This window comes from Thamnophis sirtalis, unplaced genomic scaffold (assembly GCF_051295495.1).
Source record: "Thamnophis sirtalis isolate CommonGarterSnake01/CBP01778 unplaced genomic scaffold, rThaSir2_p1.2 scaffold_1, whole genome shotgun sequence".
Lineage (NCBI taxonomy): Eukaryota > Metazoa > Chordata > Lepidosauria > Squamata > Natricidae > Thamnophis > Thamnophis sirtalis.
The window spans coordinates 34,185,834-34,257,652 of record NW_028261381.1 but is presented as its reverse complement, the minus strand read 5'-3'; the positions used below and the strand labels follow the sequence as shown (position 1 = coordinate 34,257,652).

The 71,819-nt window shown below is 37.8% G+C and overlaps 3 protein-coding genes across 9 annotated transcripts in view; 2 read left to right on the top strand and 1 right to left on the bottom strand.

Annotated features, from left to right (window-relative positions):
- FMNL2 (formin like 2) overlaps positions 1-19,192 on the top strand; it is a 202,837-nt gene extending 183,645 nt beyond the window's left edge. The window contains exons 19-27 of one of the 4 annotated variants that reach the window (XM_087710499.1): positions 1-51; positions 167-247; positions 1,618-1,747; positions 3,688-3,851; positions 4,996-5,097; positions 6,801-6,899; positions 9,763-9,886; positions 13,525-13,571; positions 16,643-19,192. The exon at positions 1-51 is cut by the window's left edge and continues 18 nt beyond it. In XM_087710499.1, coding sequence (XP_087566625.1) covers positions 1-51; positions 167-247; positions 1,618-1,747; positions 3,688-3,851; positions 4,996-5,097; positions 6,801-6,899; positions 9,763-9,886; positions 13,525-13,571; positions 16,643-16,681 — 837 coding nt within the window. In that variant the 3' untranslated portion in view covers positions 16,682-19,192. Of the gene's footprint in view, positions 52-166; positions 248-1,617; positions 1,748-3,687; positions 3,852-4,995; positions 5,098-6,800; positions 6,900-9,762; positions 9,887-11,600; positions 11,968-13,524; positions 13,619-16,642 lie in introns of those variants that run through there. The other 3 variants (XM_087710489.1, XM_087710482.1, XM_087710496.1) reach the window with 3 other exon arrangements.
- A 5,758-nt stretch (positions 19,193-24,950) lies between these two features.
- PRPF40A (pre-mRNA processing factor 40A) lies at positions 24,951-60,643 on the bottom strand. 4 transcript variants are annotated; one of them, XM_087710456.1, is made up of 27 exons: positions 59,911-60,643; positions 56,840-56,977; positions 53,854-53,934; positions 47,950-47,980; positions 46,625-46,647; positions 43,644-43,718; positions 43,446-43,556; positions 43,027-43,147; positions 41,112-41,136; positions 39,687-39,983; positions 38,350-38,458; positions 37,060-37,124; positions 36,786-36,950; positions 35,686-35,794; positions 35,124-35,274; positions 33,811-33,944; positions 33,297-33,411; positions 33,056-33,147; positions 32,767-32,883; positions 32,123-32,260; positions 31,414-31,527; positions 30,418-30,504; positions 30,226-30,322; positions 30,060-30,121; positions 28,526-28,654; positions 27,939-28,001; positions 24,951-26,231 (listed from the first exon to the last, which is right to left on the bottom strand). In XM_087710456.1, the coding sequence occupies exons 1-27, from the start codon at positions 60,322-60,324 to the stop codon at positions 26,139-26,141; spliced, it is 3,156 nt and encodes a 1,051-aa protein (XP_087566582.1). In that variant the 5' UTR covers positions 60,325-60,643; the 3' UTR covers positions 24,951-26,138. The 4 variants fall into 4 exon arrangements, with proteins under 4 accessions (XP_087566582.1, XP_013917085.2, XP_087566601.1 ...); XM_014061610.2 differs by having other exon boundaries at positions 31,432-31,527; positions 59,911-60,641; XM_087710475.1 differs by lacking the exons at positions 56,840-56,977; positions 59,911-60,643 and adding exons at positions 54,507-54,595; positions 55,102-55,123.
- Positions 60,644-60,910: 267 nt separating this feature from the next.
- On the top strand, positions 60,911-70,816 carry ARL6IP6 (ARF like GTPase 6 interacting protein 6). Its single transcript, XM_014061613.2, has 5 exons — positions 60,911-61,127; positions 61,220-61,334; positions 62,985-63,035; positions 65,761-65,893; positions 69,409-70,816. The coding sequence occupies exons 1-5, from the start codon at positions 61,101-61,103 to the stop codon at positions 69,500-69,502; spliced, it is 420 nt and encodes a 139-aa protein (XP_013917088.1). The 5' UTR covers positions 60,911-61,100; the 3' UTR covers positions 69,503-70,816.
- The last annotated feature ends 1,003 nt before the right edge of the window (positions 70,817-71,819 follow it).

Below are 71,819 nucleotides of genomic sequence, written 5' to 3'. Positions count from 1 at the left end.
GCAGCATCTGTCTCCATAAAGTCTTCTCAGAAACTCAAAAAAATATTAGAGGTAAGTCTAATTTTTGCTGCTATCTTTTGAGCTTTATATTTGTGTTTCATTTCAAGTAGCCAATTTCAACTTTAGCTGATAATTATTTTATCCCCATCTCTTATGATACCTATAGATAATCTTGGCTCTGGGCAACTATATGAATAGCAGTAAACGAGGAGCTGTCTATGGATTTAAACTTCAAAGTTTAGATCTGGTAAGTACGAGCCTTTACTTATCTACAAAAATCCCTGTTCATTCATCCAGCTTATATCATAGGAGAGAAAACTGACATTTGTCTAAAAGCCATCAGGAATGGTATCAAACTAAAGTCATTTACATGCAAGAAATGTGCCTAATATGGATATATTTTTCAATATAAAAATTCTGTAAAAAGAAATGGAAGAATTAAAAAAATTAAATTCATCTTCTGGACCCATTACAATTTTTTAAAATTAAAATCCCAAAATAACCATTTTCTAAGAATAATATAACTAATAAGAAACCATCCCTATCAGGTTGGTTGGGCCATTCATTAAAAGAGAACCAAAAATAAGCAGAATATCCTTGTAGCTTTGGTAGTCATTGTCCATTATACTCATTGTTTGAATTTGTTCTGATTTTAATTTCCAAGAAATTTGAGTGATGGTTATAATAAAAACAGACAAATCCCAAGAAGCTAATTTTTACATGCTGGCTTCCATTTAAACTCAATTTCTTGTTTTGAAAATATTTTTAATATAACATATTTAGTTGGACAGTGTTTCAATTCCCTCAAGGCAATTCTATAGGGTGTTGCACACCAAAACAATCAGACACAAAGATAGTTTTTCTCCCCATGCTATCACTCTGTTAAACAACTAATTCCCACAACACTGTCTATGCCCTGGGATATCAACCCACCTAGTAGGCGTGTATTATTATTACCCTTCTGATCTTTTCCTCTTTCCTAATACCTCTTTCCTTAGCTTCTTATAACTATAACTCTGTTGTTTGTATGTCATGAGTTATGTTGATTGCCTTCATTTTGTATCCTATTACGATTTATGTTGTTTGCTTATTTAGTATCCTATTATTATTATTATTGACTTTGTTAAATTGTCAAAAGCTGTTTTCCTTAGAATTCTGTTTTGCCTAAAACAGGTAGACAGTGAATCACACTTGGCCAATAAAGAATTCTATAAAAAAATTGTCAAAAGCTGTTTTCCTTAGAATTCTGTTTTGCCTAAAACAGGTGGACAGTGAATCACACTTGGCCAATAAAGAATTCTATTAAAAAATTGTCAAAAGCTGTTTTCCTTAGAATTCTGTTTTGCCTAAAACAGGTAGACAGTCAGTCTTGGTTTTTAACTGTCTAAGTTCATGGCAGGAAGGTTCTCACTTATATCATCATTCTGGTTGGAATCTATGGTTGTCAGGAAAGTCCTCACTTCCCTGATCCTCTTGGAGTGGTTTTGAAAAAAAGTGATAATTTGTTACCAGAGAGCAGAAGAAGTGGAGAATTATCTTTCCCAGAAATTTGTGGTTTTATTTTAGAATTGTATGATTATTGTATTACTAAGGTGCCTCCATTTGCTTTGTTTGCAGTTGCTAGATACAAAATCAACAGACAGAAAACAAACTCTATTGCACTATATATCCAATGTTGTAAAGGAGAAATATCAGCAGGTTTGCCTTTTTTACAATGAACTTCACTATGTAGAGAAAGCTGCTGCAGGTAAGATGGCCATTTGTTAATTATTAAGTGTGGAAAATAGTTTTAGATTTGTTGTATATCTCTCTTAATCCAATGATAACTCATAAGAAGGAAGCCTCTGGTGAAACTATTAGCTACATAAGTTTGTAAAAGGCAGATGGACTCTTAAGAAGAAGGTTTGAGCATGGGCGATCACAAAATCATCCTGATTTTAAAATTAATTCCTTCTATTCATAGCAATCAGACCACTTTCTTAGTTTCACTGCAATATCTATTTTTTTATAACATAGGTACACATTCAGCAGGTGCAGCCCTCTGCATCCATGAGACTCTGTGAACTACCAGTAATTTATCCCCCCTCCCAGTCCCTCTTGGGTCATCCTGGTTTGTCTGCATGAGAGTGGATATTGTAGCCCAGTATACGTGTAACAGAATAATTGCTTTTGGATGCCTTTTATTCATATTCATCTAAATTTGTTTTAAATCTGGAAATCAATTGAGATGTCCTGTATATATTAAAATTTAATCGTTCTGTCAAAAATTATTGTTGTTAGTTGCGAAGTTGTGTCTGACCCATCGCGACACCATGGACAACGTTCTTCTAGGCCTTCCTGTCCTCTACCATCCTCTAGAGTCCATTTAACCTCAGGCCTACTGCAACACTCCATCCAGCCACCTCATTCTCTGTTGTCCCCTTCTTCTTTTGCCCTCCATCATTAGCATTAGGCTCTTCTTCAATGACTGCTTCCTTCTCATTAGGTGGCCAACGTATTTTAGTTTCATCTTTAGGATCTGGCCTTCTAAAGAGCAGTCAGGGTTGATCTCCTCTAGGATTCCTGCAAGTCCAAGGGACTCACAGGAGTCTTCTCCAGCATAGTTCAAAGGCCTCAATTCTTTGGCACTCAGCCTTTCTTATGGTCCAACTTTCATAGCCATACATTGCAACTGGGAAAACTATAGCCTTCACTATACACACTTTTGTTGGCAGGGTGATATCTCTACTTTTTATTATGCTGCCTAGATTTGCCATGGCTTTCCTCCCCAGTCAGAAATTAATCATTAAAAATAATGTTGTTCCAATAAAGGAGAATATTTGTAACTCAGGGTTAAAATGAGGGGTCCTTGATGCTCTCTGAGCTTGGTTGTTTTCTTGAAGATGTTTTATTACTTAAACTAGGTAACATCATCCTTTTTAGATGACTAGCACTGAGGATGTTACCTAATTTTAGGTAATGAACCATTTGCAAGAAAACAACAAAACTCCAGAGGGCACCAAGGATCCCTTATAATGTCATTTATAAGAAATATAATATTGTATCTTCCTATTAAATATTTTAATCCTCATCCACTCTTTAAAACTCATTATATGGCCCTGTACTGCAGCTCCAAAAGCCAATGCAGATAAATGAGATTTGTACACTCCTGATTTACAAATGCTTTGGCTGGTAAATTGTCCATGCTTTCTCATAATTCTGAATGTATGTCACTCCCAACACCCAGCTTTACATCCCAGAAAAAGTCTGCCTCATAAGAACTTATTTCATCAATGCTAGATGAAAATATTTGCCGTCACGGTGCTTTGACAAACAAACTTTACTTCGGCAGAAGCTGAGGAAGAGTAACACAGTGCTGGTACAGAGGCTCAGAAATATACTTCTTACAAGCTATGTCTTTTTTTTAATGTCATTTGCCATCACCTTGCCCTCTGCCTCTTTGATTTTCTGTTTGTAACATATATAATACTTTGAATGGAGTTGATCCTTCATTATTTTAGTAGTGATAATGTTACAGTATACATTTTATATATATATATGGTACATCTCTTATGAAACATACTTATCCTAAGCGGGTAAATTTTCATGCCTTACTGTATAAAATTCCTTACTGGATTTTAGATGCTATCTGAATTAGAGGCATGTGCTCTCTAAATATAACCCTATTGTGTTAACCCTCTCTTTTAGTATCCCTTGAAAATGTTCTACTAGATGTAAAGGAACTCCAAAGGGGTCTGGACTTAACAAAGCGAGAGTATACTATGCACGATCACAATACCATGCTAAAGGAATTCATCCAGAGCAACGAAGGGAAATTGAAGAAGTTGCAGGATGATGCAAAAATAGCCCAGGTATTCCATAGAGACTTAGCTATCCAGATCTGAGAGCAGAGGAACATTTCACCTTTTGCATCTGACCATTATCTCTTCAGTGCAGATAGAAGCACAAGTCATTTTCTAAGTACAAGTGTGACATAGTAATTATAGTTCCTGACAAAGACCTTGGTTGAAGTTCCCTCTTGCAAGGTAACTGTAGGCTGGTCTTTCTGACTCAGACTAAACCATGGGTCTGGAGGGGAGGACAGTGGATCAAAGAAAACAGTGGATCCCTTAATTCCTCAGAATTGAAAAGGGGGTATTTAAAATGTAGCAACTCCTAGAACAAGGGTCCCCAACCGCTGGGCTACAGCCCACTATTGGGCCTTGGACCTTTTGGAACCGGGCTATGGAAGTAATGGGTGAGCATGAATATCTATGCGCACAAATGGACCTGTACACACAGAACCATCCCCCCCACTTCCCGCTTGTCCACAAAGCCAAAAAGATTGGGGAACTCTGTTCTAGAGGAAAACAAGGTAGCAATAACTGAGATGCTTCATACTGAGCAAAAGAACTTTAGATGTAGATTGAAATCCTACATGTAAGCAATAGTAATGTATGCCAATTGAAAATGCATCTCTTGATGAAAGTCACATCATGCTACAATGATTCTCCAAGGCATGGAGATCAAGTAATAATAGAAAAAGCAGCCAACTGTAACAAGTAGATTCATAGAGTTGGAAGGCCCTTTGTAAATCTAATCCAATTCTCTGCTCCATTACAACATCTCTGATGGATAATTGTTAAGCCCTGGTTCAAAAACATCCAAAGAGAATTGCTATTTCCTGAAGCAGGCTGTAACTTCACAGGAAGGCTCTTATTTGGTAGTGATAGCAGAGGGATATCTCAAAGGATAGAGAGGTTGTGTAAAAGGTTATATATACTACCTGGAAGGATACAATTCTCTATTAGAAATGTATGAAAACATTTCTGTCTTTTTTTCTCCTGTCAGTATTTATTGCATTGTATGAAGCTGTATTTTGTTGTAACAAAATAAGATATGTATGCCCTAATGAATTGGTTACCAGTTAAGCCTTGGTTCTTTGTAATTTTAGTGCAAAAGAAAAAAAAATTGTTGCTTCAATGGGGGAAAAAATTAAAAGTCTCTCTCTTACAGGATGCCTTTGATGATGCTGTGAAATATTTTGGAGAAAATCCCAAGACTACTCCTCCATCGGTCTTCTTCCCAGTCTTTGTACGATTTGTGAAAGCTTACAAGGTAAACCAAAGCCACCAGCCCTGATCACATTATAATCTGAATAGATCCTCAGTTTTTGGTTCTGAAATTTCTTTGTGCAAAGCAGGCTCAAAAAATGGAGAGGGGGCATATTTTGAAAACACAATGACTAAAATAAAAATGAGAAAACTTTCCTTCTGTTCCTTCAATAAGGAATATATTCCATAGGGAGTTTGAAATAAATAAAGCTCTGGTCTAGAAGCCCCTTGATAGCTTTTTGACTATCTATCCCACAATTTCCAATTGTCTAGAGTTAATGGTACTTGTAATCAAATAGTCTAAGGCAGGGGAGTCAAACTCACATTGTAATGGCGTCGTCACGTAACGTATTGGGACTTTCTTCCCCTTCACTAAACTGGGCGTGGGCATGGCCAGCGTGTGACGCATCCAGCCCACAGGCTGTGAGTTTGACAGCCCTGGTCTAAGGGCACTATGTTGAAGATGGCAATTCTATGAATTCTCAAAAACGTTGCACTAGTTACAGTGAATTGCTAATGAGTTCAGTGCTCTTTCATTTGATCTGTCTTTTAGCTTCCAGTTTTTCAGAAGTGTTTGGTTAGCCGAGATAGTTAGCAGAAATCATATGGAAGCAGTAAGACCCAGTATGATCCTTTTTTTATTCATTTGTGAATTCTGTTGTTGTTAGCTGCAAAGTCGTGTCTGACCCATTGCAACCCCATGGACAACATTCCTCCAGCCTTCCTGCCCTTTACCTTTACCTTTACATGCCCTTTACCATCCCATGGAGTCCATTTAAGCTCACCCCTGCTGCTTTGGTGACTACATCCAGCCACCTCATTCTCTGTCGTCCCCTTCTTCTTTTGCCCTCAATCTTTCCCAGCAATAGGCTCTTCTCCAGTGAGTCCTTCCTTCTCATTAGGTGGCCAAAGTTTCATCTTCAGGATCTGGCCTTCTAAAGGGCAGTCAGGGTTGATCTCCTCTAGGACTGACTCGCAGGAGTCTTCTCCAGAACCATAGTTCAAAGGCCTCAATTCTTTGGCACCCAGCCTTTCTTATGGTCCAACTTTCATAGCCATACATTGCAACTGGGAAAACCATAGCCTTGACTATCACACTTTCGTTGGCAGGGTGATGCTTCTACTTTTTAGTATGCTGTCTAAAAAGTAGAACCATTATGATTCTCTAGTCATCCCCAAACTATTGATTTCTCTAATTTGGGTCTTGATTGGGGAAAACTTCTGTACAATTGCAGCATACCTGCTGTTCCTTTTGTCTTCACTATGTGTGGTCTACCTTAATATATACTTCCTTATGTGCAAATGTTCAGCCTTTCTGTATTGGGAAGTTGAAAGGAGCTGCCAATTTGAACATACAAAGATGGAGCCAGTGAAGAACCTGAGTAATCAGAGATCTTTGCCTATAAAGGAAGAAGTACCAAAAGAAGAACCTCTGTCATCCCTATGACACATGCTTTCCTCTGCATTCAGCACTTATAGGATCTGGTTTGAAAAATCATGCAAATAATCAATTAGGTCTCTTATAGTTTAAGGGCGTTTAAAAGAGTTTATAGATAATGCTATAAATTGGGTTTTGTCTCATTGGATAGGCAACATGTCTGAATTAAATTTGTACTAATAGATGTGTCTTTTTTGAATGAATCAGTCCCTTGTATATTTGAAGTTTTAGTAGTTTTTATACCAGTGTACATTTGTTTTTCTTAACAGCAAGCAGAAGAAGAGAATGAACTGAGAAAAAAACAAGAACAGGCATTAATGGAAAAACTACTGGAGCAGGAAGCATTGCTGGAACAACAAGACCAAAAGGTAACAAACAAGCAAGCATTTGACAATTGTTGATGAAATTGTCAACATCATAATGCCTGAGAACACTTGCACATTACAATAAACCAGAATTCCCAAGGTCTGTATTGATTGCTTCTGCTAGGTTGTTCTCGCTAGTAGAAGCATTATATTATTTAGAAGGTTATTATTACTACTTAAAAATAGAAGGCCAACCATTGGTTTGTTATGATGTACAGATCAAGAGCTCTGATGTCTGTTCTTGGTTCTAAAGCCCTGGTTTGTTCTTAGCTTTCAATTTTGAGTTTGTTTGGAAAAAAACCAGAGATCCCAGTTTCTATGTCCATGGGAAAAGCTTTTGCCGCCTGTTATTATTGGCAGATAATGCCAAACAATATTTTGGGAGGCATGTTCATGGTAAGTCAGAATTTTGGGAAGTTTGGGTTATTCTGTCCCCTGCCCCACTCCTCCCAAAATATTGTAACCAACATTCAAGAAGCTTTTATGGAAATTACAAGAGTTTCACATTCCTATTCTATCCCATTCTGATCACTCCTAAATCTTAAAAAGGGGTTTCAGACCTCAAGTCCTAAGTGCAGTAATCTCTAATCCATCAATGTTTACCCCGAAATAATTGGCTGTTTGGCATTTTTAAACAATGTCATTTAGTTTACAGGCTTAAATGTGCAGTTTGTCACATATGGCGGAAACGTTGAAAGAAAAGCTTCCAAGAAAAGGATACATTTTAAACATCTTTAAACATTAATGAAGACAAGCATTTTTCAGAATTCTCTCCCTCAAAGTTTATTATAATGTATACTTGCAAGTCCTATGGATCAGGCTAGATCACCTGGACTACAAGTACACTGCATCCCATATCAAACGCACCGAGTTAACTATTTAGAGGCCTTCATCTTCTCTGAGCCTAGTTGTTTGCATGCAGACATTTCATTATCCAACGAAGTAACATCATCAGTGCAAGTGAGCGTGGGATTTGCTCCCAGTTTCTATGCAGCAGCTTGCCCTGCCAGTTTCAGTAGCAGGGTGGATTTCCTGCTTAATTAGGGTATTGTTTTCTGCTTGATTGTTTGTCTGGAATTAACTCTTGTTTAGTTAGATGTTGACTGCTTGAGAGGATGTGTTCTTGTGTTCTCATTTCCTTCTTTTTAATTGTCTCTTTTGAATGGTGTATAAATATAATTGATCTCTATAGCACTTATATAGATGATTTCTGCACAATAAGTTGTATATACTAGAATTATCTCTAGAGAAAAAATCATTTTAATGCATAAAGCATTTGCAAATGTGGCAAGATTGCTTCCCTGTTTGTTTATGGGATGAAAAAATATTACGAACTATATAATTACAGTGTTCGTGCGTGTGTGTGTGTGCATGTGTGTATGCATGCGTGCATGCACTGATCATAAAATGATCAGAAATCTTTTTTTTTATTTTGCCCTTTTGAAATAATTTTGGCTTTATGGCATTTTTGAACAATGATATTTTGCAAGACCAACTCATGCTTTTGTTATTTTTGTTTGCTTCCAAGCAATCTAGAAATCAGGTGGCAGGATTAGGAAATACTTTGCAAGAGTTTACTAAAGAAGACTATTAAGTTACAGATCAGGCTGAAGATTCTTAAAAAAAAAAATCACAATTGCATGCAGAGTATCCGAGGTTCAGTATCTACCTTTTGAGAGCCTGGAAAGACTTTTGGGTTGCAATCCCATAGCCATTCAGTACCGATCAACATTTTGTCATTGCTCAAGTTGGTTGGGGCAAATTTAAATCTGAAGTATCAGAAAGATATCAAGTAGCTTATCACTGAAGTAGAACATGCTCATCCAGATGAGCTGCTATGACAATGATGACGAACGAACCTTTTTCGTCTCAGGTGCCAAAAGCACACATGGGCATGCTTTCATACACACTTCCACGCCCACCCACATAATTTAATGCCCCCCCCGGTGCCATGCCCCTGCGCATGTGTGTGTGACACCACCCCCCCCGCTGCCCCACGCATGCGCACATGGCTTTTTTGGAGCCTGGAGAGGGCGAAAACTGCCTCTCCTCCCTCTGGAGGCTAGAAATGGGCCATTTTCCATCTTCTGGTGGGCCCAGTAGGTCCGTTTTTCTCCCTCCTCAGGCTCCAGAGGCTTTCTAGAAGCCTCAGGAGGGCAAAAAATAGCCCAACACGCAAACTGGATATTCAAGAACGGACTTCCGGGTTGCCCATTGGGCCATTTTTCCTCCCTGTGGAGGCTTTAGCGGGAAAAAAAAGGCCAGAAATCAAGGCCGAAAATCAGCTGGCCAGTCCTGGAGCTGACAGGGCAACAACTCATGTGCCCTCAAAAATGGCTCTGTGTGCCATCTGTGGCACGCTATCACAGTTCTATGGTGTAGAACAGTTTCCAATAGAGGTAGTCCTCAACTTGCAACAGTTCATTTAGTGACCATTCAAAGTTATAACGGTGCTGAAAAAAGTGACTTATGACTATGTTTTATACCTACGACTTGGCAGCATCCCTGCAGTCACCTGATCAAAATTCGGATGCTTGGCAACTGGCATGAATTTATGATGGTTGCAGTGTCCCCGGATCACGCGATCACCTTTTGCGAACTTCTGACCAGCAAAGTCAACGGGGAAGCCAGGTTTCACTTAACTGTATTATTAACTTAACAACTGCAGTGATTCACTTAACTGTGGCAAGAAATGGGTCAAATTTTAGTTTTTTTTAGCAACGGAAATTTTGTGTTCCATGGTGGTCATGAGTCAAGAACTTTCTGTATTACCTTCCAATCCAATTGTGTTTCTATTAGTAGAGAAGGAGACTCTTGGCGTGCTAATTGTTACTTGGCTTTGCAACCCTGTGCTGCTCTCTTTCAGTCTCCATCTCATAAAACTAAGCGACAGCAACAAGAACTAATTGCAGAGCTAAGACGACGACAAGTCAAGGACAACAGACATGTTTATGAAGGAAAAGATGGCGCTATTGAAGATATCATCACAGGTAAAGCCCCCTCCCCCCCCGACTCCAAAGAGCCTGTTTCAAACACACACACACACACACACACACACACACACACACACACTTCAAATGTTCTCTTTTAATTGCTTGGTTAGGGCTTTGTAAACAGTACAAGTAGGAACATTAATTGATGCACCATTAATTTAAGTTGGCCAAATCTCAGGCTTTTAGGCCTGTTTAGTGGCAGCAGTCTCACTGATATATCATTGTGTATTTATTCACATTGTCATAACTGAAGCCATAGATCGAACAGTCTAACTTATGTTTTAGTTCACCAAAGACATGCTAGAGAAATCTTGGAATCGGTTTCATTTGTTCGCAAATCCGTTAGTGTTTTAACTTTGTCCTTAAAAGATCACATTACTGTAAAAAATGTTACTAACCTTAATAGTCACGACATTACAGGTAGTTCTCACTTAACGACCACAATTAGGACTGTCAACTTTATTGCTGAGCAAAGCATCATGTGACCATGAGTTATGATTTTACTTCCGCCCTCGCTGTTAACTCTGCTGTCCCAAGCAAATTGCAAAGCTCAGACATGGCAATCACATTTTAGTGATTGTAAGGATTGGTCACACTGCTTTTTTTTAAACACCATCTTAACTTTGAACAATTGTGAAACGTGATAGTTGGTGAGAACTATCTGTAAAGGAGTAACTGAAGGCATGGTTTCATGCGAAATGCTGAATTGCACGAAACTTTGGAATTGCGTATTCTTCTTACAACAAACTTTACGCACCCTCTTATTTGCAGTTCATAACTGAACACAATAGGGATACCATGGCTGGATCTAATTTGTAATAGATAAGAGAAAGACAGCTTGGACAGACAACATAAGATTCCTGAATCCGGCCCGTTACTTGCTGCAGTTGGATTTGCCTGCTTTCTATTGTCCTAGCAGAATAGATCAGGGGTAGTCAACCTTTTTATACCTACCGCCCACTTTTGTATCTCTGTTAGTAGTAAAATTTTCTAACCGCCCACCGGTTCCACAGTAATGGTGATTTATAAAGTAGGGAAGTAACTTTAGTTTATAAAATTTATAAGGCAGAGTGACAGCAAACCCCCACCGCCCACCATGAAAGCTGGAACGCCCACTAGTGGGCAGTAGGGACCAGGTTGACTACCACTGGAATAGATGAAGCTTTTCATCTCTTAAGCTTTCCTTTCCTTTTTTTTCTTTTTTACATTGGTAGTAATCCAGCCGCTTCTTCTGAATGTTGTATTTGGCACTACACTTATGAGTAAAGAAAAGCCCAAGAAATATTTATTACCGTAGCCACACAATACTGAGAAAACACAGTTAGGCATAGAGAGGCTAAACCCTGTTCTGCAAAGACTTCCCTAGAATGGCAAGAACTTCTCGGTGGGTCTTTAAAGTCAAACTGGCTTTAAGTGTGAAAGTCCCCTGGGAATTCCCTTGATTCAGCCCAATTTATGGGGAGCAGGGAGGGAGAGAACATCAACCTGCAAAGGGAAGTGGTGCTGAGACGAAGCAGTAAATAAAAATCCCGGGGCTGCCATTAAGGTGGAAAGGCGTTCTGACAGTAACCCAGCTACACAACCCTTATTGTGGTTAATCAAGAGATGATCTGCTGCAGGGTGCCTTTAATAAAACACTAACTATATACTAATGCAAGAGATCTTTGCTTCTTACTGTCTTCTGTCTTGTCTGGCTGTTATTTTCATGCAGTGCTGAAGACGGTGCCCTTTACTGCCCGAACGGCCAAGCGTGGCTCTCGGTTTTTCTGCGAACCTGTTCTCACAGAGGAATTCCATTACTAAACTATTCCTCTTTCACAGCTGATCCTCTTAAAAAAATAAAAGGTTGCTGTAGGTTTTTTGACATTTCTCCACTTTACCGCAATGGGGGTGTTGAATGGGGTTTTGTGACGTCCATCATCCCTGTGGAATCACGTTTTACATGATCCTCTCCTTGACCATCAATCTCCTTGCACGTTCCTGTCTGCCAGTCATGGTTTGCTTCCTTCCATCCACACCATGTGAAAGCTTGTTCCACCCCATCCATTTCAGGGGTCTACATCAGGGGTATCCAATGCTGGCAACTTTAAGGCTTGTGGACTTCGGCTCCCAGAATTCCCCAGTATGGCTGGTTGGGGAATTCTGGGAGTTGAAGTCCACAAGTCTTAAAGCTGCCAACGTTGGACACTACTGGTCTAGTTATAACTGCCACAGAGCAGCCAATATGGGAAATTAATGAATATCAGTAAGACCAGCAACAGCTGTGGTTCCAGCCACTCCACTCAATTTACAGGCGACTGTTGAGGGATGTAGCGATAATCATGACAGACGACTCCATTTGGTTTTTTTGTATGCTATTCTACTTTGGGTTCTTTTTGATCTTAGCAGATTAATCACTGTTGCGTAAGTCTTGGTATTAAGCCTATATCTGGAAATAAGCTATGTTTGTATGAGAAGTTAGAAGTGTGCAGTATTTGGATCTGAAGTGGGCAGAGATGCTTCAGATCTAGTAGGAGTTCCCTCAATGTATCTGTGTCTTTTCTGGAGCTTACACGGCATCTGCTCTAAGGGCCAGGAAAATAGGAAATTTAGGGCTTGTTCATGGGGTACCTGTTTCTCAGTAGTTTCCTAACTCTTGATGGCTTTCTTGGGAGCTCAAGAAAAGTTAGTTACTGCAAGGTGCCCACACTGATTCAGAATCACTGTAGCCCCCTTTGGAGACAAATGCTGTGCACTTCTAAAGAAAAGTTAAATTTTGGGACGGGGGTGGGGTGGGACTTGGGTTTGTGATCTGCAAAAGAATTTTTTCATATTTGTCATTCTACTCACTGCTTGCATGTTGGTGTTTGCATGTTGAAATCTTTTCCCTCCCTCCATTTTTATCCCGTGAGATCCATAGCTGTGCTAGTTTCAGTTCCATGCCAACGTAATTGACAACCTCTGTAGGTCTATGAATACCACCTTTAAGAAAACACAGTGGCTGTTTGGGATTTGATAATTGGGGAGATTGAAAATCCAAACCTAAAATCTAAATCCCCCAATTGCAAGTGGCCAGGTTATCCCCCAATTGCAAGTGGCCTTGAGTTTTGAGCTAAGAAGTGAGAAGATCTATGTGAACGTTAAACGTTTCTTTTAAGGAGAAAGTCAAAGACCATTCTGCTTGAAAAAGCACAGCTGGTGACAACATCTCTCAAATTGTCTCTGGATAACAAATATCCCAAGCTGATTGCCATGGAACTGGAGGCATTGAAATCTTTTGATGCAAACTGTTATAAAGTGGAGGTTGAATGAATCTGTTAATGTTCTTGCCCTTAATATAAAGACAGAAGGTCCAAATCCTGCTTGCTCTTTCCAATGAAAATGTTGCCTGGTCATTCTGGAGCCAATGTTCAAAGCAGCTTGGAGTTTAATTGGCTAATGGTTAGGGTGGCCTGTTTATTTTTTCTCTGTTTAATCTTCTTTACTTTTTGGCTTCATTCATTCTTGCTTTTTTTCCCTAACATGCTGGACCATTAAAGTAGGGTGTGGTTTTTGGTTTGGTTTTGCTTTGCTTTGGGGCACTGAATTGAGTTGCTCTCATGTTCCATCCCATTTTAAACTTTAACCTTCATTCTGTGTTTTTTTTTCTTGTTTAGCCTTAAAGAAGAATAATATCACTAAATTTCCAAATGTTCACTCGAGGGTAAGGATTTCTTCTAGCACACCGGTGGTGGAGGATACACAGAGCTGGCAAGCATTACTTTTTATTTAGCTTCCTCCTCTCTCTGAATGCCACACAAAATTGCTGCACGATAGATCCTAGGTACAGAAAGGAGCTGTGTCCAATTAAGGCCTAGGAGCATTGCTGGACCATTTGGCTCTTCTACCATTTGCCTGTGTCATATGAGGGGTTTCTTCACTCGTAGCCCTGATCTCTCTCGCCTTTCTGCCTTGCTTTCAAAAAAGAGAGGTGCTTTGCCTGTGCTTTATGTCTTGACCTATATTAGGGGCAGAGGGAGGGAAGAGCGGCCTAAAGGAAGGCAGCCAACTTTCTCCCAGATCCCAGCAGCTGGGTTGGTCTTATAGAGGAAGGCTATTTTTTTTTTAAATAGCAGAACTCTTGCTTTACAAAATGCTCCATGGGCAAAATGCTTCTTCAGAGCTGAAGAATCTTCTTGGATGAGATGCGAAACATCTTCAGAGAAAAACAAGAAAGGCCAGTTGCCTCTTGAAAAAGCACTTTTGGGACCTCCATAGGGATAGTTGTGACATGATAACACCAGATTGGGTGAAGGACTTTTCAAGAGCATGTTAACGGCTTAAGTGCCACCAAAATAAACTTCCTCTATCCCCCTAATCTGATCTGAAGCTCGATGGATTTTTGGGAACTCAAGAAGGTATTGGAACCCACACAACGGGGAACAGGAACTGCATGCCTCAAATGCCCATCTCTCCCCAAGGGAATCCCAGTGTATAGAGGTTAAATGCTGGGATAAGCATTAAGTAGTGGGTGGGGTGGAAAAGCACCTGCCCCTTTACAACATTTGCAGATCAGGTTGTGGCTGTTTGTCTAACATGCACGACCACCAAGGGCAGAGGAAATGCTACTGTGCAATAAAAAAATGTATGAAATATTTTAGGGACAGAAATTCACCTACAGACATTGATTTGTGATCAATTATCATTGATTTGTGATCCTCCTCTGCTTAGGCCAGCAAGTAAAATGGGCTGGCAATAAACCATTCTCTTGATCTTTGGGGGAGGCTTTGTGATTGTCACCAATTGAATGCCTCTCCCATAGAACTTGTCCGCTCCTTCTGAATCCCCTCACCCAAGACTGAGGCATTATGACATTCTTGCTGTTTCAGTTTGTAGGTTCAGTTACAGTGGGGGCTCTCAAGAGCTGAGCAAAATATATGAAAGCCGATTTCTAAGATTGAAGCGTAGAAAAGGCAGCCAAGTGACAAAAAGACCAAAGTCAGCGTTCTGTAGGAAACAGTGCTTTCCCCCCACTCAAAATGTACCGAAATGCATGCTTCTCTTCCATCTTGGACTTAAGAATCCAGAGGAGCAGATACCAGAGAATAGGCTTTTATATACGCAAGCAGTTCTTATGTGTGTAGAAAAAAATTATTAGGAAACCGTATTGATGGAAGATAAAAGCTTGGTTTGCTTCAGTTGTGAATGGTCTGAGAAGACCTTGGTTTTGGGGTTACTAATCATATTAGGTCAGGATGAGCCCCTGATTCAGGCAGTGCTGTAGTAGAAAGAAAACTCCAGTCAGCCCTACTCCTGAACTTTGTTAAGAACAGGACCCAGTTCTACCTGTGAGGTGGCTGTCGCAATCTATACCACTTTTCAGCAGGTGACAATTTCTTCCAGACACCAGAAAATAAGCAGGGCCTGGACTGGTTAGTTCTGAGCTCAAAGACCATCAGGAAGAACTGAGACTGAGCTAGACTGAGAGGTCAGAAGACATTCTGGCAGAAGGCACTTGGCAGGTTGTAAGTTACCACTAAAACTGCCAAGTGACGTCCATGAAGTCATTAGGAATCTGTCATTTTCTTTGCCCACCTAAAACTCAATGTTGCCTATCACTTTTGTGGCTCTGAAGAAGCATAAATCTGATGCTCCAGGTTTGCCCTAAACTCATGGCCTGAGGGGCCTCTACTCCCTCTACTCTATTCCCACTCCTCTTCCTTAGCCTGAGATGTATTAGCAAGTCACTTGAATTCAACATAATGTCCTTTTTCAGCAGAAGGTTCACTACCGGATCCCTTGGGGCACAGGGAGGAAGTAAAAATGGCAAGCCGTCACTTTGACCAGCTGTTAGATTACCTTTTTGTGCTCTTAATAATCTGGTCAGGAAGCACAAGAGGCTTTGCTAGCCTCTGATTTTTATTTTTTATTCCTTTGCTTCTTTTGTCAGCTCAGCTGGTAGAATCGGGAATGGCAGATCAAATTTAGCTGGGAAATTTGACGTATCTTGGAAAGATAGGACATACGGATGAGAGGATCTTTGGGATAAGGAGTAAGAGAGAGAGAAAGAGTAATGCTCGTTTGTCACTTTAGTTTCTGCTGTGGTATATCTATATAGCTTTAGGCTGAACAGCATGCAAGATGCCCCCCCTTGAGAAATAGAAAATGAGAAGAAGAGGAGGAGGAGGAGGAAAAGGAATTTTTGGAGAAATCAGTAGAATCCCAGATTTCAGGGGAGGTTAACACGGAGGGTAACACTAGCATTTTTCCTTTTCCTCTCCCTTCTGGGACTGTGGGAACAGCCACCCTTTTCTTCCTCCTTCTTGAGGGAGATCATTAATGATGATTCAGGTTGACATCCTATGGCTGAGCCTGTGATGAAAGACCTTTCTTCCAGAGAGTGATTTACTCTGCAAGGAAAGAGCTGTGAAAGCCTTCAACCTGTGGAAATATTCAGGAAGGAGAGGCAAGGACGGAAGGAGAAACAGCTCCCACAGCTGCTTCATAAAGAGCAAAGTGGAGCTGCCATCAAGGGACCAGAAGCTTCTGTCCCCATTATAGGCTTGCAAGAAGGAAGGGAGAAAAAAATTAATTAATTAATTCTTGCCCTTTTAAAGCAGTAGGTGAAGATAGGCCCCTCTATGCTCTTTGCTAAGTTCTCTGTGAATCTAAGTGGTCCCTTTTCTCCTTGGCTTCAAGCTGCTTTGAAGGGCTGCCAGCAGGACCCTCTCTTTCTGGCTCCAAAAGCAGGGGATGGCCGTCTTCTGACTCCTCCACTGTTTTTCTCCCCCATAGATCTTAGAAATCAACCCTACCGACGAGCCGATGCGGTGAGGAGAAGCGTCCGGCGGCGTGTTGACGATCAGAACCTACGTGCCGTCAATGGTGCTGAACTGGCTATGTGAGCCGGCTGGGAGAAACTGTGCCTGTAAACCAGTTGAAAGTGCCCTTGATTGCTTCCTCACCATGCGGACTCTGTTTGTGTTGCCATTTTAATTATGGCCTTGTTCGGAATTCCTTTAACTTAGTCTTCTGAAGGGCTCAGTAAGGACTGAAAACGCATAGGAACGGGAAAAAAAATATAAAGCAAAAAAATAAAAAAAATGGGCTGGCCATACAACTGTAGCTACCAAGTGCCTAAATTTCAAGGACCTACTCAAATTATTGAAAGCAATAGGACTCTTTTTTTGATTGGGTAACTTTTTACACCAATAAAATTTCTTCAGTGTTCTTAACCAAAATGTAAAATACATAATGTATTTTTTTTTTGTTATTGTTACATACAGTTTAGTAAATAGCCTTCAGTGGACTTTTTTGATTTCATAACAGGTTGTAAATAGGGAATATTCTGATAAGAGCTGCTGTAGATTTTTTTAATATTTTCAGTACATTCCTGAACACTTTGAAGAGTTAACTTTGAGCTTCGGCTGCACTTACTAGCATTATATAGATATGTATGTGTGTGTTTATATACATGTGGGTGTATATAGGCACACACATATGTGTACATGTATGCATGGAGAAGGACTTTATCATATATAAAGGAGCAAAAGATATTAAAATAAGTTGGACCCTTTAAGAACATTTAGTTCACTTTAAGGCTGAGGGGAAATATCCATAAAGCCAATGTTAAGGGAGATGTGAATACAGTTGGCAAAGGTTTAAAGCTAATTGGTTTAGCTAGAGGGATTTCTGCTGTAAATACAATGTGGGAAAAATATGGGATTTAGATGAACACACTTGCCTGTTTTCAACTTCTACCTAGTACACACAGTTGCTGGTAAAGGTAAATAAAACGAGGTCATATAGCTGAAGAGGATGGGCACACTGCAAACACAGTTGTTGTGTTTTTTACGTAGTGGCAAGCATAACCTTAACCCTAACCCTGGGGTAACAATGTTATTTATTAATTAGCACTAAGGTATTAACTTCTCAATAATCAGTGTTAGAACTCATAAGGATCACAAACTGCTCAATTCTCAAAAGGGTCAAAAGGCAGTGCCCTCCAAACAAGGTTAGGGTAACATTGCAGGAATGCTGTGGGATTCCGTACAAAGGAAATTACGTAGTTCACTTCCATTTATGCTTTGCACCAATCCATTTTCAATGCTTCTGCACTGGATTCCCTTCAGTTAACATTCAGGTTACACAAGCTGTTGAATGTAATGCAGTGCAGCAGGATACCATCCGGCACAAAATATCAGGTCCAATTAAATTGATTTATTATTACGCATGCCCATGCACAGGGATATTCTTAGCTAACAGTTAGCACCTGCTTGGAGTTAGACAAGGGTCAACAGAATTCAAAAGAGGTTGGACTTAGTTCACTTGTGGCTACGTATGGATTCTAGGCTGATCCCTCTTTTAACTCCTCCCCCAGGTTCTGCCACACCTTCTCCTAGGCACACTTGGAAAATTCAGATGATTAATGCTTAGATATCCTCTTTTTGGATTGGGATGCTCACATGTTAAACTTTAAGCTAACTTTAACGGCTTATTTATCAATAGTGCTTCAAGAAAGGACCCTTGATTTTTTTTTCTTCTCCAAAATAAAAAACTGGAAGTTAAGAGACTCACCTTGCCTACATTCTTCCCATTGCTGGTAGCACTGCATCATTATGTTAATTGTAAAATTTATTGTATAGTATTTAACCACTTAATTCTTTTTTTTTTTCATATCGTGCTTCTGTGAACCACTGGTCAAGGTGGTTATTATTCCTTTGATAATGTGTAGTTATATAATGTTTTTAAATGTACAGATATTTTGCTACAAAATTGGTGCTTTTTTATGGTTTTTACACTTCTCTTTAATTCCCACTCTAGTCTCGGGTAATATTGTAAATATTGTTTAAAAAATGCATCAACCTGTGCTATACAATCTGAATGTTCTTAACTTATAGTTTTGTTTTGTTTTTATATTTAACTAAATGGACAGTCTGGGGCTCAAAAGTTGTTTCATTAACCTTTGCTTGTCTCTTTACAGAAAATTTATTTTAAACAACTGCCAACATGCTGACAGAATCCAGCAATGTATATTTGACATGCAAAAGAGAACATGCCATTATTACATCTTTTCCATTATGAAAGATGAACATTTTTAATTTGGGTAAAATCCAGCTCAGCAATATTATTTAAGTTCCTATAAACAGCTGCAAGGGATTTCATAGTATACTGCAATACTCCAACATGACTAAATAGGCTGCAATATTGGCATGTTCTCTTGGATCTTTTATCTAGTAGATAGATCTGCTTCTTAGCAATATTATAGGTGTTTTATAAAAGCAATTCATGTTACTTTTCTGATCTGTTCATGGCATATGACTGAATAAACTATTTACACAACTACATTGCCTTTTCATGGATGATTCAGCTTCCACAATATCCTCTAACAGGTGTAGTAGAGCATTTCCCTCTTGCTAAATCCTTATTGGCAGTTGAAAACCTATAAGGGAAAAAGAAGACTGTACTCTTAATGCAGTAGGCTGTGAGAGCAGATCAGATGAACTGAGATAGATACAGCTATAGTTATGGATTGCTTAGTGCATCACCCAGGCTAGAAACCAGGAGATAGTGAGTTCTAGTCCTGGCCTTAGACATGAAAGCCAATTGGATGACTTTGGGCCAGTCACTCTCAACCCAACTCACCTGACAGAGTGGTGGTTGTTTCGGAAAAAATAGGAGGAGGAAGGAGTATTGGATACATTCACCACCTTGAGTTATTTATAAAAATAATAATGGTGGGATTAAAAAAATATAAAAGAGGAGACTCGTCTGTGTAGAATAAACTGTAGCACTCTCCAGGGAGGAATAGAGCTTCCTTGGAGAGTGACAAGCAGTAAGTCAACTTACTATATTTAAATAGTTGAAGAACAGTGAGTTCGACTTCTTATAATATACCCCACAAAGAACTGCCCTTCTGAAATGTGTACCATTTCTTCCTTTAGAGTATTTGAATTTAGATCAGAGATGTAAGATACCCAATGATAATTTCCAAGTATAAATCCTATAAAATGGTGAACTGGAGGTTTGTTGAAAACAAGCACTTGTTCATTTTTTACCACTTGTCCGTGCATTAAAGCATTGCTTTCTGGTGAAGTTAAAAGTTCTCTATAGGAAAAACTCAAGTACATCTACCATCAAGTTCAAAGTATCCACTTAATGAAGCTGCAATCAACTTGCACCTACACGTATATTGTGTTCGAAACCTTGTAATATGATGGAAACTAGATCCAAATAACACACAGACAAACATCATTTGCAATCAGAATGGTCTGCATCCATCTGTGTGCCCAGATTTCTCTATTATGTAAATGTTGATAAATGCAAAATGGGGGTATTCAATGGGGGAACAGCATTGTTTCACAATTAAATTTGTAGAGACTCTACAAAGCAAATGATTTGAACCAAAAATAGCTAAACCTCCCTGCTGACAGAGAAAAAGGCCAGTGATTTTTAATTCCATCCAAACCTTTAATACTGATGACTCAGGCTACCTCTTCCGGGTTCTGCTGGTAAGAAATACAGCAGAGGGCAGAAGATACTTATTTTTAAATGAGGTTGGACTGTTTTCATTCCAATTAAATCTGAAGCATAAGTGGAAACCACTTTTCTCTGTCCATTAGGCTAAGATTGCCAGATGATGCCTCATCTAATATATTTGCATGCACACAGACATGAAATCCTTGAAAGGGATTTCTAAACTAAATGAGATGAGAAGCCATTTTAGAAGTGTGTGAAAAAGACGACTAGAAATCACCTACTGGTGTAGACTTGTGTGCTAAGAAAGGACTGATGACCTAATTCACAGGACACAGCCTCTATTGGCAGCTCAGAAGTTTAAATGCTGCTTGTCCAAGATGATTTTGCCAGAGGAACGTGAGGAACGTGGCACTGACAAAAAGAACAGAGAGATTATGTAAGCTTGGATATTACTGTGAGATAGTAGATGAATCGCATACCAGTTTGGTGCAGTGGTTAAGGTATCAGACTAATAACCTGGGGGCCTTGAGTTCAAATCCCACCCTGAACATGAATTTTGTTGGGTGTCCTTGGGACAGTCATTTTTTTCTAAAAAGGATACAATGGCAAGTCACTTCTGAAAAATTTTGCCATGAAAACTAGTCCTTCTGACAGTCTCCAGGACATGATTGGAAGCGGGGTGGGATGGGGTGAGAAAGTAATATACCATATTTTAGGAGTATAAGAGGCCCCTTTTTCCCTCAAAAAAGAAACTATGGGTGTGTCTTATAGACTGAATACAGCATTTTTTGCTTCCCGAAACCCTGCCCCCTTCACCAAAATGGACGAGCATAGCCTTTAGGAGCCTTGCAGAATACTCCTGGAGACTGGAGGGCAGAAATGAGCAAAAACAGGCCATTTTTTGCTCAATTTTGCCCCCCCCCCCGGAGCACACTATAAGCCGCCTAAAGGCTATGCATGCCTTTTAAAAAAAAATGGGCCCGTTTTCACAAAAAAGTGACTGTTTTTGCTCATTTTTGCTCCTCCCCAGCCCCCAAAACTCTACAAACCTAAAGGTTATTCATGTCCTTTTTTTGAAAAAAAAAGAAACTTTTTTTAAAATTTGCCTCTTCTAAACCTTGTTGCATCTTATACTCCAGTGCGTCTTATACTCTGAAAAATATGATAGTCATTTCTGTAGACCACTGTAGTAGATACTGCTAAAACATGGATGGCAAATCTTTCGGCTTGGCATGTCAAAAATTGGGACAATGCCTACCTACACAATGACTTGACACTGCTGAAGTGTCACACCCCACCCCACCCACAAAGAGAAACAATTATCACCTCCCTCAATCTGGGCCACACTGAATAGTGGCACTTGGCAGCATCACTGAGGCTGTGCCTGAAGTAGCAGTCGAGGCCTCAGCTTCAGCTCTTGTGCTGCCACTCAGAAAGGCCACCTTACACTATTTCGCAAGGTGTATGTGTCTTGGGGAATGGTGCAATTGCCCCCACAGCCAAGCATCCTCCAGGATTTGCCACAGACTACTTATCTTCATGTTGTATTATTTCTGTGGACAAGCTTTTGCAGCCTATCAGGCCTTCTTTCTTGAAGTGGCTTTGGAGAATGCTCTTCATCAGCTTCTGCAGCCTCCAAAAACTTTGCAAAAGCATGCACCATTCTCACAAAATTTTCAAAGGCCTTTGCATGGCCCTCTCATGTACCTTCTGGAAGGGCCAGAGGCCGTGTGAGACCACATCCCATTCTTGCACAGCCTCCAAAAATCACGCAAGAATAGGTCATGCTTTGAGAATAGTTGTCTGATACTGGTGAATGCTGACATGTCACTGAAGATGTGGCAAATGTGTCAGGTTCATCATCACTGTTAGGGCACAGAAACCCATTAGACTTGAACATCATCATTTTACTTGAATATGCACTTTTCTTGCTCAGTCACATGGATACCTGTAATTAAAACAGCTGATAGGTTACTAAAGTGGGGCTGGATTCCTCTGTAGCTGATTTTAGATAGGGGATGAAAATGGAGTGATGAGAATGGGGGAAGGAGCTAATACATTGCTCGTCTTTCCATTAGGGACAGAAGCACAAATATATTTTCTTTCTGACATTGCTGCTCTTAGAGGCAAATAGTTTTGGATTTAGCCTTGTTCCAGATTTAAAACAAAGTCTCCTGGCATGGAGAACTTTGTAGAACTGGCACGAGACTAGGATAGTGGAGATTCCAACTTTGGCCAGTTTGTCTTGGTAGCCTGTCACTAGTTCATCTCACTAGAAGTCATCTCCAAAACAATTATTGGCTGAATACAGGTATGACCTTCACTTCTTTGTCAAAATATTGGTCTCGTGAGCTTTCTCAAAAAATGCCGTTGCATCCATTGCAGGGCTCTTTGTAGTGTTATTAGCTGTTCTCTTGCAATCAGCGGCTACAGGAGCATCTACCAGACTTGAACATGGCTAGAACCGGGGCCTGTTTGCCTGCAGCAGAATATTTTTTTAAATCTTCCTGACTCAATTTGTGTAGGATAAAAGTGCTGTATGTAGTACTTCAAGAAATATTGGGATTGTCCAGAATCTGAAAGTGGCCAATGGAAAATGGATTGGGCTCTTTTGAGACTGAGTTTCTTACATACCTCTATACCTTCTGCAATAGTTTTTCCCTTCTCGATAAAAGCCTGACTTTATACTCAAGGATCTATGCCCAGCATCCTAAGTGTCATTTGTTTTCTTCTCAAATTAGCTTGTTGGCAAGTGCTGAAGAGTCTGAGCAAAAAGCCATTCCCTCTCTTGGATCTTAAGATGATAGCCACCATGCCCTTAACCAGGCAGTCACCTTGAATAGCCAGGGACCCAGAACATTGAGGGCATGGTGGATCCAAGCAAACAAGAACAGGAATGGCTCCTTTGCCTGAACTACTATAGAAGCCTGGATGCCTCCTCAGATATGGTGCCATAAGGAATGTTTCAGTTTCCTTCTATCTCTTTTGAGTTCCTTGCTTTCCTGACACCAACTCCTGTGAATCCCATTGCTGTAAGAAACCTAACCTCTTATCTATTGTGCACCTGTGAAAAAAGGACTTTTTGGGCAAGTAGGAGAACAATCTGGTGCAGCATGCCCTTGCTCCTCTTAAAGGGCCTTGTCCGGGAATGGCAAGCCCAATCCTTGATGTGTCCCAGGAGAGTATAGAACTTCCTGATTACAGGTATCATAGAGAAGAAAGTTGCAAGAAAAGGTCAAAAGTTATGTCTAACGTTTTTCTAGGAATTTGCTTGTGGGCAGATAGGATAAAAAGAACTGGCAAGCTGATTTTGTCATTAGTGATCCTGCCTGGCTTCGCAGTGGGAGGAATAATCCCCGTTAAGAATGTCCTTGAGCCACAGCACAACTTCCATGTACGACAAAAGGAGAAACTCTGCTATATGTTGCTCACCTCTTTTGAATGAAGATTAAGACATTTTACAAAAGACAAAAACACATTTCTATATAATGGCCACATAAACAGAAAATTTGAGTTACCATGTAACCTGCATAAATGTGGAGAAATATTAAGAAACGGTGTTATATTTGTAGCATTTTATTTTTAATGGAAAAATAAAGACAATGCTTTAAAAATTAATATTTACTTAGAAATGTCAATTATGCAAAGTAATAAAAGTATTTTACATAAATACTACTGCATGGGGGCGGGGAGGGAGACGCTCTGATCTGTCTTTCTGGGATAGGATTCTAGTCTCAATATAAACCTGAGTATTTTAGTCATAATGAACCATCTAGTATAAGGAGAGGGTTTTTTTCTGTCTCTTGTTCGCTACTACTATGGAATTTTAAACTAGCTAACAGTTTTTTTCAAAATAGTTTTTTTTAACAAGTTTAGCAAAATATATATTACGATTCCATCATGTTCTACATCAATGATCCAGAATCTGGAGAATAATTACAACTTATCACTAGAATCATGATAGCCTCATTCTGCAACAATATATTTCCCAGTACCTTGTCCTTTTCTGAATATGGCACTATGATTTTATCTGAAGCAATGGATGAGAAAAAATATATAACTGTCACTAAATGTTCAGATTACATCTTAAGCAAAGATGAGTTTGGAGCACATCATGAACAGTTGTAGAAGCAATTGAACTGCAAGAGATACATCTGCTGGAAAAAAAGAGTCAGCTTGTTTTCATTCACATCTCACATTGTCTTGAAGGAGGCTGCAACAGAAGTGCTGGACTGATGTTTTTTACACCTTTCATGTGACCACTGGTTCAAACTAACTTCACTTTTACTTAATATATGTAACCAGAATGACTGAGTCTATGCAACTTACTCTAAAAATCTTATTTCTTAGGAAGTTGAAGAAATATCAAGACTTATAATTACTATAGTGAAAAATCAACGTTGAAGTAACATCATTATATTAAATAATCACATAAAATATTCCATGTTAATGCTATATATCCAGAAAGAGGCCTTTTCTGTTGCTATGATTAAACATAACGTTAGAATGATTATACCAGAGAAATGTATTTCTACATGCACTCTTCAAAGTAACAAGTGAGAGAATGTAAAATTGGTATGTGTCAACTTTACATAAGTTTTTATAAAACGGAAAAATACTAGTACACACTAGAAGACAAGGTTTAATAAGTGATAAAAATGTACAAAAATATTCAAATCAGAAAGATTTTAGTCTGTACCACAGTAGTCAATACTCCTGAATGAATAGGTAGATAGTACTTCATCAAATCAACGTCAGATAGAAGTTATTTAGTACAAAGGAAGAGAACAGAATGAAAGGAAAACAAGTTTTAAACATCAGATCAACATATCTCAAAAAGAAAAATATTACATCAACATTGATTTTCTAAACAAGAGTATTGCAACTGCTTTTCAAAATTTGGTGGTACATTCTTCGGAAAGTCCTTAAGGCAACATATTGCAATTAATTTACAGTCTGATTTTGTGATTTGCTGAAACAAAGCCCTCTACCAATTTTATTTTTAAATATTCCAGATTTTTCTCCGCTAATAAAAGTGATAGCTATATTTTGTAAGTATATTTTACCAGATTTAGAATTAAGGGCCTAATAGGATTTCCATCAATCGTCTAGTTTTCACAGTTTTAAAACTTAACACTAAAAATTAAGCTCTGAGTAAAGCTCTTGTATACATTTCAACCTACGGTCAGTGTTCAATAGAAATTACCATCATCAATTTGGCCAGAAGGGTAACTCTCAAAAACCTAACACCGGTTCCTGGATTACCATAAATCAAAACAAGAAAAAAAGCATCTTCCCTCTTCCTTTCCTCTTTGAAAAGTAGTAACAACCCAACCCAATTGGAACTGCAAGAAAATTACTGAGCTTCTTTTCAGGAGGAGCAGGTACACCTGCTCCCTGCGCTTGGATCTTCTTTGACGAGGAAAAGTTTTTAATGACTTTTGAGTGTGAGCCATTGTAGAGATGAGAAGGCCTGAAAGGCTTAAATGTTTTTCCAAGCCACTATTTTAAAGGTTTTTTTTTTAAAAAGTTTTTCTGCTCATCCTAATGTGCTGTTTGAAGAATGGAAAGGTACATGGGGGGGGGATATATACAGGCTATCTAGATGACAAGAAATAGGACTTCAGGTTGAATCCTGAATGTTCACCGTCTTTGCCAAACTGCTACCTGTGTCAAATATTTAGTTATGCAAGAGAACCGAAGAGCCACAATTATGCCACTGTAACTCAGAACATTGGAATCCATTTCCTGAAATTAGTCATCTATATCTTTATTAAATCAAATTTGTAAACATATTTGGTATAAATATTTCTTATTGATCTTCATCCAGTTGTTCCAAGAGGGTCCTCCTTTGTTTTTCAAGTTCACCTTCACTTAATTCACTACCAGAGGTATCCCAATTACCCTGCAAACAGATAATGACAAGTGTTTGGTTCACCTTTGAATATAGTCAGGAATTCGATTCCTTTAGATCAGGGATCAGCCACCTTTCTTGCCCAGCCCACTCTGTAACCCTCATCTCCCAGGACTGATTTTATTGAGTGGCACCTCACAATTAATATTAAGAAATGCAATTTGGTTACCAACAGGTTTCATACTTGCTCGATGGAGAAAAAAACAGATACACTGCAAAATTATTTCTATAAAATTCTGTGCTAAACTAAATATATTTTCCTGTTATGCGAATGGAGAATGTGAAGGGTATAACCAGAACTTAAGAAACAATTTTAAGGCTGTGTGAGTAGTATAATGTTATTTTCCTACTCATCTTCAAATGCACCTACCCAAATTTGGCACTCAAAATACCTATCAATCTGTGATACATTAACAGAAGAATACATTCCATTAAGCAGACTAATATTGATAGAAAACTAATTCATCCAATCCAATAGTCTTTTTAAAAAAACAGACAACTGATTCATGCAATCCAATTGTTTTTCTTAAAAAAATTAATAATATTCCTTGCATGTTCCCCCAGGTAAGTCACAAAGTATTTTTGCAAATAGTCCATCAGGAATGGTTACTGGCATAATAGCACTAAACTGTTATATTTTCTCAGATGAAGATTTATTTAACTACTATTAAATATCAATTTTAAATATTAAAAATACAGCTTGCTTAAAATTCTCATAGTCATCTAAATCAAAATTTATCAAGTTTTTCAACACTTCACAGCCAAATGAAACAGAACAGGTGATCTTTGAATCCTCCATCCAAGATGTAAGGAAAATTAGAATTATCAATTGAAAAAAGTGATAATTGGAACTACAGACCCTTCAGATAAACTCCTATTTATGTATTAATTGGGACTAATCCTAGTTGGCCATTTGATCAAGTTAAGATCAGCTGGGTTGATCCTGAGGTCATGTCCTCTTTTCATCTAGGTCATCTGTAACCTTTATTTTTTGTTATTTTCAAGTGCCATTCTGTATGTCAAAAATATATTAATTAGAAGGAGGGGGAGCAGATAATGCCAGTTTATACAGGCATTTGCCAAAAATGAAATTCCTGTAACATCAACACACATAAGTGACACAAATTATTCATCTGAATAATAGTACAAATGTTTATTATATCCTTTGATTTAGATGACTATGAGAATTTTAAGCAAGCTGTATTTTTAATATTTAAAATTGATATTTAATAGTAGTTAAATAAATCTTCATCTGAGAAAATATAACAGTTTAGAGCCAAGGTGGCGCAGTGGTTAAATGCAGCACTGCAGGCTACTGCTAGATCAGCAGGTCAGCGGTTCAAATCTCACCGGCTCAGGATTGACTCAGCCTTCCATCCTTCCGAGGTGGGTAAAATGAGGACCCAGATTGTTGGGGGCAATATGCTGACTCTCTGTAAACCGCTTAGAGAGGCCTGAAAGGCCTATGAAGCGGTATATAAGTCTACTGCTATTGCTATTGCTATTGCTTTTCGATTAAATCTCTGATTTGAACAGATTTCATTGAGTCTCTCCCAAATATTGACAGTTCAAACATATTACACTAAATATTCTGAGATCTTTCAAAAATTGCATTTTATAAAAAGTATGTGTAAACTTCTTTTTGTTCTCATGCCCCACAATACCACACCACACCAAATGCAATATATCTGGTCTTACCCGAATCTGATCCGCTTCTTCTGATGTTTCTTGTACTCGAACGCTGTTGGTTGCAGGATTGTGCTGGGAAGAAAACATGCCAATGACATTCCTTATGCAAATTGCACTTTATCCAGTCCATCAAACAGGATGACAATGTGTTTTACGGAAAAGGGATTTTGCAAAGAGGATCTGCTGTGTTACCAATTCTGTTATCAGAGTTTTTTAAACAGTTATTTGGCAGATTGTGTTGAGAGTAATTTGCATGCAGGGATCAGCAAGCAGGCTGATTTCTGCAAGCCTCCTCCGGAGCATCATTCATATATTTTCTCCAACTTGCTAGAAATAAATCTCTCTCTCTCTCGCTCTGTGTGTGTGTGTGTGTGTGTGTGTGTGCGCACGTGCGTGCGAGCACATACTCTGAGCAAGGCACATGCAGCAAGCCACACTAAAGACAGTCAAAAATTGTTATGTGCTTCATGGAATGTTCATGTGTAATCAAAGTAAGCTGTGGTTGTGGAATGGAAATAGAATTCCAGAAATTATGTATAATTCAGAAATGCTGCAGTCATTAATATACTGAACTTGGTAAGATAAAACAAACTTACAGAATCTTTGTTAGGTCTCTTCTTAGGTGGCGATTTATGCTTAGATTCAGATCTTTGCCTACTTCTTTCTTTTTCGTTTTCTCTCTCTTTTTTCTCTCTTTCTCGATCCACATCCGATTCTGGAGAATCCTGTGCAAAGTAAAATAAAGAATATAATTCAAAAGAAGCAATATATTGCAATCAGCATTGCACTGCAATTTCCAGTGTTCTATCTCAAGATTCTTCTAAAATGTGAACTCTGGCAATATATTCTGCCTAAATAATTTACATGTGCTCCCAAACTAATGCTGTAAAACTGTATTGGTTAAATTTTCCAACTTCCACTAATTCTTCAGAATTACATCAAAGTTTATCTTAACATAGATACCAAGTCAAGCCAACTAGAGTATGAATTTTGGTTTTTCCCCTTTGCTCAGTAACCTGACATACTAAGCACTGTCACACTGAAATTCTAGTTCACAAAAAGAAGAGAAAAAAAAATGCAAGGCTTGAAGTTGGACCCAACCATTATAAAAATGGTACTGCTTATTCCTCTATATTCCTAATGTGTAAGCTGAAATAGGTGACAGTCAACCTAAATATGCAACAATGCTGTTGCAAATAGGTCCACAAGACCGAATTGAATCCAAGTTCTCATTTAAAAACAAACCCTAATTCTTAGTTGCAGTATTATCTATTAGGATTAGGCCGCCTGTCTAACATCCCACCAGAATGAGCAGAGTTGGCATATTCCAGATCCTGTCATCCCTTCTCTCTTACTCTGCCTGCCCTGTGAGATGGCCCTGGCCCTGTTTGCCTTTCTAAGGCTTTAAAGACCTAAATATTTGCACAGGCACCTGAGTCAGGAAGTTAAGCATGCTTTGAATGCTTTGTAATTTTTTTAGTCATTAAAGCACTAATGGTTCTTCCAACCCAGGCATGTGATACATTCATGTTTTTAAAATTGATTTTACTATTAATGTTATGATTTTTTGGGTTTTAATCTTTTCATATTGCTTAGCACCACAGGCAATTACATAAATTGCATGTATAAAGAAATACATACCATATTTTTCAGAGTATAAGATGCACCCTTTTCCCCTCAAAAAAGAGGCTGAAAATCTGGGTGCATCTTAAACAATGAATACAGCATTTTTTTTGCCTCCTGAAACCCCGTCCCTTCACCAAAATGGCCGTGCATTGTAAGAGGCTTGTAGGAGGCATTTAGAGAGCTCCTGGGCCATTTTTTGCTTACTTTTGCCCCCCCAGGAACACTCTACAAGCCTCCTAAGGGCTATTCATGCCCTTTTGGGGAGGGGGGAACAGGCCCATTTTCGTGAAAAACGGCCATTTTTGGGAGGTTTGCAGAATGCAAAAACTTTTTTTAAGTTTGCTTCTTAAAACCTTGGTGCATCTTATACTCCGAAAATATGGTACATTTGCTGATTATACTAACAAGCAGTGAGACAGATGCATAACTGTTATTTACAACTTAAAAGATTGAAGATATTGAAAATCCTTATCATACCGAAAGATGCAAAACAGAAATACTCACAGACTTGTGTCTCCTCTTTTTGCTTTTCTTTTTGTGTTTCTTTGACTTCTTGTAGCTTCTCTCTATTGATGCAAAACAAATTAGGAAATGAAAGGGAAATTAGGTTGTTGAAATTTAGCACCACTCCCCACCCACCCCAGGCAAGATTTACAGAATTTTTTTTTACCAGATTCTGCACTGGAGGAGCGTTCAGAAACTGAGCGTGAGTCTGAGCGTTGCCTCTTTTTCTTTGAATGGCTATCGTCATCTTCAGATTCTGAGCCCTTTAAAGACATTTAAAAAGTATGCTTAACATACCAGAGCTTTTTTAAAAATACTTTTGAGATAATTCCCTGCAGGATGTTATCAAAGGCCTTACCGAACGAGAGCGAGACCTCTTTCTATGATGCTTCTTTGATTTTTTAGAGTGCTTCTTATTCTTTGAATGATGATGCTGACACTCATGCTGTAACATCAAAAGAATCAGAATTATTGCTTTGAAACAGCAAATATCTATAGTAATCAAAAGTGCTGCTTTCTTATAGAAGATGCTTAAATCACAGAGGCAGTAACTGAAGCTTTTGGAAACTTCCCTTATGGTCTACATAGACCTTATTTCAGTATTGCACTCCCCTCCCCATCAAGTCTCAGCAAATCTACTAGGAGAGAGACTGAAGAACAACTGTTCTGCTTGAACAAATATCAGCACTATCATATTGCCACAGCCTGCCAGGAACTTCTTCCTTAGACCCTTTCCTCAGCAGTCTTTCCAAGATGAGCAATAAATCTAGCTGGCATCCTCTTGCACCTTTTTTTTTGGGGGGGGGGGGGAGTGATTGTGCACAACCACAAATTGCCAAGAACAGTTTCTGAGACAGTTGTGCCAGTGCAGAAGACACAGCTGTTTTAAAGGATGAAGAACAGGTGCCTCAAGTGAAATCTGAAGCACTTTTTTCAAAGAATGTGCATAACTCTAGTGCTCATGAAGATTACTATCAATCATCAGTAGTATGCTCAAACTGACATATATTCCTAGGGTTTAAAATGACCCCAGTTACTATTTGGCGCGTGGTAATGTAATTGTAAAAAATAGAAAGTATCACCAATGTGTAAGGGAAAAATCATGCACGAGAATAAAGGATTGGGAAATTCCTAGAACATGTTCTATGGTTTCCTGCCACCACAGAGCAACGCCTTGGTTGAAGTTGGCTGGCCCACATTTTTCTGGACTGGTTCCACAGCTGCCCTTTGAAGATCTTTCTCACATCCACCAGTTTCAGCTGCATCAACATAGCTATAATACTCTTCAGTGAACATATAAAATAAGCATTCTTTGAGAATTTGTACATATCTACTAGAAAATATTGTGCTTAACTGGTATGTCAGATGTTACCTCCAGTAAATAAATGAAATCCTTAAATATTCGTTTTCTCTCTGATTCTAAAGTGATGTCTTCAAATGCTGGCTCTTTTACAAATCTCTCCCGAATCTATATCAAAAAGGAATTACATCAGTAATGCAAATTTATGAAGCAATGTATTCCTAAAAAGAAAACGTTTTGGTTTTTAAACCATGCCCCCAAAGAAATTGTTTATGAACCCACATTTCGCAGGAATTTATTTGCATACATCCAATTCTTGTCTTTTGTTTTCCATTGGTACATTGTAAGGTAAATCATAGATTTTCTGAAGCTAGTGATTTTTTAATTACCATATTAATTATTTTTATACTTATATAATTATATAATAAATATATAAATTATTATTACCATATGATTATAAAAGAAATCTGTACTTCGTAAAGAAACACACCAGTCACCCTTTTATGTTAAGAACTCCACTGAGAATTTCTCCATTTCATTATTGTTTCTCTGAATTATTCCTTAAAATACTTAAAACTTCATTCCTTGATAATATTTCTATAATCATTCCTCTTATACTTTGGAAAAGATTTGCTACTGATTACACTACATTTCTTGAAGATTATTTTCCAGTAATAGGTTAAATAATTAAAATAGTTGCAAAAAGTTATTTAATTTTTAAAATAAAATAAAAACAATTCAAAATGCTACAGGACATGCTTACATCTTCCCAGACTGCATCCATTTCAATGGGAGGTGTTGCTTGTTTTAACATGCTTTTAAAAGCAGACTCTTTTCGTTTCATTTTGCGAGCTTCTTCTTTCTCTCTTTCCCGTTCACGGGCTTCTGCTTTTTCTAACAACTGCATCAAAGATTCAAGGGGCCATTAAATGAAAGGATCATTGCAGGAAAGGAGGGTAAAATAGTCATAATGCAATATCATTGCAAAGCACTTTTCTTATCATTTGCCAGACATATAAGTTGTTCAGGTGTATCTACAAAATAATGGCTTGGCATTGCAAGAATAAGTCTCAGATTAAATTCTGGTCTGTGGATCTGTGCAAATTTTAATTTAGCTGTTCAGACGAAACAGGGCCACTGGCCAGGTCTTCCACTAGATTAGTATCTGAAATGACGCCCTCTGAACTCTTGCCATTAGAATTTCAATGTCAAACCAAGATCTGGCATTACCTAAATAGCCCAAGTGCGTATTTGGTATAATAATTAAAGTATAACAATGTATACTTTAGATTCAACAATACTAATTTTATATATTGACACTAGAGACTAATAATATTTAATAACACTGGACACAATCCATATCAAATGATATTAACATTTATTGATATATTTTTTTAAAAAACTTACGCTATTGAAAGCCAGTTTGATATTTCCAGCATCTAATGTGGTAGCTCTTTTAGTGGAACTGATGACCGTTACAAAGTCTTCAAAAGGAGTAGACACTTCAACTACAAATCCTTTATCCTGTAATACAATGGTTTTGATAATAATGAGAAATATAGGAATCCCACAGAAACAAATATTTGTAATGCAATTCTACTTTTTAAAAAACTAGCTCTAGATTGGGAAATAAATGTAATAAATTTGAATTGGAAACTCTGCTGCCCTCCTAATTTAAGAATGTATGTTACTTCACCTTTAAAATATCTTTGATTATCTTCTTTTCATCATGGTAGCGGGCTTTTAAATCTTCAACATAAAACTTGAAAAGATCCAGTGCTGTTGAACCTAAGGGGGTGGGAGGAGAAACACCTTATATGGGTCAAGAGTTATCTTTACTCAAGGAGCTCAATTTCTTAGCAATGTAAGAAATGACAAAAATATTCACAAACTTTATCCAAAAATTACTTAGCCTAAGCAAGAGGGGATACACTTACCAGGCTGACCAAGCATATTAGTAAACCTAATATCAGAACTAATAGTTGGATATAACTCCATCCAGGATGACATTGAGTGCAGCTGACCATGTTCATGCAACTCATCCAAAAATATCTGGGGGGAAAAGTGGAAAATGGGGAATATTGTAATTAAATTTTTAAAAAGCCAGACACTGTCCTTTTTTATAATCCCAAAAAGCATAAGGAATCTCTAATGTGAAAGACAAATCAGTTAGCTCTTCCAATGTACTAAAATCTCTCTTGCTCAGCATCTCTCCTCCAGCTTTTAACCTTGGAAAAAAATTTCCACACAAAGAAAGGAGATCACTGAAATATTCACAATGCTTAGAAATCACACAAGACTTGGGGAGATTAGTTTTTGCACTCTGAATCAGAACAGTTTTTTTAACCCACTTATTTTAACTGATTTTAAGCCAACTGATTTTTTTTAACCCACCCAATACTTAAAGCTCTGCAGTTGGTATTAAATAGAAGTTAACATTTTCTCAGTAACCTGAAACGATTCTCTGTTTTTTCGCTGTCGTCGCCTTTCCCTGAGTAAGCCTTTCTGCTTCTCCTCTTCTTCCTCTTTTTCCAGTGCTCTTATGTGTTCTTCAAAACAGATCAAGGCATCCTCCTTATCCATATCTACAAAAATAGGAGTACTTTTTAATAAAATTATATAGTACATCACTTAAAATACAAATCTCTTTGGTTTGTGATCTTCCCCAAGCTTCAAACACAAGCACTTTTTCTTCATGCTTGTAAATATTAAGCTAGGATTATGTTATCTCACTCTAAATAGGGTGCTGAAACACTGCAATATAGAGCTATGCAAAACTCTGTGACCATAAAATGGATAATTCCAAGTGTCCCCAAAGTGGCCTAATTTTATAATGGCACTTGCACAAAATTCAGCACACATCTGATATAACAGACAATAGAGTCTTTAAGCTTTGATTCATGGACTTGCAAAGGCAGATGAATACAGAAAGATCTGTGTCAAAGTGTGGCATAATTGATTTTTAGTGTTTCTGTGTATTTGAAGTAAACCAGTTGGTCCAGAACAACCACCTTAAAGGAAATGTCTTAGGCTTTCAGCCTTAAACTTAAAGACTAGATTTCTTAACCAACTGGCTTAAGGATTAAAAGTGAGATTTTAAAATTATAAACATGCAATTTATTCTATAACTTCATCTATAATTCAAATCCTATGTTCCCAACCTAAGGCTTTTTTTAAAGTACGGTAATAAAAAAGGGGTTTATTTCATACCATTATGAAGGCAAAAATTATGTGACACAGAGATTCTAAAAACTAAATGACAATGTACTGAAAATGCCTACCTAGTTGTCTTATTCATATGTACTGGTAAGATTTATTCACAATTCCTCTTGGAAACTGGACACAGATACAGTATTTATTCCTATACTTGCCCTATAGTAATTATTTAATTCAGAACAAAATAATTTCTTAATACAAATAAATGTTTTTATTCACGATCATAAGCTTAAAACTGTATCTCTATTATGTGAATCCAACTATTATTTCCACCAACAGAAGCAAACTTTGCTGAAAGAGACAGCTTTTGGGGGACAGGGAAATTTTTACTCTGTTTTATACAAATCTTACCACACTGTCCAAATCCATGGTAAATAAATCCAAGGTATTTGGAGAGGGTTTTGAGTGTGGTTATAATGGAGTGGTAAACTTATTCTGGAATGGCAAAAGCCTTCAATTATTATTTTAACAGTTTTAATAAATGAGTTATTATCAATTACACTAAAAAGTATTTTTTTTACAGAAAGGTAAAACACAATTATCCTTACTCTGAAGTTCTTCATCTTCTGCAAAGGTAGGATTGTCCATCAGATACTGCTGAGCCTCTGACCATGTAGTAGAGTAAGTGACATTAGCCATATTGTCCAGAATGTTTTTTAATGCCTCCCAGTTCCTCTTCCTTAGCTGTTTGGCTTGTTCCTGAAAAAAAGACAGACATAAAATATAATGATTTTTCTAAAATGCAGCATTGCCCATAATTGATATGAGAGACATGCACAAATATTGAACAACTGCACCCTATTTCTGTGGTTTGGCCTGAACTTTCAATTCTATAAAAATCATTCTTTGCAGGGAAAGGTGATAGGTGTTAATCTTAGCAAGGAACTACCAGGCTTTTTAATTTCTAGAAAAATCCAACACTAGAACATCAGGTTTTCTCTTTATTCCTTTGTTAATTATATAAGAAACAAATTCTATCACTTAACAATTACAAACATTAGGCATGACAGAAATTTGTTCTCCAAATCACAAATATATTGTTTAAATATATACATTATTATCCCGAAGTACAGCACAGATTTTTTTTGTTTAGGTTAGAAAGATAATTACCTTTTCTTTTTTTGACAAGAAGAATAGAACATCTTCATATATTTCAAGGCGATCACGTTCAGAAATTGCATTCCAGACTTCCAGCTCTCCAAACATTTGTTCAGCTTTTCTACATACAGGAATACAAAAAATATATAATAAATCTATTAAAAACATTTTATTTTGACTTCATTCTCTCTTGATAGCTACCAGCATCTTATTCCTACTAGCATCTAAACTAGTTATTTTTTTCTTCTTGATAAAAAGGAACCAGATCTGAAAAGTATTTTGAACGTCAACCACTAATATTTGTATTATTGTTTTTCCCAATTTTCTCTATCTCTAATTCAGAGTTCCCCAACCTTTCCAGCTTTGCAAACTGGATGGGGGTCGGATGATGGTTCTGTGCAAATGGAGCACACGCGCACACACACTCGCTACTTGCACAAGTGGGAATGCGCGTGGGCACTCACCCCACCAGTTCCACGGCTCATTTCAAACAGCTCAAGGCTCAGTTGTGGGTCATAGCCTGGGGCTTGGGGCCCCCTACTCTAATTCATTCCAAAGATTTTCCTTCAATTTCCTTATCAACTAACATTGAAAATATTTATTTACCAACAGGATAGCACTCTGCCCACTGCTTGGCCTGAAATCGAGGCCTGGGGGCAGCAGCAGTAGGCAAAGACTGCTGAAGGCTGCCATTGCTAAGGTCTACCATCTCTAGTACTATGCCACAGCAAGCCCATGCTCTCTGGCACCATCTACCCCCCCTCTCAAGCCTGTAGCCCTCATCCATTAACCTGCATGCTTGCGGTTCCTGCCTCACATGTTCAGAGGTTTTCATTTAATGAATCCTGCAATCCTACAGAGCAACCAGGAATACCAGAATTTCAGCTCCTCAGCAATGGAGACATGCAATGACCTGCTTTACGACTGCATCATTTGGTATCACATATCATTTTCTCAATTGCCATAATAACACAAGGACTACCCGTACTGTCATTCCCCCAGTCTACATAGTTATTGCAATCTGTGTGCAGACATAGAGTTCCTAAGGAAAGATCTGAGCCACGATACTAAGATTTTAGCATTGGACTGTATTGTATATTAGCTCATCTTACTTGTATCTGGTTGTTGATGTCATTTTTTCATGATTCTCAAGGAAACGCTGAAAAGACTCTTTTGCTTCCTTGTATTTTAATCTTGCTTCTTCTTTTTCTTCCTTCTCTGTATGTACTTTGTAAGCATTAAAGGCTTGCTTTTTCTCACTTAATTTTGCCAAAGCGCTGCAAATTGAGGAAACATAAACTAGAATTAGTCTCTTTATATCCAAGTCATTGGGGGGGGGGTGTGAGTCATTTTTGCAATGAATCGTTTAAAATAATCTAGGGATACCTGTATCTTGGATCATTAATGATCATTTTCATAGCTTGCTCCCAAGAGGCAGTGGATGGCACACGCTGTGAAGATATAAATCACACAAGTTCTGGAACTGACATTTTGTTTTCACAAGTGAGGAGCTTAAAAAGAACTGCTTCATCTTATGTAATTTTCTGTTCTCTAAAGCAGTGGTCTCCAACCTTGGCAACTTTAAGACCTGTGGACTTCAACTCCCTGGCTGAGGAACTCTGGGAGTTGAAGTCCACAAGTCTTAAAGTTGCCAAGGTTGGAGACCACTGATCTAAAGGAAATAAGTTATCTGGCTTGATATTTTACAATCAGGATAATACATTTTTTTACCCAATACAGTTAATACACTTTCCCAGAAAAAGTTATATAATAGGGATGACAAATATCATGCATAACACACTTATATCGCCATGATGTCACAGAATCCTTCACATTTCTAGAAAAAGCAAGTTCAAGAATACTTATTTGCCAATTCTTGTTTTTAAAGGTATTAAAACTATCACTCAGAAAACATTATTTTTTTGATTCAGGTATGTTTCAGCAATCACAAAGAATGAAATCATGATGATTAAGGAGAATATTCATAATTTTAAACATGCCTAACCTTCTTTCTTACCCCAACTTATCTGCCTAGAGTTAGAGTAGTTTATTTATATGCCGCCCTTTTCCCTGGGGGGGACTCAGGGCGGCTTACAACTCGAAAGGAGGGGAAAACAAACAGACTAACACCTAAGATAGTACATCATTAAAAGCACAACATTCATACAATTCGGGTGGGTTACGGTCTTTAGCCTCAGGCCTGACGGGATAGCCAGATTTTGAGGGCTGTGCGGAAGGTCTGAAGGGTGGTGAGGGTACGAATCTCCACGGGGAGATCGTTCCATAGGGTCGGAGCTGCCACCGAGAAGGCTCTCCTCCGCGTGGTTGCCAGTCGACACTGACCGGCAGATGGAACTCGGAGGAGGCCTAATCTATGGGATCTAATTGGTCGAATGGAGGTGATTGGCAGTAGGCGGTCTCTCAAGTACCCAGATCCACTACCATGAACTTTAAACTAAAACTTTAAAAACCTGTAACTGCCTTGTCTATATTAAAAAACCTTTTTCCCCATGGATTTTTACAGGACACCTAATAAAATCCACTCATTTAGATAAAGTATTTGGCATTTAGTTTTGCGTGAATGTCATTCAAGTTCTTACAAAAATCAGCCACTCTCCTAATCAATTATATTTGTAATACTTGAAATTTAAAGAATAGTTGACTCAGTATAAAAACCTTTTCCTTCAATAGTTCTTTAAATGCTTGCTTTGCTTCTTCTTTTGTATTCCAGGTATACGTTTTTTTAACCGGCTGGGCTTCCTCTTCCTCCTTTTTTGGTACAACACTATCAATTTAAAAAAAAAGTTTGTGACTTTAACAAATAGCTGCATTAATTAAATGGAATAATTACTGAGGCAACAAAACCGCGGATGACAAAATCGCGGTCGACGAAAGCGCATATGTGACGTCATCACAGCGCGACGGAAAAGATCAAAAAAGATCAAAAAATGTAAAAATAAAGCTAAAACCTTCCCCTAACCCCCCCAAACCTAACCCTAACCCTAAACCTAACCCTTAACCTAACCCTAAACCTAACCTTAAACCTAACCCTTAACGTAACAAAAACCTAACGCTAACCTTTAACCTAACGCTAACGCTCTAACCCTAACCCTAACCCTTAACCTAACCCTTAACCTAACCCTAACCCTTATGTGAATCGGCTTGCTGTAATTTAATTTTTATTTCAATTTTTCGATCTTTTTCGTCGCGTTGTGATGACGTCACATACGCGATTTCGTCGACCGCGCTTTTGTGGAACGCGCTTTTGACGGGTCACGGATACACTAGATGTCCCTTAAAATGACCACTCTTTAGAAAGCTAGAGTGTTCCTTAAGCCTACCCTCCAAAATCAGCCCCTTTTGAGTTTTGGCTCCTCCCACTTTTGGAGTGCAGTTCTCAATGTTACGCAAAGCTTAAAGTGGCCCCTGAGACGACCCATATTACATATTCTTGCCATGAAGAATTCATTATTCAAGGTTTAATCATTTAATTCATTATAAATTAAGTCTGACCAATTTTTCAGGCTATTGCAAAATGGAATGGGTCTAGCAAGTTGCTTTCTGTTCATTGGATATATAGTCTATCATAAATGAGATGAAATTTGAGACAGAGATGGCAATATAAAGAAACACCATGTATTGAGTTGGAAAAACAAGGTTCCAGGTTTTACAAGAAGGTTCTCTAGCAAGAAAACTAACTGAAAGATATCCTGGAAACTTTTCTCTCTCTTATCTTTGCTACAGGAAAAGGAAAAGAAATTAAAAGATAATCTATTTAACCAAGCCTCCATTGTGGCTGTTTTTTCCTATCGCACAATTTAAGATGACAAGGCCCTAAAGGTACTAGAAGTTAATAACAACTAAAACCAAACAAACAAACAACCAAACAAAGTGTTTTTCTTGTCTTTTCTTCTTCTATTTTTTTAAAAGAAAAGAAACCCATTTTTCCCTCCCAAACAATGAAAGATTCTCTTGAAAAATAATAGATGAGGTTATTAAGAATTATTACTTACTCCAAGGATTCTTGCTTTGGAGTTTCTTCCACAGAGTTTGTGATAACTTCCATGCTCTGCTCTTGTACAACAGGAGGAGCCGCTGGCTGTACCTGCTCATCTGTTGAAGGAGCTACCCCAGCATCATTTTCTATAACTGGAGCCATAGCAGAAGGCTCCGTTTCTGGAGCTGAGGCCACGGCAGGAGCAACAGGGGCTGACGGCATAGGTACTGGCATTTCAGGAACACTGGCAGCAGCAGCTGGAATCCCTGATGCAACCGCAGCAGATGAAACTGGAGCAGATTCTTCGGATTTGCTGTTATTGAAATAGAAATCATTTTTTGTTCTAAAAATCCTGCCAAATTCATAAAGATCATATTTTCCACTGCACATCTGTAAATAACTTTCCCCCATGAAAAGTCCAATTTGTAACTGATTTACAAGACAGGGATGGCATCAGTTTCTATCTTTCTACATCTCCTTCACAATAGGCATGTTAATGTTTGACAGCATCAATGCCTTAAAATTTCTACTAAAAGTCTAATGAAATGCAGGCTGTTCTATTACACCTGAGTTAAAATGTGCTTTTTATTATTCCTAATCTGTTCATCAATTTCACTGGATATAAAGTCACTTATTAAGACAGGAAAATCTTCCTATACATTCAAACTTACAATTTCCACACTTATTTTTACATAAAACTGAGAGGCAAGCTTCTTCCTTCCAAATTACAAAAAATAGTTGCTAACATACATTATTTGTGCATATTTAATTAAACAATTTCCAACTTAAAATTTGTACAGACTGATGTTCCATTATCAATTAAGTTTCTCCTTACAGCCTCATGCTAACAAGTTTTTTTGGCAGGAGGTAAATCTCACAACTCAAACTTCCAAAAACCCCTTTCTATTGTTTTTAAGACTTAAGGGATACATCAATAGGAAAAGCCTCAGATTGTGACTGTTATGTTCCTCAAAATTAAGAGGTCACAATACTGTAATTGGCTGTCAACATGCACTCATTTTAACTAAGTTTATGAAAAGGCTGAATTATTTCCTAGGGAAATATCAATTATTTCCTTAGAAATGAATATCCAGTAACACGCATTCTTTGTTTATATCAGTTATTGAACAATTAATATCAGCAGGCTGAGAAGCTAAAACTGTGTAAAATTCAGCTGCTGGGATGCAAACCAGGAATGATATAGTACTAGGATTGTTTCAAACCCTGTTAAGATTGTCAATCATTTTCTGAATGTAATTCAAAATACTGGTTTCAACCTTGATGCTACATATATAATTTTACCTAAGTACTTTCTGAGATATTGTATTTAATTTCTACTTTTTCTGCTTCCAAATAGGTTTTTAAAATAAATTAATCTTTTCATCAGTTTTGACTGCATTTTATACAAAGACATCTTTAAGAAAAGTGTTTGTAAGCATACCTGTTTTCTTCTGCTTTAATCATTGCTGTAAAAGAACAACAAAGAAGTATTTATATATTTAAGATATTGTCTATCATTTTAGAGATAGACCCTAAAACATTTTGCATGTGAAAAATCACTTTTTTATTTTTAAGTGAAAATATAGTATAGCCTATATGTCAAAAGTGTTTCATGAATGAATGGATAACTTTTTCAGACCACAGAACACAAAGGGTATTTTAAAAATGCACAGATGTCAGATGGAGATATGGCAAACTGAAGACATCTTCGCAAACACAAAGCCAATGACCATGGCAAAGACCAAAGAACCGGTGAGTAAACCAACATTCTGGAACTTCTCCAGATGAAGAGAGGATGAGATTGCTCAAATTTGTTTTGAATAGCAGCTCTTCACAAGCAGAAAATAGGACAGTGATTTTCCACAGGTCTGAATGCCAGGGAACAAAAGGATTAACCATTTTGTTCACAACCATAGTTTAGCATTACAATGACCCTAAATTTGCAAGCCCTTCAAAATTACTTTTGAAAATTACCTATTAACTTAAAGTTATTAGAAATCTTCGGAACAACATTTGAAAACTCATTGGGTAAATTAATCTTACTGCTGAATAAAAGAAAAAATAATTAAAAGTTTAAGAACTTAATTTAAAATAGATGGCAAAAAACTAAGTAAGATTTTGATATATTAAAAGTTATAAACAACAAGGAATTTAACAAATTTGGAAAACTGACTTTCACCATAAGATTTTGGAATTAACTATCAAAATAATTTCTCATTAGAAACAGACTTATTTTGACTATTCTGGCTATTGTAAATCATACCAAAGATTAAATTACTTTGATGATTTTAGGACACTAGACACTAAAGGGGACCAAATATTCTAAAGGGAGAAGGGAAAAATACAAGTGTGTTCTAGATGTCAGTTAATAGTGGGACTTACAAAATGACACAAAATATTAAGAGAACGGAGCCCAAAATTAGTAACTACAACATCGACACTGTCAATAATGATTATCTGCTTCTATGGCTACACTACTCTAAAAGGTGTTAACGAAGTAACCACAGATGTGAAATAAATTTAATCTGACATAGCAGAGGAAGTATCAAAACAGGCTTTATCTCATAGCACAGAAATCTATGTAATGGATAAAGAAGAATGAAAGAGAAATCAAGTCATACAACATTTGATTAGATTAGAGATTAAGACTGTTAGAAGTAAAAGTAAGGCATGTAAAATGGCTAATTTGATTAAGGTTAAAATAAAACATTGTTTTGCAAAGATCTAGCAACCTTTTAACTGCTTAATTGCTGGGACCAGGATTGAAAAGTTGATGTTTTATGAATTTGCTCATAGATAGGGGATGGGATGAAGATATTTGTAACCATAAAGGGATTTACAAATACTTGTGATGAATATTGGAAATCACTTCTTTATATATTTCTTTTCTTTTTCTTCATTATATCATTTCTTTTCTTTTTTCTGTGTTTTTCATTCTTTTTTCTATTCTTTTCTCTTTTTCCAAGTTTAGTTTGTATTAATGCTTACACTTGTTATGCAAATTCTTATTGAACATTATGTGCTAGTATAAATCAGTAATCATTTCAGTACAATTTTGGAACTTCCTACCAATTCCAGTCCCAAATGCTAAAGATAGATCACTGCCTAAGATCCTTTAGAATTGCTGTCTGAGATTTGCTGCTGGTTCTGTGCAACAGTTTTTCCTCTATAGTTACTGAGGGTGACTGTATCCTTTTATCTTTTGTCAACAATAATTTATCCAATTATTCTTCTAACTAAAACATTTAAAATATCTTAGATTATTTTATTATATGGTCTGAATGTCCTATCTTCACTAACTGGAATTGCCACAATCTATAAAGTAGCTTATGTTGAAGATAAAGCATCATAATTACCTTCAAGATCTTCAAGTTCTTTGGGTTTTGCCCAACGTGATTCTTTTGTTTGAGAGTTGTAGTAATAAGGCTTTCCAGAATCAGATTTGTACTCTTTCCATGGGCATTTTGACAACAATTGCTAAGGAAGGGGAAACAACACAATATCTGAAGCCATTCTATAATACAGAAATGAATGTAGTAAAATGCTTTTGAAATCTTTGGATGAAGACGCAAAATTGCAAAGATACAAGTTACACACAATTCCTTTTATGAAATAAAACTCTTTGGGCATACTCTGCCTAGTGCAGCATTAATATGAAGACTAGGATATTAAAAATGCACATCAAAAGGAACGTTTTTCTTAATAGTAAATATTTATTTTTCATTCAGTGAGACATGGATAGTGAAATAATTACATGCTCAATTGCTTCCTTTACCTCTGCAGGGGTTTTAAGATCATCTGGTTTCTCCCAGGTAGACTGCTTGGTCTCAGTATTGTAATAGTATGTTCTCCCATCTGGTGATTTATGCTCTGACCACGTAGATTTCTAAGGAAAGTAGAACATTCTATAGAAAATTTGTTTTGGGATTTTAAAATAGAGCATAACAAAGCTATTAAGAGAAAAACACGACACCTGTTTTGAGGGCTCTTCATTAGTAGAGTTATTGGTTGGAGTGGCTTGTTGCACTGCACAAACTGGAGGTGTAGGCTAAATAAAGAAAATATGAATTAAGTTTAATCCAGTGAAATACAGTTTGTTTTTATTCAAGAGATAAAAGGGATAACCTTGTTCCTTAATTTTATTTCTGTACTTTAGAAAGCAAAGGTTTTGTTCACATTGCTTTTTAAGCCTTTATCAGATATTAACAAAAAATAATGTCACTATAAATCAATGTATTTCTTTCGGTGTTATAAAATGCTTTTAAATAGTCCCAATGAAAAGTTCATTATCTGGTTCTCTTGATAGATTCTAAATGCTAGGGATGTAATCAAAAGGGATGCATGCTTGTTTATTACATAGTTATTTATCCAATCAAATTAATACATTGATGATGGCAGTTTGTGCCAATGGGATAAGACCAAATCTCATGAGTTACTGGTCCAACTTCTCAGTTGGAATTTGAAAAGCAAAGCAATTGGAACAAAACCTTACTGAATATTCTCTGACATGTTCAATATAAATAAAAGAATCTGTCATTTCAAGATCATAAGATGCTATTGCCATCTCTCCTGCTAATCATATTTTTATGATCCACCTTGTTTCTGATTCAAATCTATAACCAAATCTACAAAATGGCAGTTATTCAGAAATTAAAAGTACAACAATGGTGAATAGGAAACTCCTGCTTCCATTAAATGTAATAATGCTTACCAGAATAGCCTAGCTTCATTAATGTTTTTAAAAAATAAATCTGCATTATATAGAAATGAAATAACTGATTGCAATGATCAAACCCAAGTTTCAAATGTGCTGATAGTAATGGAGAAGTGAACAGAATAGGATCTTAATTATTTTATAACAGGTGATTGCATAGCTATATGCAAATAGCTATGTGTGAAATTAAAAAAACTCAAAAAAGTAATGGAGACATGGAAATATAAATTTATACTAAAGATGAATACTTTTCAGATGTGAGGACATGAAATTTGAGATTTCAAGACAGTATTTGCTGTCCTTTTCAAAGCCTTTCTATAAGACACACTCATCTACAGCAGGGGGCAGCACCTAATCAATTCTGATGTCAGAAACCTTATCAGCATAATAAGGGAAATAAAGTTGAAAAATACATCCAAGAAGACGATGATGAAAAATCACTTCTACAATAAAGCCAAGAAAATTCATCAACATATTAATATGATTACAAGGATTCAAAACTCACTGTAGGGACACTTTTATATACTTTCCCTGTGTGGAAAGTGGAGCCTATAGGGATTGCTTATGAAAATGGTTACAGGTAGAGTTCATTTGTTTAATGATAGTTCTAAGTTATAATGGCTGTGGAATAAGTGACTTACAACCTGTCCTGAAAATCATAACTGCTGCAGTGTCCCTGCAGTCTTTTGATTGCAGATTCGGTACTTGGCAACTGGCAATAATAAGGATTGCAACATTCTGCATTCACATAATCATGATTAAAGGTTTTCCCAGTTTGCTTCTGACAAGCAAAGTTAATTGGGGAAGCTGGATTCGCTTAAGCACATGAGTCACTTCATGACCAAGATTCACTCAATGACTACAATAAACTGGTTATAAAATGGCGTCCGGCCACATGATGACTTATTAAGGATTGCACTGCTTAGCAAACAAAATTCCAGTCCCAACTTTGGTCACAAGTTGAAGATTACTGTATCCCTGAAAATTCTCAAGGATTCAATAAGAAACAAAAACATTTTATAACTTAAAAATTGTGTTTCTATGCACATTTGTATTATAAAAACATTAAAAAAATATTCATAACACCCCGACTGGAGTTACATATACTATGTTCTTACATGCTCTGAGAAGTAATTCCTAATCATTGCTATATTAGCTATTGGGGAACTTGTAAACTGAGGAATTGTAGCCTAATTCAGTCACAATTTTTGCTTCTCATTCTTGTTCCAGAATAGTTACAACAGATTAAGAAGCATTTTATTCTGTTCTTATGACAAGGGTCTCTGGGAGACATGTGGCATAAAAAATTAATAAAATATACAACAACAAAGTACAATTACTTAAGGAGAGGGGTATCTACATATTGGGGAAAAGGCTCAAAAATCTATAAAATAGCAGGCATGGTATTGGGATCCAAGCCCTGCCCAATTTGTATACATATACAGCAGGGTTTGCATTTTAACATAACACCTGATAACATGTAGATTTTGAACATCCTATAGGTTTCCTTAGTTAAGAAGTATGGCTAGTTTTTTAACAGTGGTTCATTAATATTCCATATTATCATTATTTAATAGTTTGTCCTGGTTTGGATGTAACAAATCAGAACTAGCTGAAATATCAGGCATGATCCTGCCATAATTAAGCATTTTTGAATGAATTCCATCAAGGGAAAATGTTTACTATATCTTAAATGTAATTTAATGTAAAGTTTTGAATAAAATGAATCAGAGGTGGGTTCCTACTGACATTGGTACAGATTCGCTTTGCACGCGCTTCCCACAGTTCCTTGTAAATTGTTCTGTACATGCGTGAAGAATGTGAAAAACTACTAAAAAACATCCTGGCAATGGTAGTAGCGACCAGGGAATTGGTTCGGGGAGTGGCCAGCCTGGGTCACTGCTGGTTCTGCAACCAAGGCCAAATTACCACTACCTGTTCCCCTGAACTGGTGCGAACGAGTAGGAACCCATCTCTAGTTCTATAATATCTAGTTCAAAATTGCATAAGTGGTAACTGTATGTATATGGTACAAATTATGAGTTCTGAAGCCAAGTTACTGTTACTTTACCTGCATTACTTATCCTATTCAAACCTTATATCTAAGTATGAGTGTTCTAAGACTTTGGCAAAGTTAAGTACTCAACAAAGTGCTTGCTTTAATATAAGAGGGAGAAAGACAGCAGGGAAACTGGCTAGAAATGACCAAATTACTAAGAAAACAAAATGTGCTTTCTTACCTGAGTTCCAGGGGGAGCTAAACCTATGCAGAAAAAAAATGAGAAACCAATGTTATGGAAATACTAAAACAAACCCTTCCTGATTTATTTAATGTGATTCAAAAAAAGCTTTCAAGTTTATTAAAATAAATTGGCACCCAAGTCCTATATTTAACAGCTTACTTGCCAGGAACTATTTTAGGCAGAATGTCATGGATGTACATTTTGGCAGAGGCCACATTTAATTAATACAATTTATACTTAAAAAGAAAGGCAGAAATAATAAAAAAAATAAAAAGGCAGATCATAGGTGTTCAGATGTTAGTTATGGGTTACATGCAATCAGCCAAATCACATTTTAACTACCTAATTTCCTAGAAAGCATTTTTCATGCCAATATTCCAAGTACTTCTCTTCCAGAGCACTGATTAGATTCATATACTACGCAAAGTTAGCTGGGTTGGTTGGATTCACTTTCGCATGTTGCGTGAATTCACCCACTGTGCTCTACAAATATCTTTTTATTGTCTAGCAAAAATATGGTTTATTCAAAAAATAATACATTGAAACCTCAACTTATGATAGCAATTGGGACTGGAATTTCCATTGCTAAGCAATATGGCCATAAAGCGTGGGCATATTGCTTAGTGAAGGCAATCCCTGCAGCCCCAGTTGATGTTAACAGAACCTCATGTTTATTAAGCAATTAACCAATACAACCAAAGTCCGTGGAAAGGTCAGCAGAAAGTCCTAGGCCCACAGGCAGGTGAGTGGCTGCTGCTTAGTGGGGGAAGGAGCAAGAGGTGCACAGGAGAGGATGCATGAGGGGATGGCGCAGGTATGCAAGAAGGTCAGGGAAAGTATGAAGGGGTGCGCAAAAGGAACCATTTGAGTCAGGTATGCAGGATGGCAAAGATGCCAGGAGATACATGAGAAGTGCTGGCTGGGGAAGGTGCAAAGGAATGTACAAGAGGCTTCGGAGTCCAGAGAGGGTACAAATAAATTCTTACTTTATGCTTTGATATTTTGTGACATGATTTAATATAACCACTCAGTCACTCAGGTGAGACAGGTAGTATAGCAGCATGATGATTGAAAAAATAAATAAAAATATAGCTGATGGGATAACACAATACTGACTACTCTGTTGTTAGAATTATTTCCCCTAACAATTGTTAGATCTAAAGACCATAAAGTTTGTTTGTTCCATTATAAAAACAGGCATTTTCAAATTTTCTTTTGATAATTAAATTAACGGCAAAATTTAATTTATTTTTAATTAGAAAAAATAATATTTCTTCTAACAGCCTAAATTACTTAACAAATAATTGATTATTCATACATACCAATTTGCGAATCCATGCTGTTCACTCCTGGCTGTAAAAAACCAAATATATATATATATTTCATGCCGCAGACAAAAAGGTATCTCAGTCCAATTTGAGATGACAACACAGAATAGATAGACAGACAGACAGACAGACAGACAGACAGACAGACAAGAGAATATTCTCTTGCCATTTAAAAAAAAAACACTTCCCATTGCAATCTTTTGTGCTTGTATTTTCTGGTTATTTCCTGTCCAAGTACTAATCAGATCCAAACTTGTTTTTCAAAACCAGACAATATTGGCTAGGAAGAAAGAAAACTATGGACAGATCTCAACATATAACCAATAGGGACCAAAAAAATTGTTGTTGAATGGTGTGATTATTAAGTAAGGCAGAATGCAACTGAACACAGTTTGACAAAATTTTCCATAATTTCCAGCTTCTAAGTTGACTTTGCTTTACAGAAGCTGGCCAGGATGGTTGCAAATGTCAATCTGCAGGAAACTGATCATCATAAATATGGAGCAATTGCCAAGTTCTCAAATTATGATCACATGACTGTGGAGCACTTAGACAGTTCTTAAGTGCAAGGACTGGTTGTAAGCCATTTTTTTGCAGCACCACTATTAACTTTTAAGTTTGCTAAATGAATGACCTTTAAGTGAGGACTACCTGTACTGTGTAAGAAAATTACACTGGTATGTCTATAGCAGTGATGGCAAACCTATAGCACACGTGCCAGAGGTGGCACTCAGAGGCCTCTCTGGGCACATGCGCCATTGTCCCAGCCCAGTTCCATTGCATTTCTCTGTCGCGTTTCTTGCCATCATTCTCATCAATTCCAACTTCTTGTGAAAGAAAAAGATCTTATGAAGTTGGAATTGATTGAATGAAATTTTTTAGTCCTACAAACTTTTGTTTCCCTGCACACGATAGCGAGAAACACCACAGAGAAACGAAACGGAGCTGGAAATCAGGTAGGCAAAGAAATACTTGGGGAAAGTGAGGGCATCTGGGTGGTGCTGGGTGGGGCAAGCTCTGTGGCGCAGCAATGGCAAAACGGGCAACGGAGCGGCCCTCTCTTCTCCTGCTCCATTTCAGCGCAGCGGCCAGGATCCACTTTGATAGCGGGGGGGGGGGGGGGAGATTTGTCTAGCCAAACTAAGCTTGCAGTCTCCCCTACATTGGGATCAGATTTGATCGGGTCGGTCAATGGCTCCATCGGCAATGAAAAAAATAGCCCCATTGTGCCACACCTCCTCCTGCCACCAAGCGCGCCCAGCCATATGTGGCCTTTCCTCTGTCTTTCTTTCCCTCACGGATCGGGGTGGACAAAAAACAAAATGAGGCCACCCCCACTAAACAAGCAGCAGCCGAGGTGGTGACGGAGTATAAGACAGAGAAGCAAAGATTATAAATTGATAACTACCCATATTATACTTTATTATACTTTTCAGCCCTAGACCATCATAGTGTTTGCAGAGCCCTTAGAGAAAGGTATGGGATGGGGTGGGGTGGGGGAGAGAATAAGCATAGTTCTTTATTGGAACCACTCATCAGACAAAGAAGCAGAACCAAAAAAAAAAAAAAAAAAAAAGCTATCTGGGCTCCATACAGTGGATTCAAAGCATCCCTAACCTTTTCCTGCAAAATACTGGCCATGTACCAATAACTTTGCCCTCCCCCATTTCTTGTTTTGAATTTCCTGTCCAAAGGTAATTGGATTTTTTTGCCTTGTAACCAAAGGTATCTAGGCTCAGACTGTGCCTTCTTCTGTCCCAGACAGGACATTTTATGGCGTTAGTTTTCTTCCAGATAAATAATTGATGGGTAATAAGTTATGAGGAAGGCAATGTCTCTTTCAATAATAGAAATTAAAACTATTTTATTTTAACAAGAAGTAAAAAATATACAGAGAAAATTGGGATAAGAAAATGAAGAGAAAAACCAAGAAATGATATTACAAAAGTTTCCCTTTTTATTGTTGCTAAACGTAATATTTCAAAGCATAAAAAAGAATGAAGGTGCATAATTAAGTTTTTCTTGGAACAATTAGTTGAACTCTGCCTTGTTTATCATTATTTTAGGTAGTAAAACCTCAGTATTCAGGTTAAATTGCAGTGTTGGCATTTTGCGATAAATAAGTGGGTTTTCGGTTGCAGTTTGGGCACTCAGTCTCTAAAAGGTTTATTATCATTGGTCAATAGTCACCAGCTATGAAGCTCAGCTCAAAGGACACTATTTTTTTTTTAAAAAAATACATGTTAAGTATTATTTATTTTGGGGAAGTAAACAGTCACTACCATTTCATGCAGATTCCGCATGTTTGGATCTTAGGAATGTGTTTTGTGTACAATCATGCAAGATTAGTGCTCTCTATATGGAAAGCCTTGAAGACCATCTGAAAGTTTCCTCTGGTCCAGAATGCATTATTTGATTCAAGATGTAGCTATTACCTATAAAGCCCTACATGGCATGAGGCTCAGTTGCTTGAGGGTTCCTTTGACTAAGCAATGCCATTTATTAGGACACTGTAAGTACACCTTCTCTAAAGGAGCACCTGCCATCTAGAATGAGGCTCCCTAAGATCCAAAACCACTTGCTGGTATTTGAAGGGTCTTGAAGACCTGACAACAGTGACTGAAGCTTCCTTCAGACTATGTGGGTTGTTTTCCTTTGGTCTCATCTGGCTTTGTCATCCTGTCAATTTTACTCTTTTTTAAATCTCTTTTTTTCTTGGTTTAAAGTTTCAGACAACTTGTAATCCACCCAGACTTGGTAGAAGTTGGGCAGCATTTACTGTAAATATAATAAATTACTACTTTCTCTTAGCAATTATCTATTTCTCTCAATCATCAATTTAGCATCCTCAAATATCATTTATATAGGCAGTTTTAGTCAGCATGCTGAGTTAGTACTAAGAATACTATCTAAAAGAAGTACTACCACATACATAGAAAACAATATATTGTATCTCCATCTTAATAATCTGAGATGACTTTCCTAAGTTTTTAAAATTTAACGGTAATGCTTTCAATTTTGACCAAAAACCAAATGCAGTTGTTCAGAACAAGAGTAATGACAAAGCCACTCCCAGAAAGCTGATTTGAAGAACTTGCAAAGTCACTAGAAATGGAGATGGGAGGAGATGAGTCTTAGTGATAAGAGGTATTATTTTGATTTATATCCTGCCTCTCTTCCAAGAGACCTCTCAGATAAAAAATCAGCTTTTGAAAAAGACAATTAATATATTAAAGATGAAAGAGATCAAATTATTTTTAAAAATTACAGGATAATAATGTACATTTTACTGTATAGAACACAAAATGCATAGATTTTTGTAATGCTGCTTGTGGAGAATTAGCATTATTTCATAATTAACTGAAAATGGAGACCAAAAGAAAGAAAAGAAATGCTTGCATGTCTGAACAAAATCACAGGCTACTGTCAATAAAAATGAAAAGCAATTGAGGAAGCATATAGGGAGAAAATGTAAGTAATTCAGTTTTGATTCTTTTCTAGGATGTTTAAATTGGATAAGGTGGTGGAAACTAGACAAAGAAAGACAAAGATTCTATAGGAAATGCTTTGATTCCTCTTCACTGGTTCACTGTATTTTTTTACTGTCTATACAAGAGGGATTTTCCTTTCTCATTATCTAGTACAGAAATATACTGTAGTCTATTTATTTAGCCATGTGAAATCAAGATTATTAATGACAATCAGGCAAATAGCAAAAATATATAAATAACAGAATGCAAAGAGACAATATAAAGAGAATAGGTAAAATAAATCCCTGACCCCTAAAAGATTCAACGAGAGAAAGAAAGCTGAAGAGAAACATCTTGCAACAGAAATGTTGTGTGAGCTATCAGACAACGTAGAGTAACAATCTGAAATAATGATTAAGTCAAAGAAAAAAGATTGTAATGCAGAATAATCGGGAAGTAAATCCTACAAATATTATCTATAATTTTTTTCACTTATTTACCATTCACACTCCATGCCCAATTTCAACTTCTGTTCACACCATGAATTTGGCATCAATTTGGTTTTGAGATTGTTACCCTCAACTTTAGAATTTGCTTTGGTTAACACTTCAATGAGAGACTATCAGGGAAATCTAGATCTACTATTAAATCATCAGGTATTGAGACAAGTTAATGTAACACAATAGATAACTATTAAAGCTAAACTAGCCATTCTAGTAAAACAAAATAATCTATTTTACATTTTTCATGTGTACCTATAAAGCAGAGGTTGAGACATAGAACTTAAATAACAAAGAGAATGCTTGTTCCTGCCTCCTATTTGCAATCTAGGTACAGGTACTGTATTTCCCTGAAAATAAGACCCAGTCTTATTTTTTTGCCACCAAGAGGCAGTAGGTATTATTTTGGGGGGGGGGGTGGTGTCTTTTCCACTGTCTCACGTCATGGCAGCAGCACTAACACCCCCACCCAGCAGTAGCCCACTTCTTCTGTGACCGCTTTCCAAAGACTTCTGACGGCAAAACGGAGGCCGAGGGGGGCACTGTGCGTGTCAATTCAGAATTCGTTTCTCAGTTGCAGAGGCCATTCCTGAAGGTGAAACAGAGGCCACAGGGATGTGTGGAAGTGGCAGCAAGTGGGCACAGAAGCGGGCAGGCAACGCGAAGCAGGTGTCAGGGCATGGGAGGCCTGGCTGCAACTGTCCTAAGGTAACCGGGTGCAGGACACGTGGGGCAGTTCCACCCCCTATCCCTGCCCTAGCTTGGTTTTTACATGTGCACCTCGCCCCAAGTCGTGGAACCCTTTGCAACAGAGTTGGCAGGGTCTTAACTAGGGCTTATTTTAGGGAGTAGGCCTTATATGAGTCTCCATGAGCGAATAGGCAGCAATGTAAATTCAATAAAAATAAATAAAAAAATAAAAAAAATATTGGGCACACGTACAAATCAAGTTAGGTCTTATTTTCAGGATAGGTCTTATTTTTGGGGAAACATGGTAGTCCTTGACTTACAGGTTTGTTTGGTGACTGTTCAGTTATAAAACTGCAAGGATGACTTATGATCATTTTTCACACTTATGACCAGTGTAGCAGCCCTATGATCATGTGATCAAAATTCAACTAACGCATATTTATGACAATTGCAGTGTCCTAGGGTCATGTGATCACTTTTGCTACCTTCTGACAAGCAAAGTCAATGAGAAATTATGAAATAAGTCAGATTATTTCACAACTGTGTTATTAACTGCAGTGATTCACTTAACAGCTGTGGTAAGAAATGGGACAAAACTCACTTAACAAATGTCTCACTTAGCAACAGAAATTTCAGCTCAATTGTGGTTGTAAAATGGCCTCCCCATGCCCTATGGAAGCTGGAAACGGCTCATTTAAGAACATCTGGTTGGGGCCATTTTTCACTCTCCCCAGCCTCTGGAGGCTTTCCTGAAGCCTGGGGAGGGCAAAAATGGCCTCCCCTGGACCTCCAGAAGGGCGAAAAAGCAGCTGGCAAAATTTGGCGTACCACCAAATGTGGCTCCGTGTGCCACCTGTGGCACACGTGCCACAGGTTTGCCATCCCGCCTCTATAGCATCACTAGAACATAAGGTGATGCATGAGGAGGAAAATGAAATTATTAGTTTGCATTTGTATAAAACAATTAAATTAAATTCAAATATTTATAAATTTTATAGTTACACCATCTATTAAACACCTCAGGCTATCTTATAATGAAACATGACACAATCATATTCTTACTCTAGCATTTTTCATTATATAAATTTGAAATAATTAGCAATAAAGTGGCTCAAGTTGGGGAATTGTTCTAATATAAAAGATACTGAACTGTATATTAGGGAAAAGGTACAGGAAAAGGATACAGAAATCAGTACAGTAGAGAGCAAATACTTCAAAATTGTAAACATAATATTTACCGGTCCTGTTGGCTGCATGGGGCCATGAGACATATGGGGTGCCATCATTCCGGGCATCACTGTCTGCATCATTCCAGGCATCTACAATCAAAATATGATTATTGTATTTGTTTACAACTAGACATACTACATCTGTAAGTATTTTTTGTTGATGGGAGGATATAGTTTAACCCTGTTCACAAACAGGTAAATTGGGGCATAACAAAGGAGTAGAGTTATAAAAGGGTATATAAGTTTAACAAAGGAATCCAGCAATTGTCTGATAATTTTCCAAATAAATAGTATTAAAGCTCTAAATGACCAGAAGCATTAAAATAGGCAAGATATTAATTGCTGAGGGCCAACAAATAAGGACACAATGGTTCATCTACTCTTGATTGTATTTCAAAAGGGAACCCAAGACAAAACATGAAGAAAGAAGCAGACTGGTATGGAGGGATCGCAGAAAGATAAACAAGAATATGGGCCCATATGTTTGTGTCATATATTTTTTAAAACCCAAACATTACATTACTTGCAAGTCATTGAAGAAATGGGACCCAATCCATTTAAAACTCTAAAACCTCTAATTCCCAAACCAATTCCCTGTGACCTATGTAAACTCTATTAATCTTGAGGGCTCATTTACCTCATCTATGAACAGAGGATAATACCTGAAGAACTTGTCTCACAGGGCTGGAGTAAGAGTTATGCTGCAAAGATGTTCCAAGATGAAGAGAACTACAAAGTTTAAGAATTATGACTGCAGGGTTCAAAAACATGAACTGTTAAAAAGCGGAGAAAGGCATGCAACAAGGATGCAAAGTACCTTAACCAATTAAACCATATCATTTTCCTTATTCCTTAAATTAGTATAAATATAGTGAGGGACAATTCTTATTCTGACAATGATGCTGCAAGACAAATACACACAAGGGTCTAATATAAGCCAGCTTGGGCAAAGACCCAAGGCATTTTATCATATAGAGCTAATTTCCTTGTGTATGCACATGGCCGTTAACCAGAAAAAACTTTCTGAAAGAAAGGCAGAGGTTTTGTGAAATTTTCATCAGTCCTCATTGGGGACTAAGAGGATGGCAACATATAATATAATTAATTAGCCGTATTCAGCTAATTTTATTGGCAGATCCCACAAGTAGTGTTAGGGAAATCAACCCCCAAATATGTAATGACAATCCCTGAAGGGTTGGCCAAATAACCCCATTCCCATGTATCTTCAGGGAGCATCAGGTTACTGCTCCCTCTTACCTTCCATCTTGTGTGGAGGGAGAGGTATTTGGTAGGGCTACTGCTCCACCCTCAATCCACAAGGTTTTCTTGGAAGCGTGAGGAAGAGAAGAAAGAATGGGAGTGGCCCTCCCATTCCCCACCATCCTGTAGAAGCAGGAGAAGAAAGGAGTCTTGCCCCACTGCTGCTTCCAAATAAGTGTGTTCCAACCAAGAGTTGCTCCCTAAATATCTCCATCCAAATAGTTTTAGAAACACTTTCAGAATATAGGCCCCATAAAATAAAACATTTGTGCTTGACAAATCCAGGTTTTAGGAAAGCCACAAAGCTCCAGGGGTTTATCAACTATGTGGTGGCTCTCAACACATGGATTTATAACCCATTGTCTCTAAATGGTAGTCCTGCTTTAAGTGCTTGGAGACAGCCTTAATTTTATGACATATCACTTGATGCACAACTCAAGATATCTATAAATCAGTGCCTGGAGAAAGGAAGTACCAATATCAATAGGAAAAAAATGTTGTTTAAATAAGAATAAACTGTGTGAAATATGATAAAACAAATTGGATAAGTGGAACACAGTAGCCCCCAAAAGTGATTAAAAAAAGTTTCTAAAGATTTGTTAGTTTTTTCCTTAAACAGAAAAATAATATTCCTTGGAGAAAGTACTTGGGTTGTTTAAATGAATGGGACAATAACCTCATATCCAAGACATAATTCTCCATATTTTAAGTGCTAAACACATACAGCCTGCCTTACATTTCTTGGAATTCATTTCTAGTAATATGTTCAAGAAGATTGCCCATTTGCGTTCTATGAATTCCTCATGATAGCTAAGCAGTAATATATGCCAGGCAACAGTAATGTGAGCAGAACAACAATTTAATTCAAAGCAAGGCCTAGGGAATTTGATCAGCTATGTTAAATAGGCTGATAATTAGGGGCTTTGCAATTAATGGGTAAGAAGATAAGTAGCTGAACTGCTCAAATTACTTGTCATGTTTCCTATTTATCATTCAACCTTGTTTAAACTACATGCATCTGCACTAACAAATAATGATACTGTCCAGAACCCAAAGGACTTACATGATCTTTAATGCCACATGAGGCAGAAGGCCCTTTATTCATCAGAAAAGATGAAAGCTTTTTACATTAGTGCAGGACTAATACTAAGAGTGAGTTTAAAATTCAAGGTATGAATTAGTGTAAGTATGGACAGTAGAGTACTGGGATTACTATCTAGAGTAGTAAGCAAAGAGTTTTTCTTTAAAAAAAAAATCTGCTATATCACAAACACACAGAGCTAAGGCCACTACAAAAAAGGAAAATAAAAGCCCAGGTCCAAAAAGGCTAAACTACTTATTGGCATACAGGAGAAATATATTGAGGAGAAGTAAGGATTCAACCAAATAGTAAGGAACGTAAGGCCAACATACTTTCCTATCCCAAATGTTATGCAGAAAAGTAACTGACCTGTTTAAGAAAAAAAAATCTTCTGAAATCATTTAAGTCAGGAATAATGAGAAAAAGAGATTAAGAGGACTGTACTGATATGAATCAGTGCCAATTCCTAATGACTTATGGAAAGTTTTTGAAAGATAGATTACAGTACTATGTATGTATGTATGTATGCATGTATGTGTATGTATGTGTGTGTGTGTGTGTGTATAGATATATATATATATAGATATATAGATATAACATTATATATAAAAATAAATAAAACAAAATAAAACAAAATCACAGAAGCCTATTTACCTGTCCCATTTGTGGTCCTCCCATTGGAGGCATCATTTGAGGCATCATCCCATGAGATACTGGAGGCATGTTGGGGGGCCTCTGGCCCATAGGATGCATTCCCATGGGAGGGTAGTGAGGCATGCCTGGATGTCCCATCTGAAAAACACAGTTTAGGATTTTAGGAAAACAAGCAAAACAGAAACAAGCTATCTTCCAAATCTGGTTAATTAGGACTCTCAAAGAGCAAGATATTTTAAATTGTTACAACATCGCCAGAGTTGTCAATATATGTTTTATTTTTTCCTTTTATGAATATTACAACTCATGATAATTTAAAAACTTGCTATTTTATTATTGTAATTACTATTTGTATTTGACGTAGGACAAGTCTCCAAGAAAAAAAGTATAGTATTAGGGATGTACAAAACATTTCAATCAATTTTGAGTATGAAACGCTTCAAAATGTTACAACAGCTCATTTTGCACTCAAATACTATTGTTTTGTGTTTGAACAAGGCATTCTGTGATTGAAACATTGTACATCAGATTTCAAATGATCCAGTCTGAAATATATTTTCTGCCAGATGCGAATGTCAGAAAACATTCTTCTGAAAATATAAACTGTAAAATCTGATCCTGTTTTCTGATAAAATGGTAGTTGAAATATAGATATAGCAGTTCACTGCCTCAAACAGAGTCCACTAAACAGGGTAGCTATAAACAATTTAAATAAAACATCCAGATTTCCACTGACAGGCCTAAAGCAATTAGACCATTAATTAATTTTAATTTATTGGTTTAAATGTATTAAATAAGTAAAAGTTAAAGCATGGAAATAAAATTAATGAAAACTGCTTGTATGTTTCTCATGTTTTAGCTGTATAGAATTAAAAACATAGCTATATGAATTTCTATCAGCTAACATAGACTATTCAGTGCAAATACTGAGGCAGACATGAGTTTTAATAAAAATAAATTATATCATGTACCCTAGCCATTAGCTTGTTAGTGACTTATGACTTTTAGACCTTAAATGAAATAGCATTTGGCTAGCTCCTTGTGCATAATCCCGACTAAAGTTCACCTAAAACAACCTTTTTATTTGTATTATTTTCTCCAATCATTATTAGGGTAATCTGCAAGTGGGCTTTTTCAAGTGCCAGATATAGGAAACTATGTATTTCTAGTCGCTCATCTTTGTTCTGCAATCAAATGGGAATACTTTTTGTTAAGATGTTATTTTGCTACTTTAAAATTTTAATGACATTTTGGGAGGGCAATAATGATTTGATTTTTTTCAACTCTCTTTAGATTGTAAAATGAGTAAAACAAATTAACATATGTATATTCATAATCTGCTCTGAAGAGTTTACCTTCATTATATTCTTAATTCTGTAAAGAAATATTTTGGGCAGCAAATCTTCAAACAGAAAAGACTTGGACAGCAAGTCTTCAAAGAAGAAATAACATGTATATTAGGCAGATTCAAGTATAAGTGGCATAATCTTTCTTAGGAACTAAGCACTATTAATGATACAAGTTTATTAAATATTCCTGTAAATAATATTGTCATTGACCTACTTTGTTTGAAAATAGTAATAAGACTTGGCAACTTGTGAAACATAAAATTACAACTGTTCAAATGCTTCACATATATTGATCAATGGATTGCTCAAATCAATAAATGAATAAAATAAACAAATATTTATAAATAAATTCATCCTAAAATGTAGTCCTCCAGAATTCCGGTTCAGTGTTCCAAATAATCATGCCAAATAGTTTCAATTTGTCAAATCCTATTTATAATTAAATTACTATAAATCTAGCAAATCTGAAAACCTATCTCTCTGAAAAAGGTTCTAATGGTAGGAAAGTTAGAAGGAAAGAGAAAAAAAAGGATGACCACCAACAAGGCAGATGGACTCAGTAACATTGGGATAAGAAGCCCTGAAAGACCAGGTTAGGAATAGAGGATTAAGGCATCGATGTGGTTGTTAGAAATTGAAAAGAATGTGATGGCACATAATCAACAATGCTGATCTGGAGATTTTTCAAATGATAATATAATATTCCTATTTTTTTCTATTTTCAAATTCCTATTGATTCTCTCCCATAGGCACCATTGCAAAGATTAAATCTCATCATTCTCTGAAATGGTGGAAAAATATGCACTTAACAGGCCTTTCCGGTGTTCCTTTCTAAGTGCAGGGAAAAGAAAGCCAATTTGACAGAAGTGTTGTCCCTTAGGATTCTTAATGAATGTATCTTGTCTTTTTATGTACACTGAGAGCATATGCACCAAAGACAAATTTCTTGGGTGTCCAATCACACTTGGGCAATAAAGAATTCTATTCTATTCTATTCTGATTATCAAGATGCTTTTTCACATTTCCCTTGTCACCCAAGAAGCTTCTTCACCTCTGAAGAAGCTTCTTGGATGAGAAGCGAAACATCTTCAAGGGGAAACCAGAAAGCCTTGAGGGGGGAAAAACACCTTTGGGACAACCATGACCTGGATGACTTCAGAATCTCCATAGATATCAAGAAACAAGTTCAACGTTCATCCAGCATCCAGCATTAGCTAAGTCTCTCGTACCATCTGGATGCTAAACTGTCTTAAAAACCTGTGCCCAAAGACCTCCAGCCTACCATTACGTGCACCTGTAAACTCTGAGGGAAAATTGCAGGCCCGGCAGACGCCAGGAGTCGAGACTAACTCAAAGTCACTTGCCACTAGTCAGGATAACCAGATTCCCTTCTCTTACACTCACTCCTCATCTCAGATGAGGCCAAGAAGGATTTGTTGTTTTTTTTAAATTCACGGTTATGAAATTTGGGAGGGGAGCCGAAACCGGAGCAATTTAACTTTCGCCTCCCACCCCACCCCACCTTTCCCCCACCCTCCAAAAATAGCAGAAAATCAAGTTGGGGCTTGTTTTCAGGAAAAATCTTATTTTTAGGGAAACACGGTACTCTTTGACTTACAAGTTTATTTAGTGGCCGTTCAAAGTTATAAAACTGCAAAAATGACATGACCATTTTCCACACTTATGACTAGTGCAGCAGCCCGAAATCGCTTGGCCACCTACCATAACAGCATCTCGGCCCATGCCGCCACCGCCGGTTCCTCCCCCGCCGGCGCCCAGCCTCATCCCAGGGTTGAGGAGGCTCCCGCCGCCCGCACTGTTACCGCCGCCGCCGCCGCCGCCCCTGCCGAGGAGCCTCCCGCGGAGAGGCTGGCGAGAAGCCGGCCCGAAGGGAAGGAGCGGTTCGGGTTCCCCGCGCGGCGGAAGGAGAGGTGCCAGAAGACTGACGGGCTTCCCGGTAGGCCAATCCGGCCGGCCTCCCATGCGGGCGCTTTTCGGCGACTGTTCCGGTCCGGGAGCTCCCACAGGGCGCACGCCTTCACCGGGGTTGAGTTGCATCAAAGGGGGAGGCTTGGGCAGCGAGAAGGGCAACGGCTGAGGAGAGGCCGCGGCGGCCGCCGATTCTCCACCTGACATCGCTTTCCCCCCCTCCCCCCCCGTCGCAGGCCTGGCTCCGCCGAGCCGGCTCTGCTTAGTTCCGACGGGATCCGAGGGGGAGACCGTTAGCCGGAAACCGAACAGAGAAGAAGGAAAGGAAGACAAGACGGGGGACGCGGGAGGGGAAGGAGGGGGTTACTGGTCGGAAGTCTGCGAGGTGGGATCACCGCGCACGCGGCCGGAGGAGGGAAGAACAAAACCTCGCGCCGGTAGGGGAGGGGCTTCTGCTGCTCCTCTCGCCGAAGGCGGCCGAGCGCCCAAGATCGGAGTGTGTGTGTGTGCAGGGTGGGTGGGGGGAAAGTAGGAGCCGGAATGGAGGCGAGGAGGGGGGAAAGAGAGACGCGCGCAGCGCAGAGGACGCTGGGAAAGCAGCTCGCTCCGAGCGACGGAGGTTGATGGGCGGAGCTACGGAAGCCAAGAGGTACCATTTTTGAGGCGTAAAACAAGGCGGGGAAAATAAAATAAAATAAAGGAACGTGGCGACGAATGGAAGGCTAGAGCCCGCCCCACGCGCGCACGCTGAGTTTCCCTAAATGGAACTGGGGCAGCATGGGAGTTCCGAGTTCAGACGGTGGGTGTGGCTAGGCGGGAGAGGGCGGCGGCGTTCGGAAAAACCAAGCGGGGCTTCACTTCTGCCGCTGCTGCCGCCGCATAAAGTTCGATAGATTTCCTCCTGGTGGGGAACTATTTCAAGGGCTCTTTGGAAGGCGTTTTTCCCGCCTCTCCGCCCCCTAAAAAGCGACTATTCCACTGCCATGGAGGCGCGCCGGGCAGTTGTTGCGGTTAGTTAGGGCAGAGGTGAAGGGGGCTGGTTTGAGATATCAGGCGGAGTTTACGGAGGGCTTGGAATTGATTCATTATTATTTTTTGGCAGGGGCCCGAAGCCACGGGGAGTAAATGGCCGAGCAGGACCTGTTCGGTGCTCTGTTGCCTGGCGATGGTTGCCTTGCTGGCGCTCCTGATAGCCATCGCTTGCCTGGCGCTGCGAGGTGAGACAGGGCGGGAGAGAAACAGGGCAAGGTGGACCTAAGCTTAACCCTAACCCTAGATACAGTTTCATGGCCATGGGATTTTCCCATGTATTTTCCTGGGGTCCAAAAACAACTCGGTAAGAGAAGCTGTCAAAAGTTGCTTTCCTTAGAAAAACCTCGAAGGATCTATCCCTAGCATTAATTTTTGGGCATGACTCCAAGAAGATCTAACCTTAATTTCAGTTTCTTTCCGATGGAATTTTCCTATGTATTTTAAAGTGGTCCCCAAAACAACACCAAATGCACAGTTGCCAATGTTCCTTTTATTCTAAAACCACTATGACTCCAAGTAGACCTAGTCGTAACCCTAGATTCATTTTAATTGACAATTGGATTTTTCCATATATTTTACAGTAGTCCACAAACAACACAGAATGAAAAGTTGTCAACTTTCCTTCGAAAACATTGAGGAATCTGACCTAACCCTAGCCCTAGCTCTAACCCTAAATTCATATTAACTCAAATAGGATTTTCCTAGTATTTTTCTGTGGTCCAAAGACAACTCAGAATGAAAAGCTGCCAACTTTCTTTTCTTTCAAAAACCTTGAGGAATCTATTCCTAGCATTAGTTTTCGTACATGTCACCAAGGAGATCTAACCCTGACCCTAACCCTAAATTCATATTAATTCAAATGGGATTTTCCTATGCATTTTACTGTGGTGCACAGACAACTCAGAACAAAAAGTTGCCAATTTTCGTTTCTTTCAAAAACCTCGAGGGATCTGTTCCAAGCGTTAGTTTTGGGCCATGACACCAAGTAGACCTAAACGTTACCCTAACCCTAACCCTTAATTTTGTATTAATTCAAATTGGATTCCCCCATGTATTTTACTGTGGTCTACAAAAAAATCAGAAAGAAAAGACGCCAACTTTCCTTTCCTTCAAAAACATGGAGGAATCTGTTCCAAGTATTAGTTTTCATCCATGTCACCAAGGAGATTTAACGCCAGCCCTAAATTTGTATTAATTCAAATGGGATTTTCCCATGTATTTTACTGTAGTCCACAAAAAACTCAGAACGAAAAGCCGCCAACTTTCCTTTCCTTCAAAAACCTCAAGGAATATATCTAAAACATTAGTTTTGGGCTATGACACCAAGTACACCTAACCTTAGCCCTAACCCTAAACTTGTATTAATTCCAATAGGATTTTCCCATGTATTTTACTGTGGTCCACAGAAAAGTCAGAAAGAAAAGCTGCCAACTTTCCTTTCCTTCAAAAACATCGAGGAATCTGTTCCAAGCGTTAGTTTTGGGCCATGACACCAAGTAGACCTAACCCTAACCCTAGCTGCGTGAATCAGCTAAGAGGATATAGGTAAGTAAAGCGCAGAAGCGGATGGGTGGGCCAACCTGATCATCAGAGCAATCATACTCATCTAGCTGAAGTGACACACAATAGCAGACAAAATTAATTCCAGCTTTTTTCAAAATATAACTCAGTGCTTTTCACTGAATATTAAATTGAAAGCTCATTTAGTAGGAAAACTTGTTGATCTCTTGTCTCCCATTCCATAATAATTGGCTTGATTTAAAATTTCTTGTAAATGTTAAAATACTTTAAAAAAATTAAAATTTAAAGTAAAAATAAACTATTTTTATTTATAGATCCAGGACACGAAAAAGAGAAAATGGATAGTATGGAAACCAGCATTTTAGGTGAGGCTTATTTTTTAACTTCATTTTGGAATTGTGACAATTTCCTTATGGGTATTCCTTTTGACAAAAATGGAACATTTTGCAATTCGTTCATGAATTAATGTATGCTGATATATCATTAAAATACCTATAATTGATCTGCTACAAATTTGAATTTCTGTAGTTACTTTTTGATTTCTAATCTTTAATAAGAATTATTATTAAAAATAAAGCATATATTATTGTTCTCTACCTAGTAATATTTTTATGAGAGTAGAATAGATGAGGTTCATCATACAAAAACATTTAAATTTCAAATTGTGTAATATCCACAAAGTATGCTGGTAGTCATAAGAGTTTCAGAGTTTTGTGGATCATCTTTATTCTACCCACTCTATTTCTCTATTTAAATTGATGATCACTTTCTACAAATCAATAAGATGAAAAAGAAAAGCACAAACACAGTAATCATGACTGCACTTCTAAAAATAGTTAAATAGGTACAGTATAATTAAGGGACTAACTTAATATATTTAGAGTTATATTGTGTTTTTTCCTTGGACATGATGTACTGTATTTTTCGCACTATAAGACACACCTAGCTTTTGGGGAGGAAAGCAAGAAAAAAATCTGCTTCTGCCTCCCAGCAATTCGCCTCCTTGCAGCAAACAGCCTGGTCAGCTTCACACAGCCTAACTTAGCACAAGCAGCTGTTTAGCAGTTGGATCTGGCTCCTAGAATGCCGCTGGTCAACTGTTCCAGGCTGCGGGGATTGCCGCCTCTGTGTGCTGCATTTTCGGCCTCCACACATCCTGTTTTCGGCCCATTCCAGGTGGTAGGGATCACCGCCACCTATTGCTACTGCTTGGAACTGGACGAAAATGGGATGTGCAGAGGCTGAAAATGGGGCATGCAGAGGCCAAAAACAGGACACGCAGAGGTTGAAAATGGGGTGTGTGGTGGCCGAAAATGGGATGCGTGGAGGCAGCAATAGGCGGTGGTGATAGGTGGCAGTGGTGATTCCCGCAGCCTGGAACAGTTGATTTGTGGTATTCCGGGAGGCTAATCCAACTGCCAATCAGCTGCTCATGCTAAATCAGGGTGTGCTCAAGCTGACCAGGCTGTTTGCTGCAAGGAGGCAAATTGCTGGGAGGCAGAGGTGGAAGACGGACGGTGGGTGGGTGGGGCTTTGGCAACATTTGCTCTATAAGATGCACAGACATTTCCGCCCACTTGCGGGGGGGGAGTGCGTCTTATAGACCAAAAAATAAGGTAAGTCTATTAACATTTTGGTTTATTCCAGATAGTTATTAACATTTCTTGGTGGTAGAATTGGGACATTTTTGTTAGGGATATGCACATTTGAAATGTATACCTTATTGTATCAGAATTGTGTTCATGGTCAAGATGACCTCTTTTTGAAACAGGAAAATTGTGACCTTGGAACACTTGTAGACGTACTCAACCAGCTTTTTCTAACTTAAAATGGGGCATTTTGAATTCAGCATTTTGTATACTGTATATTAATGCTGAAGTTGTAATGTTGAGATCTTATTATTTACATAATTTTTATTTTAAAAAAATCAAAAAGGACTTAAAAGCTAACAAGAACTAATATAAAGAAAAGGGAGAAAAAAAGTACAGGTAGCACTCAAGTTACAAATGGAATGGAGCCTCCCCATCTCATTTGTAACCCGAGGATTCGTAGGAGTGAATCTCGTACCTTGAATGGAATCACTCTCTCTCGCCAATACATTTGATATTGGAATGTGAGGCTTGTTAAGTACACAAGAGGTATTTCAGGGTGGGGAAGGCCATGGGGGGAGGGGCTAATGATGGAACAGGCCATCTGCCTAAGACCAACGAAGGCCTCCCTGACCCACTGAAATACCTCATGCTCCCCACAATTGCTTCCCTCTCACCTAACCTGCTGTGCTGGGTCATTTACCGTGTGAAGATCCAGCAAGCAGTCTCTTCTTCAGTCTCTCAACCACGTGCGCCCCTCTGCAGTTTCGTTTAGGCTTACACAGGCCTTGCCTGGCACTTTGCAAGCTGAAATGTAGCATTGGAGGGCTCCGATGCTCCATTTTGGCCTGCAATGTGCCTAGCAAGGCCTCCAGAGCCCCAAACAGAGCTTCGGAGAGGCGCTCCCCTCCGAACCTTCGTTTTGGCTGGCAAAGTGCTGGACAAATGTTGCAGAGCCTCAACAGTTGTTCGTAAGGGTGAACAACTGCTGTGGTGCTGCAAGTTTTGTACTTTCAGAACTTGATCATAAACGCTAGAGGACGCTTATCATGTAACTTTGAACATTTGCTAAGGCAGGGGTTGACAACCTTAAACACTCAAAGAGCCACAAGGTCCTAACCGGAAGCCCCCTGTTCAATTCTGCAGCCGACCGGAAATCTGGTTCCCCCATCATATTGTCCTCCTAGCGCAGTGCCCTTTTTCCTCTGCTGACCAGAAGTTGGTTCCCCACCATAGAGTCTCCTCCTAGTGTAGCATCCTTTTTCCTCTACCTGTCCTAACAGAAAGCCCTATCAATTGTGGAGCTGACCAGCAACAGGGAGCCACCGCAGAGGGATGAAAGGAGCCACTTTTTTTCTAGATGTTTGTCCATCTATCCCAAGAAAATAACTTCCTTGTTTCAATTGCACATTAATCTTTAAAACCCACTGAATCAATGTATGTATTTACATCCAAAATGTTCTAGCCTTCATTATTTACAATTGAGTTTTTCTTCCATAAGGATTTTGGAGTCTTCTTGTTCTAGCCATGTTGACTGGGCTGTCATGTTGCAGTTTTTCCTGGACTGTTATCTATTTTGATTCATTTGAACCAGGAATGTTTCCTCCTACTCCACTCTCACCTGCACGATTTAAGTGAGTATCAATTTAGAAAGAATCAAATGTGAATGGATATTGGGCTTAGAAATCTGCCATAAGAAATTGATGCAATATTTCACATGATCTCCTGTAATACTGAGGAGTTTTCTTGGTTCATTTATACTCTTGTTATGAAAGGACTTTATGTAAAAATTTTGATTGGCAGAAGTCATAATAGAGAATGGAGAACATTATCTAATGGCTCATCTAGTGATGACTATAAATATGGAAGATTGTGGCTTGCAATGTAAGAGGAAAAAAAGTAACAAGCATGAATTAACAATTGAAGGGAAAAATAAAAAGCAAGATTAAATGATTAAATTTCATAAACGGATTGATAAAAATAGGATGAGAGGGTATAGAAATATTTAGTTGGGCCAAGAATGCATGAGAATCGTGATAGGATCAATGAGAATCTTCGATGTCATGTGGTTTAATAGTAACTTTATTAATACACACCAAGTATAAAGGAATGACTATAAATATCAAAGCATGATTTGTTTCATTGTTTTAAGTATTAGGGTTAGATGTTGGTTATGTTATGGTTAACTTAGGATAAGAAATGGTTTATAACTTAGGATAAGAAATGGTTTATCGGTTATATATTTGTATCTGTACTGAGGAAAGTTGGAAGTCTTTTTTATTTTTATTTCTTTTGTCACTTTTAAATGTCTCCTTTTTGAATCTTTTTTCTAATTTTTATTACATATTTTTTATTTGAAATTTAAGTATTTTTTTAAAAAATATGAATCTAAAAATAAATTTATTAAAGGCCGCACAATTACCATATATTTTGGACAATAAGATGCATGGGACTATAAGAGGCACTTAGATTTAAAGGAGGAAAACAAGAAAAAATATAGTTTTTCGCCTCCGTGCATCTCGTTTTTGCCCACCCTGGTCCCCAGAAGCACTCTGCAGTGCTCCACACATCCCGTTTTTGCCCAAAATGGGCCTGTTCTCTACAGGCTCATTTTTGGCCTGCAGAGTGCTTCTGGGGGCTGGGAAGGGTGAAAACGCGACACGCAGAGAGTTTAGGAGCCGAACGGGCTTGTTTTTGGTGAAAACGAGACATATGGAGCACTTTATAATGTTTCTGGGAGGCAAAAACATGATGCGCAGAGGGTTCGGGAGGCCAAAAACAGGCCCATATTTGGTCTATAAGACACTGCAATTTTCACCCACTTTTAGAGGGATGAAGTGCATCTTATACTCCGAAAAATAGGTATGTTTGATTTAAAAATGGCTGTAATTTATACATAAATTGCAAAAAACAACAGAGTAACCTGATTAATTTGTGTACCTTAAAGAAGGGAAACTAGATAGAAAAAATTTAAGAAGTGGAAATGAGGGCAGAAAAATATGCATGTAATATATAACGTATTGTGAGGAATTGTATTTGTCAAAAGAAGTGAACATGACTATTAAGAGAACTTGGTAAATCACAAAATACTTAAAGTAAAGCAAGAAAATAAGGATCAAGAATGAATGGACCACAAATTTACTTTTTAAGTAGGTTCAATAATTTGCTTCTATCTAATAGAAATTGCCTTTTCTTGCATTAGGAGCAATGTTCACATTGGTATATTAAAGCAACAAATTAAGTAGTTTCAGGAGTTGGCCAGCAGAGTGTATTGTAACATAATTTTTACAACCCAAAGTATAAAATTCATTTTTTTTCTTGAGACTTCTAGAAAATGTAAATATATTGTAAAAAAGATGTAAAATCCATGTATAATAGATCTTGATAGGCCAATCAGAATTCAATCATTTGAGTTTGAATTCATTGTTATTCTTTCTATCAGAATATGATACATATCTTACAGCTAGAGACTTTATTGATCTTGGATGTTACACAGTCAGGCTTGGTTATAACCGAAATGGGAGGCCACTGTGGAGTGCCACGTTGTAGGCTCTTTAATTTAAGAATTAAAAAAAATACATACAGTGCATTCAGAAAGTATCCAGCCCCCCTTCACTTTTGTCAATTTTGTTACGCTGTAGCCTGGTTCTGCAGTTGTTGAAATTCATTTTTTCTCATTAATCTATACTCATAATGACAGAGGGAAAACTGAATTTTAGAATTGTCTGTAAATTTATTAAAAAGAAAAAACCTGAAGTATCACAATATTCAAGCCCTTCATTCAATACTTTGTTGAAGCACCTTTGACAGCAATTACAGCTTCAAGTCTTTTGGGGTATGACGTGACAAGCTAGGCACATCTGGATTGGGGGGTTTTCTGCCATTCTTCCTTGCAAATCTGAAGCTCAGTCAGGTTGGATGGTGACCATCAGTGGACAGCCATTTTCAGGTCCCTCTAGAGATGCTCAATAGTGTTCAAGTCACGGCTCTGGCTAGGACATTCACAGAGTTGTCCCTAAGCCATTCCTGTCCAATTGTTTTGGCTATGTGCTTAGGATCATTGTCAAGTTGGAAAGTGAACCTTCGGGCAAATCTGAGCTCCTGAGCTCTGTAGAGCAGGTTTACATTGAGGCTATCCCTATACTTTGCTCTATTCAATTTTCCCTCAATCCTGACCACTCTTCCCATCCCTGTTGCTGAAAAGCACCCCTACAGCATCATGCTGCCACCACCCTGCTTCATTGTTGGAATGATATTGGGCAGGTAATAAGCATTGCCTGGTTTCATCCAGACATAATGTTTAGAATTTGGGGTCAAACAGTTCAATCTTGGTTTCATCACACCAGATGAAGAATCTTGTTCCTCACAGTGTGAGAGTCCTTCAGGTGCTTTTTTGCAAAGTCCAGGTGGGCTTTCATGCTATTTTGCATATTCCAAAAGAAGTCAGTTGCAAACAGTGTACTTCTGCCAAGTATAGCATATTTTTATAGAGTATGTGGCTTTCATTGTATGTGTTGGTACATTCGAATAGACAAGTATATACAGTAAGTCTAAACGTGTCCGGTTAAGTAACATTTATTAGTGTTTTCATACACTGACTATATTGTGTAGTGATAATTTAAAATAATGAAGAAAACATCTTTAGGCTAGTTGCCGGTCTATGCGGGCACAAACGTATGCCTAAAAATTAGTTATATAATTTGGGTAGTCTTAAAACTTATTGTGAGCTCATTCCTCCACATTTCCTTATCATCCAAATCCTGTTTGATTGGGAAATGGCAGCATGTTTTACCCAAGAAGTTTTACACAAACATTTTAAAGACTATGTAAGAACATTATCTGCAATACTTGCCATAATGGTTTGTAAAGCTGGCTGGTGGGATGTGCATGATATATCCATTGGTGCAAATCTTAGGTAGTGACTAAATGCAAAAGTTTATATACAAATTTAAAATACTCAGAAGGAATTAAAATTTGTGGACAATGAAAAGGGCAGCTCACTAGGTGGTATTACTATGTTCAGAGGCAAATACATATTAGCATATAGTAAGCATTAAAATGAAGCCAGTTTATCTATGTAAAATGTTTTGTGGCTTGAAATATCTGTCCTCTCTAATCTGTTAATTAATTGATTTTCTTTTGTTTTCAGGCGACTGACGGGACACTCTTTTCACATGGGTTATAGTATGGCTATATTGAATGGAATCGTGGCAGCTTTCACTATAGCCTGGTATCTTTTATAATCTGCTTTTAAATCTGTGTTTCAGAATATAGCTCTTGAAACCAGCCTGGCAGCCATTTGTACACAATATGGTATTTGCTATACTTCCCTTATTTGTTTTGTTTAATATCGCTGAGGGAAAATATTAAAACACATGAACTGATGGGATTTGACAAGGAAAGTCAACCCACGCATTTAAGGAACCATTTTCAGATTCCACTTGACAGCCTCGACTAAGAAGAAATGGCGATGTTTAATTCTGAAAATCTTCCTACAATATTTTTGTATACCATTAAATAAATTTAAAATAAGTTCTGTTCTTAAATATGCCTCATATATAGCAACAACTTATTGGGTTGTTCTTTATACTAAGTAATTCAAAGTGTTTTATTTACTGGAATTAGGTTTTTTAAAATATATTATTGATTAACAGGGGGTCATGTATCGAGCTTAAATTGCTTTGATAGGTATTTTTTTCATTGATACAATGATTTGAAGTGGTTTTTCCCCCATATGTGTATTCAATATGCAGTATTAACCCTTCTGCCTTCCCAGTCTTTATGCCTCAAATACTTTGTATTAGAGCTCCCATGGACTAGAAATTACTGAAAACAATGTAAATTATTGTCTAAATAGCTTGGTGTTCTTGGATAAATAAAAATACCAAAATAAATTGGTATTTTGCAGTATTTGCAAATAATTAAAAATTAAGATACTTATAGTTGATCAGGCAAAATGAAAAAAATGAAGTCGACATTATTTGTAATAAGTAAAGATGTACAAGTAAAGATGTTTTTACTGAAATGTGTTGACACATAAAAAACCCATGTATTTGTTGAATTATGATTCTGTATTTCTAAAATGCTATGGGAAAAGTTCTTGTTGCTCATTAGAACAGCAGGAAAATTTAATGAGTGATTAAGGGTTTTGTAGTGAAATTAATTCAGGGTAAACCTGTTTATTCTCTTTCAACATAAGGAAGGGTTGAAAACATATTTGGTTGATACCATTTTTTTATGGATGTAAGGTCTTTTCTCCTTATACCATAAACTCACCAAAAGTCTGTGCTAGAGATTCATCAACTATCAGGAACAACATTCAGCAGCTACAGGAACATATCAGTATCTGCAGGAACTGAAAGGCCCTTTTATCGATTATTCTTCCATCAGTGAATTTGGATCTAAAATGTTGGTTAATTTCCTTCTGGTTCTTAAGTAATGTCATATGATATCATTACATTTTGATTATACAGTAAAAAAAATTTTTTAAAAAATCCTTTGTCTTATGGTTTTTTGTTGGTATGTTTTTCTCCACAAAACTGGTAACACAGCATGGAAAACATTTGTATTGAGAAGGCAGGATAATAATCCATTTGATGAATAGCAAAGCACAATTGTAATATTTATGAACTATTTTAATGTTCCGGTGTCTACAATGAGCAAGTAATTGAATTATTTTAAACTATTCTTAATTCATTTTTTCCTCTCACAGCTGGGGGACTGGATGTGGATCAGAAAGAGACATGGATGAATGTTTGGGCCAGGTTAGTTAATGTTTTGGAGGTTAAATGTAGGAATGGCAAATGTAACCTCTCAGTTGGAATCAGTTTCCCATTTCCCTTCTTTCGAAAGCACTCTAATCCTCTCACCAAAATGATCTAAATTATGCTTCAGCAGCATAATTTAGAATTAGGTGTTAGGCAAAAATAGAAGTGCTTTACTTCCCAGGAATTTTTTACTTCTACAGCTAGAACATATGCTTCCAAAATTTGACCATTGTGCTACTTAGCCTTGGCAATGCAATCTTGGAATGCAGTGGCGCTACAATTCGGCTTTTGAATTTCTTTGATTATCCTACCTCCCTCCTCACCTGTCTTCCCCCTCTTTCTCCCTCCCTCCCTCCATTACAAAATAGGCTTACTTTTTTAATTTAAATTATTTGATTAAATTTCATCACAGCTCATTGTGAAATTGCATCTTCTTCTCAATGCATCCCTCTGAAGAAAGGCATTGCTTTTTAAGCTTAATTCTCAAACTGGCCAGCATTTTGCATGTGCAGCAATCATAGTGTACTTATTGTTAAAGGGTTGAACTAGGACTGGAAGACTGTTATCTACTGTTTGTTTGTTTGATTTTTGTCTCACCTTTATTCTTTTTTACAAATAGCTCAAGGCGGCAAACATACCTAATACTCCTTTGTCCTTCAATTTTCCACAGAACAACAACCTTGTGAGGTTGGTTGGGCTGAGAGAAAATGATTAGTCCAAAATCACCCAACTGGTTTTCACCCTCAAGGCTGCATTAGAACTCATTCTCTTGGTTCCTAGCCTGGCACCTTAA

What these genes read in the sequence shown, in the direction of transcription:
- PRPF40A (XM_087710456.1), bottom strand. Translation starts at nt 60,324, where the DNA reads ATGTCAGGTGGAGAATCGGCGGCCGCCGCGGCCTCTCCTCAGCCGTTG. An exon ending in TAATATGCTTGGTCAGCCTG is followed by an intron (nt 33,148 to 33,296) that starts GTAAGTGTATCC and finishes CCACCCCCTTAG; the next exon opens with GTTCAACAGCACTGGATCTT. An exon ending in AAAAGAGGAGACACAAGTCT is followed by an intron (nt 28,655 to 30,059) that starts GTGAGTATTTCT and finishes TACTTTGCACAG; the next exon opens with GATTCTCCAGAATCGGATGT.
- ARL6IP6 (XM_014061613.2), top strand. Translation starts at nt 61,101, where the DNA reads ATGGAGGCGCGCCGGGCAGTTGTTGCG. An exon ending in CGCGCCGGGCAGTTGTTGCG is followed by an intron (nt 61,128 to 61,219) that starts GTTAGTTAGGGC and finishes ATTTTTTGGCAG; the next exon opens with GGGCCCGAAGCCACGGGGAG. An exon ending in CGCTTGCCTGGCGCTGCGAG is followed by an intron (nt 61,335 to 62,984) that starts GTGAGACAGGGC and finishes TTTTATTTATAG; the next exon opens with ATCCAGGACACGAAAAAGAG.